At 40.2% G+C, this 72089-nt stretch overlaps 1 long non-coding RNA gene across 1 annotated transcript; it reads left to right on the top strand.

Moving 5' to 3' along the window:
- The first annotated feature begins 47788 nt into the window (after positions 1-47788).
- LOC134475584 (uncharacterized) lies at positions 47789-70469 on the top strand. Its single transcript, XR_010046757.1, has 2 exons — positions 47789-47877; positions 68909-70469. It is a non-coding gene; the product is annotated as an uncharacterized LOC134475584 (long non-coding RNA).
- Positions 70470-72089: the final 1620 nt, after the last annotated feature.

Below are 72089 nucleotides of genomic sequence, written 5' to 3'. Positions count from 1 at the left end.
TTGGCATTCCTAGGAGAAAGGGCTCGGCACTTTGAATTCTCTTTTTCAAAAAATCTTGACTCTCCTAATCCCTAATTACCAAAGTGGTTATTTTGCCACTCAGGAAACACTTAACTTTTTAGAAAATTAGGCATGGCAGTACTCAATTCTTGGGGTTTTACTTTAGTCTCTTTTTTTATTAATGTATATTTATGATACATGGTAATTGCCTGCATCTTAGGGAATCCATACATGCACATATCAACATGTTGATCATTTTTATTTCCTCTTCCTTCCTCTATCTTCCTACCTATAAGATCCTCTCCCAGCTCCACAAAGCCCACCTCCCTACCTGTCATACTGTGGAGTGTTCACTTCCCACATGCTTGAACAAATCCATCACAGCACAGAGAAGGAGAATACAGGGAGCCACTTCCACGGTGGTGGAGATGCAATGCTGGCAGTTACCTGATCACCCAAGACAAGCAGCTGCTTAGTGTATAATGCTTGCCCATGTCCATCTAGAGCTAAACAAAAATGGAAAACAGACAGTGCACGTGGGCAAAGGATAGCTCTGAGACGACTGTGCATGTCAGGGTCAAGGCCACTAAGGCATGAACAAGTAATTATGACCGCAAGGAAAAGCACTCTCAGTAGAAGCCTGGGAAGGAGAGAACACTCTCAGCATGAGTCATGGCAGGGACCTGCCGTCTCAGCTTAGTGGGAAGCGTTCCTTTGTGGAGGAGATGAATCTTCCCAAGAGAGTTTTGATGCAGAAAGGAGTGTGCTTAGCAACCCTGGGAAAAAGGCCATTTCGAAAAACAGGTGTGGCACTGGGTGGACCAAAGTCCTGGGGATTCAGATCATGCTGAGGTACAGGTGGGACACCAGACAGAACTTTTGTTGCATTTCTGGGTCTTGATACACACCCATGATCACTTGGTCTGAGGTCAACATTATGACCTACATGGTACTTAATTTCTTCACAAGTTCCATGGCCATGAAAGGTCTACAGGTTTTACTGATTTTAGAAAATAGGATGGAAAACCATCCTCTCTGAAAGGAGCAAATCAAGCAGAGCTAAACAATAGTGTATCAAGAAAGGAAGAGAAAACAGAGGGGAAAATGTGAAACTTCAACAGCAAGGACTAAGCACCAGACCTGGGGAAATGGGAAATTAAATGCATGGCCTGGCAGTTACCATCCACTCACCTCCATACACATTTACTATTTGGTGCCAGCAGATCTCAGTGAATTCTGTTCTATACTAAGAAGGTTGAAATCCTTGTATAAATTCATATCTGGTAAGTGAAAATTGCATTTAAGAACAACAGGAAACAGGGAGGTAGTCCTTTTGCAAATGAGAAGGGGATCTAGAGATAAAGGGAGGGGTCAGGAGAGGGAGGTATCAGACAAATTAAGGTATGTTAGTATATGTATTTATTTCCAAATGAGTGTAAGCAATATGTACCACAAACATGCACCAACACATAAAAATAAATAAAAATAACTCCTGTTATGGTGAATATGATAGGAGGAAATGTTTTTTAAGCAGAACAGAGCATTCTTAATTCTGTCTGTGGACTAGATGAGGGATTTACTTAGCTGGCATTTCGGGTGGGCATGGAAGGGTGAGGGAGCTTGTCTACCTGTGGAGAATGAGGTAGCATGGCCCTTGAGTTGCCAGGGCTCCAGGCTTTGCGGGTAGAGTCTGGCCTCCAGCTCTCAGAAACCTGGAAAACTAGAAAATTTGCTCAATCTTTTTTTGCCTCTATGCAGACATTTGTGGGGAAAGGGGGTCACAGTAGGTTCTCCAGATGGCAGCCCACAAAGCCCACCTCCCTACCTGTCATACTGTGGAGTGTTCATTTCCCACGTGCAATGTAAAGAAAGACAATGTATTGTATATCATTGTCTTTGTACCACTGTCAATTGTATATCAATGTAAAGAAAGACAGTACATTCAGGACTTAGTAACCGGTAAGAGCGTCATTAGTAAAGAGACCCTGAGACCCAGAGCTTGGTTTGTCCAAAGGTGAGAACCTGAGGGATCAGGAGACATTTGCAGAAACTGAGGCTGAGCAGGGGACCAGGTGGTGATAGTGAAACTTGGGCCGGCAGGAATGACTATCTCTGGCTGCTCAGGAGGAGCGGTCTGAACAGTGCTCAGGTTAGAATGCACAGTGAAGGCTTGGTACTCAGTGGAGTCAGGCAGAGCTTCTAGGATGGGAAGCCCATATGTGTCACAGGTGGGGGAGGGAAAGGAAGTAAAGACAGCTGAGGAGAAGACTCAGAGAAAGGAGGATAACACCACAGCAACCAAGGAAGTGGAACGTTCAAACAGATGGGTGATGGCTCAGAGCCAACTTCAAGGAATGGTGTTGCATGGCATGAATGATGTTTATTTGTCTAACTTGAAGCTTGCAGTTTTCAGCCTTCTGAAAACTATTGGAGATGAGAAAAAAAGTGAGACCTTCACCTTTCTAGAAGGATAAAGCTTCAAACATTAGTACTCAATTCTCAACTCATCATTTAAAGAGTGGGTTGCCTCATGACCTAATTTCAAGGCATTAGAGTTTGGATAGCACAAGATCAGAGCATCAAAACTGAGATGTTAAGGAAATAATATGGTAAATCTAACACAGGGGCTGAAGCCCAGGTAGTGTGGCATGCATTTGTTTTACTCCACCTTCTTTTCTATTCCCGCACCCTCTAATGACTTGCAGTCATTCAAGTTTGAAAGTTTTTGCTGTTTTCCTAAGTAGGTCTGAAATACAGGGAATCATCCTGCAGAGGTCAGAGCACTGTGCGTTGCAGAGGTCCTGTCCATGATGCTGGGAGATTGACTGCAAGGTTCACCCCACAGTTCCTGTCTCTGGAGTGAGTCTTTTGGTCCCTGGTGACATGTACCATATAGGACACTCAGATGACCTGGTGAGCACAGACATTGCTGACTAATCTCTGATTTTTCCACTTACATGTCAGTTACAAAATAATAAAAGGCTACTTTGAGAACTTCTAATCAGTGCTACTCACTATGCTGTGTGCATTACACTAAGATCTTTCCACAGAGAAATCATTGCAGGGAATTTGTACGCCATGCTATGCACAGTTCACAGAGGGGAGAAGAGTGAGTTAAAGGTCACACACTAGTGAGGTGCCAGGGACAAGGGCAGGCCATGCCCTTCCAATGCCCTTTCAAGGTGGCTCTGCTAACTCCGTTGTGGTCCCTGTTCACCCAGGCCCTGGCAGTTTCACTTGATTGTACAGGGAGCTCTGAGAAGCTGAGTGGATAAAACGCACTGCCCAGTTTGCTTCCATTGCATGAGTCCAGTGGACAAATCTGTGGGTGAACTCGATCCTTCCACAAGGGGAGCTAAAGCCTGACTTCACTGCTGAGGTGCTGCTATGGGCCCCATTTTGAGGGAGGTCCTTGGTTATGTAGGATATTTTTTCTCCCATAGTCTGGGGCCTATCATCACTGAGAGTAACACACTTCCAGTCTCAGGTTAGGTCTGACATTTACTCACTCCAGATGAAATCCAGGTGAAGAGTTCAGGGGAAGATTCAATGCACTGGTGACCTTCGAGTTGTACAAATCACCCAGAAAAGGAAAAGTCATAGGGATTTGTTTGCTGGGAGACTGGCATAGGTCAGCACTTTTACACAAAATAATCAATGGGAGTGCATTGATCACCGCTTCCCAGCTTCTCCCCTTTCCTGCACAAATGGCTCCTGCCTCCTTTGCCCAAACCCCCTGTGCCTCCTCTGCCTACTGTTGGGGAATCTTTAGCTGTACCCTTTCTAGAATCTTGTTCCCAGGAGCTGACTCGTATCTGAGTTTCCCTGGAGGCTCAGCTCTCCTGGGAATGATCCACACCTGCCCAATTTTATGGTATCTGCCCATTTATCCTGGCTTTGCCTGAGTTCTGATGATGTTCATCTCCTCCGAGTGGAGAGGCAGAGCCGCACCCAGTGGATGAAGAAGCGATGCTCTCCTGAGTTCTCTGTGTATTTATGGGATGGGTGGGTCAGAGGTACACAGAGAGGGGACCAACTTATCTGTGAATGCAGGTGACCTTGGTTGGCTGCTGGGCCTCCAGGAAGCCTCAGGCTTTATGAGCTTCTCTCGTCTACTCATCTTGTGTGGTACATAGCAACCCAGTGGGCTCATGCCTGGGTCTGGTGCTTCTCTCCTGAGCCAGCTGGGGCCCAGCAAGGCTGAGCATGCCTCATGAGCTTTGTTACTTTGGGTGGAGCCCAGGGAGGCCGCACCCAGCCTGCCTTCTTCAGAGTGACCCAGAGCACATCATTTTGGACTGCCTATGTTTTGCTCAAGAAATTTGCACTGTTCGTAGAATAGATGGTATGATTGATCAGAACATGTGGTGAATATTTGTTCACATGAAACTAACTTATTGCATTAAAAACTTCATGGCCACAAATCCCATGCTGAATCTTCTCCCACACTGCTAGCATACTTAGGACTTACAACAAAAACAGTGTGGAGATGCTGCTGCAGAGTGCCCTTTGGCAAAAGGGAGGGCTTCAGGAGCCTCAGGACATGTCCCCACCCACCCCTTCCATCAGACCTAGCACTACGCAACCTCTGGTTCTTCCTCAGCATCAAAATGACCATTAAAGGGAAAGGACTGAATCCATGTAGGACATCAAGGTCACCATGTAAGTGCAACTGAAGACTCTCAGGAAAGAGAACACCAGAGCTGCTTCAGAAAGTGACCAGAATGATGGGACTAGTGTGCTGGAAGTCAGGGAAGGGTTCTGAGGGGACTCATGGCAAGGTTTCTGTTAGTGTATTAATGTACAAAGAGCATATATATATATATATATATATATATATAGTTTTTAATCACACCCCACATGTCTGTATCCAGTCCACTTTCAGGCAGCACTCTCCTTTGTTTCTCCAGCCCCACTAGGGCTGCACCATCTCGAGCGCAGCTGTGGGCATCCTTGATCCACTACGCTCACAGATGCTGCAGCCACAGCTCTGGAAACTCTCACTTCAGCAATGCTGCTTTGAATGATCTCATTCATAACGATGAAGGCCATAAATTCTGAGGAATTCAAGACAATCGCATTCCTGCCCTGTCTGTGACTATGGGAACGAAGCGCTGTTTCCAGGTAGGGCCTGAAGTTCAAAGAGAGTCAGCCCTGCGGCTTGTGGTTTTCATCTGCCTGAGTCAAAGCGCAGCCAGCACGCTGTGCTTAGCAAGGCTCTGAGGCAGGTCGAAACCGCCTTCTCCGTCCCAGCCCTCGAGATCCAAGCCACCACGATTAGCACAGATACAATCAGAACCGCGAGATAAAAAGTCGATGGCCCCCAGAAGGGTCAGCAGTTCTTACAAAACCAAGAAGGACACACTGGGAGCGGTCGGGACCCAAATCAATTTTCCAGAAAGAGACTGATGGAGGAGGAGAGCCAGAAGCAGGGAAGACAAATGAAAACCTAACTGGAGAACCTCTCCAGGACCCAGCTCCCTGGACTCCACTGGGTTCCCAAGGAGTCGGCCCTGGAGCCCCAATGCTGAGTGTCCAGGAGGAGGGCTCGTCTTCCCTCCCTGTCACCCTGTCATCCCTAAATTAATTCCTAGTTGCCTAAAAACCACGAGCCACAGGAAAACACATTCTCTCTCTGCAGCTGAACAATTCCTATGACTTCACATGGGCCCTTGATGTAGAAGAGTGAACTTTAATCATCGGGCAAACTCATACTCTGTGTCACCACATAATGAAGAAAAATATGGTTAATTTCCTCTAATAGTAAACATAAATTGCCTCACACATCCATCTGCCTTCCGCTTTCCTCTTAGGAAACATGGGTGCTGGCAAGTTACTTCAGGCCCTACGAGAAATGAACAGATAGTTTTTAGCTCTAATTTTGCATAATTTGCCTTGTGGTTTGTGTGTGTGTGTGTGTGTGTGTTTGTAAGCTTTATAGCTCATATATGCGTAAGCAGAGATATAAGGATATGGACAGAAGATCGGAGGTTTCTGCCATCCCTAGTGGTAGTTTTTGTTCTTTTTCCAGAGTTTCCACTTTCACCCAGACACCTTCCATGCTGAATGCTGCTACAGAGAAGTGGAAATTTGACTACAACTGCACAGAATAATTTTATATGATTTTACTGTTAAAAGAAAATCTGTGTTTAGAAATCCTTGGTTCCACACAGCAGAAGTGTATTTGGTGTATATGTAATTTTTGTTTTCCCCAGTCTATCGCCATAGAAAAATAAACAAGGGAAATGCTGTAGAGCGGATGTTAAGGAGCCCTGCACCTCACCGATAGGGAGTGCGAGAAGACATTTATATAAATCAGGAGAAAGCGAGTTGTTGCACCCGGAGCAGGTTTCAAGGTCTGAGGAGGACACCTCACCTTCACGTCCAGCCAGCTGCAAACCTTAGATTTTTACTGTGGCTGTGTGCAGCTTGTGGTTACAGAGCCGGTAGCATGGGCCAGGACTTCACCGAGCTCTTTCCTGGGTACCTCTGCGGCACTGCTGTGGGCAGCAATTCTGCCTCCACCTGTCATCTCTCACTCCAGAGCCTGAGGTCTAGAGAGACTGTCACTTTCTGGAAGCTGGCTGGTGCCCTTGACCCCTGCCTCCGATCCAGCACAAACTCAGCAAAGCCTTGAGTTCCTCCTCCCTCTGCTGCCTACACAGGAGAAGGGGCTTAGTGTCAAGCGGACTTGAAAAACCAGTATTTGAAAATTACCTATTTGTCCACTGGTTTCCTTTATACCTTGAGGTTCACTGAATGGCTCCGATCACTTATCTGAGATCTCCCCAGTCTTCATGGTTTGTTGCATCAATGCCATTGTTTTTATCTGGGTTAGGCTAGGACATCTACATATATATGATATTAATCAAATGTATTCAGCTATTTTTCATTCCAGATTTTCCATTTCATTTAACAGAGAATGTTGAGAATTGAGGTAATTTTCAATAACACATCAGCCAGAGTCATGTTATTAAAATATTTAGATAACTGAAATCATATTCAAATCTGTAGACAACTTAAAATATCTACAAAACTTAAATGTTATTAAAATATCTAGATAGTTAAGGGAGCATCATTTCCCTTGAGGTCAAAGTGCTTGCTCCTCCCTGCCATGTGATGCCCTCTGCCACATCAGAACCCAGCAAGGAGACCTTTACTAGATGAGGGGCTAATGCCAAGCCCATGCTCTTGGACTCACCACCCTGCAGACCTGTAAACTGTGTAGATCTGTGTTCAGCTTAAATGACATCATCTGTGGCTATAGCAACAGAAAATGGCTCAGCCAGCAGATACAATAATCTCTCAGGAAGGAACGGTTTGAGGAATTGCCAAATGCGTCCTTGGTGGTGGTTCTATTAGGCAAGTCATGAGCACAGCCCTGTCTCTGCTGTGGAGTGCGACCATCCTCACCATGACCCACTGGATGGTGCATCTTAGAGAGGAATGCAGGATGCACTTCCCAGTTCTCTGATCACCCTTCCCTGCTAATGAACCAGATACTCTCTCTGCCGACCTTGTGCTGCACTTTGAATTTGGCATCCACATTTTTGGTGCTGTGCCATCTTAATGAAGTTGTCTTGTTGTTTTCTAAATACCTTTGGACACCTAAGTGCCAGTGACTGAGCAGGGGGTGGGGTAATGATAGAATGTGGCCCACACTGCACGGGCTGGAGCGAGTCGAATTTGACATGGACTGATGAGATTTATTGAAGTCTAATCTACTCCTTTTTCAGGCTTTTTAGAAAAGATGGAGCAATGGGAGACTGCTGGCTTCTTTGGCATTGACTCACAAGAATTACATGTCTAGGAGACAACATTAATTTGTATTGCATGACTCACATTGAATAAAAACAAGTTTGCATTCAAGAATCATGCATTCCCAGTTAATTAATCGCCCCTGTAAATGCTGGGGTGGATTATTGGTTAGTCACACACATTTTTTTTCTTCCCAGAAAGAAGGCAGGTGTGACACTCTGGCTCTCTGTGTAATTTTTCATGCCTGAATCAGCCTTGTCTCCTGCTGCCACTTTCAACACCCTTTTCATTAAGCTCTGTCTAAATACTTAACTGTCCAAGTGTGTTATTATCTAGTAAAACCATTTGCAAGTATTTCAGAAGTGATTTAGTTTGCATCTCCACATTGCACAGCTTGAAAAGATTCTAATGCAGTTCTCGGTGCTTTGGAATGTACGCAAGGTCGGATAGTAAGAAACTAAGGACTTTGCTTAGAGTGTTAACTGTTAATGATAGACTTCACAATATCTAAGGAGGCCCACTCATCGTGAGGCAGCTTGGGGCACTGTGGACCAAATGAAAATACTAGCCTTATGCACTGTTTCTACAGAAAGCAAACTCAAATTTATAAAAAGTTTCAAATATTTAGAAACATATCTTCAATATTTATTAAATAATACATATATAAATGGAAATTTTAAAAATATTTGAGATCAGGTTCAAACTGATTAAAATTTTGTTAAAGTATTAAATTTATTTAAATTAGCATTTTGTTTCTTATTAAGAATAATAGATGAGCTAAAACATGCAAAGATGTGCTGATGTTGCTTCAAAAAATTTCTCATAATTTCAGAGGGATTCTCCTATTTCAAAGACTTTTGCAGAAGCATTTTAAAGATGTATCACTGAATCAAAAGAAAGGATAAATATTTTATGAGAAAAAGCGTGTCAAAGACTTGGACTACTTAATTTCTAATATATATTCAGATATTCATTCCTACAGAAGGATATTTTGGTCCAGTGATTCTGACTTGCAATGTGGCTACATGTACCTGTAATTTTTTCAGAGAAAAAGACATTGAGATGACTAATTAAATGAGTTTTAAAAAATAAGCATGTAAGACATAATTCTTCCCAGATGGTGGAGCATATTCAGGGGAAAGCATTTTGCAAATAGGTTAGGACTCAACCACTGGGCCACATCCCGGTCCTGGGAGTCTGTGTTTCATCTTTGTTTGACCAACGATAACTAAAGCTAGGGAATCTGAGTAACAGAGAAGGGTGATTATTGTATGACAGTCATAAAGCGGACACCATACAGAAGTGCTGTGGCTATGACAGCATCCCTTAGAAAGTATGTTGACATCCTAGACCCCGAATAAGGCCCAAAACATGCCCTGCTTTGGAACTAGGTCCTGTGTAGACTTAAGGAAGTTGAGATGAGTCTGTGTAAGGGCGGAACCACAGACACTCAGGGAGGAGGCCATGTTACGACAGAGGCAGAGGCTGGGCTGGTGCAGCCGGAAACCAAGGGGCAGGGAAATCAAGGACAGCTGGGATGACTTGGAGGCAGGAAGAGGTCGGCAAATGTCCTGGGCAGCGTCTCAGGGAATTTTGAACTTTGGGACCCCAAAGCTATCACAGAATTCATTTTTAGCTCCCTGAAGCCACTTGATGGGTGAGAGGTTGTCACTCTACCTCTAAGAAACCAATACAGATTTAGATTGATTTTTGAATACGTTCTAAATATGGTAACCATCTTAGAATACATACAAAAATAAGTGTGTGTACTCACACTAATGTAAACTTAAAGTTACACTTGAAACTTTTCTACTTCAAAACTCTTAATATTCAATTTACTCTTTTTTTTTTTTTGAGATTGTTAGCTCATTTTTCCATTTGTAGCCATTAGACTACTTTTAAATTGCAAGAGTGAATTTTCAGTCTGGAAATACTTAGCCAGAGATGAGTTCACATGAGGTCTCACACTCTGTGAGCCTAAACAGGAGGGAGGAGAGTCAGAGCTCAGTCTGAGCAACCGAGATCCCATCTCTAAGTAAAAAATAAGAAAAAACAGGGGTTCAAGCCCCGGGATGGGAAGAAAATCTTTCCTTCATCGTGACACTGCTGCCCTGGAGTTTCTGTGTCTATTCGGAATTTTATTCCTTATACACCCACTTTTGGCAGCTCACAGGATAGCTGTTTTTGTTGTAGATGTTTGCTGATTTGCACGGCTTATTTTTATCATGGAAGAAACAGGGCTAGAATGTGACACCAGCATCAGATGTTATGAGTTTAATTTTGTCCCCTAAAGAGTTATGTTGAAGTAGTTCATTCCAGTACCTCAGAACATGGCCTTATTTGCAAATAGTAACTTTGCATATGTAATCAAGATAACTTAAGGTCTTTACCAAGAGTCCTAATCCACCATCACCAATATCCTCATAAAAAGAGAATCTTTTTATGATCTGAGGATAATACCTCACTGTGCTAGGAGGAGAGTTTAAAGCCATGTAGCTATGAGTCACAGAACTCCCAGGATGGTCAGTTCCCCACAGCAAGTCACAGATGGGCTGGTACAGATTAAAACTGGTCGTCAACTTAACACCAGCTGGATTACATCAGCATGGCACTGCGCGAAGATGATCCACCTGAGGAAAGCTGCCAGCATAAATAGGTAGAGAAGAGGAGGGCATTAAGTCGTTAAAGCGTTAATGCGATGTTGCATTGAGGCATTGTGGGTTCTCCTACGAGTTGCTGTTTGAGCCATTGGTTGTCCTGGAGAAGCTCTGGTCCTCACATCGAGCATTGCTTCCTGGTTCCAGAGGGGAAGACATGTGCCGCTTGGTCTCCAGGATGAACTCATCATGCTGACTTCCTGGCATGTACTCCACTGTGCTTGTTGTTGGAGGAATGCAAGACCTCCGTGTCACTGAGGGGATGGTTGTGGTGCTTTTCAGGACAGCCCTGGTCTTTGTTGTGAGTGTGGCTTCTCGGCTCCAGCATAGAACCCTCATTCCACCAGTACAGCTCGTTCACCCCACTGGCGTGGACTTTCTGGCTCCCACTGCAGATCTTTGGGCCTTCCCGGCACGGATCTATAAAATAGACTGGCGTGTGTCCTTCTTGTGGGCTCTGAACTTCCAGCTTGACTCGTGGGAGGCATTGTCATGAGCTCTGCGTTTTCATCTGGACTCATGTGGGATATTGCTGTGGGATTTAGACCCTTGGCTAAATAGATTTCCTGTATTTTCTTGTGTTAACTCTCGGTGACCATTATAAAATAATACTATAAACTCCATGTCTGATTCTAATTGTCCTCTGCACAACTCCTCACTACAACATGGGAATGGGACAGATTTTCCCTGGAGTCTTCCAGAGAACGTGGCCTGCTAGCACCTTGATTTGGGAGGTCAACTTCCAGAACTGTAAATGAATAAATGTTTTTCTTTTGCATCAAGTCCCCAGATTTATGGTACTTTATATGTTAGCCTCAGGATACATGTACATATAGAGTAATTGGACTAGGTCTACTTTATGAAGCAGACACACACACACACACACACAGAGAGAGAGAGAGAGAGAGAGAGAGAGAGAGAGAGAAAGAGAGAGAGAGAGGGACAGACAGCAAGAAAGAGAGAGAGAGAGAGAGAGAGAGAGAGAGAAATGGAAGTCATTGACCTTTGTGTTTCCAAAAGCATAATCCAAAACACTAATTTTCTGAATGGTACAGAAAATTCTGCTTTCCAGTGTGTCATTCATAGAAGGCTGAGCAATAATCACTGACCTATCTGTGCTGTGAAGTCCAGCTGTGAAGCGTGTGAGTTTTTAGAATTTTATGGGTCAGAAATGAGAAGCGAGGTTATCTGAGTCCTTGATCTTGCACATGCAGGCAAAATGTTCACCAGTTTTCTGTCCTTTGTCACAATAAAGCACTGAACATGGACAATAAGATTATTTTTTCAAAAAAATTCAAATCCAGTCTTATCCTTAACAAAACATTAAGTTGAAATGACTGTGCAATTGCCTACATTTCCCATTGCTGCGCTATTTGCTACAGCCCTGCTCTTACGCACAGAGTTAACTCTTCTTTTCTAGAAAGTTTTGTCCTCCAATACACGGCTACTCCTTCCTGACACACCTTCCTGCCCTCAAGAATCGGAGCCAGCTGCCTTGGCTTGCCAAGTCAAGAATGATCATGTTTGGAGAAGTATGTCTCAGCTACTCCAAGAGATTATAGCTTTAATAATTTTCACAGACAAGGTCTTCCTACTTATGAAAACATTTTGTGACTGTACCTTTGGTCCTCTTAGTTTGGGGTTTCAATTAAGAGCAATCAATGACACATCTGCTCTCAACTCTAGCATTCGATTTTTCCTTCCTTCCTTCCTTCCTTCCTTTTATTCTTCCTTCTCTAACTCCTTCCTTTCTTTTTCAATCACTTTTGCCAGTCTTTCTGAAACTGAATTTTGTTCTGTTAGTACTCAGACCCAAACCAAACTAAAAAGTTTATTAATGGTACTATCTTAAATCTACATAAAATTTATACCATAATCTTTATATTAAAAATTAGCAAAGACTGTGGCAGCAAATTTGGATAGATAAAAACTCTCCTAAATTTGTCACTTGTATGGAATAGAGCAAAACAAAGTGTGCATCTATTTTTTAAAAGAAATCACAAAGAATGTGGGTAACACAAAACACTTAGCAACGGGATTTTTGTCATTTTTTTTCAGTGCAAAACTACTTTTCATTTTACTGTTAAATTATTTTTGTTGGAATTTGTTTTTTCCCTTAGGTGAAAGGAATTTATTATAAAAAAATAAGCAAATGAGAATAAAATTCTATGCAAAGCATAGACACAAATTGGTGGTTCTTTGTTGGAAAAACAGGTAATTAGATCTATTCTAGTTTGTCAAAAGGCATTAATTTATTGGTTTTTCTACATCAAGTGTAAGCAGATTAAGAAGTCTGATAGGACACAGTAGCACAACTCTGCAGTGTTAAGAGCATCTATGTGGATTCCCAACAGGTGGGAAGAGGAAGCTGTTCACTGAAAAACCAGAAATAACCTCCTGTAACAGAGTGAAGAGGACAGAGAAAATTCTTTCCTGTTTTTCCTTGAATGTATTTATTTTTAAAGTGTTGACATTTGTTCCAAGTGATCTCTCTCTTTCTCTCTCTCTGTCTCTCTCGTCTCTCTGTCTCTCTCTTGCTCTCTCCTCTCTCTCTCTCTCTCTCTCTCTCTCTCTCTCTCTCTCTCTCTCTCTCTCTCTGTGACTCTGGGTCACAGGGGAATTTCGAATTTGAAGACACTTCCCCCAGCCACTTCGCTTCTTTCTCATCTATTCAAGAAAGCCTATCTACAAGTCTGTAAATAACACCACATTAGAAAGATACACGTTCCCTATAGCTTCAGTGAACATGGAAATTATGCAGCATAAGCATGAATTTAGACTAATAATATTAACAAGAATGAAAAGGAGGAAAGGGAACAAGAGAAAGTGGTGAGAGGAAGGGAAATATAACAGAAATGAGCTGTGGTTGCTGCCCACTCCCCACAGGACTGTAGAATGCATGTACTGCAAACATGTGCCAATAACTAGAATGAAATAAAATAAGGATAATTTTGAATGTATTTTAGTAAAAAAAAATAGCAGTTGCTTTTTCTTGAGTTATTTTTGTCCAAGCAAGAACTAAATATCTTAGGAGTATTTGTTTCTAAATATTACCTCTAGGCCGACAAGCTAAGAAGATTAGCTGTAGAACCTAGGAAGCAGCAGCAGCAAATGTCCATTCTCATTTCCAGTATCGAATCCCACTTTCTGCCACTGTTCTACATTGTTTCTGAGAACTACAAGGTAACTCTGGTGCTAACACTTAATAAATATGTGTTGTGTGCATGAATAAATAAGTGAAGTAACTTACACAGAAGATGTGAGCAGTGCTCACACTTTGGGACTCTGGGGTGCCCGTGCTGGTAAACTAACTGTGGTCCTGACAGTGGGTGTCAGCCCACCAGTGCATCACTGTCGCTTACTGTCCCTGAGACACAGCCCTGGGATGCTTTCTCTTCATGGCAGAATGCTGCAGATTTCTTGCAGGAAGAAAAGAAGCTGAAACTGGCACACGTGGGTGAGCTGATGAGAAGGTGTTCTTGGGAAACGAGGGTGTAAGAGCAGTTGTCAGAATGGCCCAAAATCAGACACAGGTGCAGGGCCTGGTTCTTTACCTGGGCAAGCCTGTCCTCCAGGGTGAAAGGGCAGAACTAATGCACAGAGTGCGATGTTGCGTTTTTACAACTTTTGTTAGCACCGTTTGCAGCATGCAATGTTGCATTCATCGCGGGGTGTCGGTGCACTGGGTAACCCAGCTTCATTCTCTCACGCCCCGGTCCCTCCTATGTGTTGGTCCTCTTCCTATGTAGCAAGCAATCTACTCTCCATCTATTTGAACTTTTGGTTCTCATGTAAGGACAACTATGCAGCATTTAAGCTTGTGAGCCTGATTTACTTGACAGTGGTACCAGGCTGACCTCATGAAGGCCAGCAACTAGTTATGTATTAAAATGGGCATCAAGGCAACAGGCTGGCTCATGAAGGTTTAGCAAATAAAAACACAGCCAGACCAGGTGAACTGGAGTGCCAGATAAATGCTGCTTGTAAAAAAGTACAAATATGCCACAAATATCCATGTACTTTGGAAATAATCCTTTTTTTTCCCTTGATGGTTTAAATTTAACTAGGAGCCCAATATTTTATCTGACAATTCTACTCATGGGTAATTTAGAGCCAAGTGACTTGAAAAATATGATTAATAAGATATGTTCATATTTAATTCATCTTATTTCTACTCTCTTCTCACTTCTCTCTTCCTCTCCTCTCACCTCGCTCTCACCTTTCCTCTCTTCTTACCTTCTTTCAGTCCTTGTTTTCTTTCTTTCCCTTTGCCATACAGTAGATTGAACTGTGGACCTTTTGTTGTGGATAAAAACTAGTGGTCAATTTAATGCCAGCTGGATTAAATCAGCATGGTGCTGAGTATAGATGGCGCACCTGAGCAAAGTTGCCAGCATAAATAGAGACAGAGCAGAAGAGCTAGGCATTGTTGGCCTTCCTAAATATTGCTCTTTTGAGCTGTTGGTTCTCCTGGAGAACTAGCTTCCCGAATATGAGTTCGACCATTATCATCAGAGGAGCTTGGGACCTTGTTGATGAGCATGGTTGTAGTTCATTTTGGGGGAGTTTTGGTCTTTAGCGCTGAGCGTTGCTTCCTGGCTCTGGAGGGGAAGATGTGTGCAAGTTTAATCTCCAGGGGAAGCTTGTCACCATGGCTTTCTTGCACATACTCGACTGTTCTTAAGGTGGAAGGACTTTGGGGACTCTGTGTCGCTGAGGATGGCTGTGGTGCTTTTCAGGACAGCCCTGGTCTTTATTTTGAGCTTGACTTCTCAGTTCCAGTGTAAAACCCTCAACCTACCAGCACAGCTCCTTCACCCCCTGGCATAGACTTTTTAGCTTCCACCACTGACCTTTGGGCCTTCCTAGTGCAGATCTGTAAAACAGACTGGCATAATTCCTTGTGGTGGGCTCTAGACCTCAGTTTGGCCCCATAGGAGGCATTGTCATGGGCTCTAGATCTTCATCTGGGACTCATGCAGGACATTGCTATGGGATCTAGGCCCTTAGCTGAATATTTTGGGTCTTTAGTGTTGTGAACAGATTTCCTGCACTTTCTCATGTTAACCTCTGTGTGACTATCATAAAATAATATTAAGTCCTGATTCTACTTGTTCTCCTCACAACCCTCACTACAAGTCCTTGTAAAGTATTTTTGCAGATTAATTAATTCTTAATGATCTTTCAAATTACTTTTTACTCTTATAATAGCATCTCAACAAGTTTGTGGTTTTATGACTGGCTAGAAAACCTATATTCACAATTGGAAAGTAAGAGGTAAGATACTTAATGTAATTTGTTTTCAGTCCAAAGTAAAAGCTCTGATTTATCAGGGATGTTATGTACCTGCACCTCCAGGAAGCGATACAGGGAAAGTTGTGACCCTGTGGATTCCAAAGCCTTCTCTGCCTGGAGGTGGCTGAGAACATTAGAAGGCTGAGAACATTAGAAGGCACACTCTTCATCTTGAAGAGTATGGCCCGGATGCCCCACTTGGAGCAGAACTGGGGACATCACAAAACTTCCCAGGCTGCACTAAGCCAGCTCTATGGATGACATAATTAAGTAGTTAAGGATGGTTAAGTGACTTACCTGAGATTAGGCCATGAACCATGGGCCAAGCAAGGAACAGGGCTCACAGCTCTGGGTGTGCCCGTCGGCCCTGCTTCCAGCTTCACCCAGTTTCAGACTTCACATTAGCTTCATCTGTGATTGCAGATTCAACCGAGGCCTTGAGATTGCTTGTAGCATAGAAATTGCCTTCGGGCCAAAAATACACCCTTCGAGCAGCCTTCCAATCCACATGTTCATCTTACAGTGCAATGGCCCACCAGTGCCTTTGCCAAGAACTGAAGGAACAGGTTCTGGTGTTTCTGTGACTGCACCATAAGATAAGTGTTTACTTGGAAAAGGGATCTTTTTAATACCCATTTGCACACAAACTCCACTTTCCAGGGGAATTCCGCGTTGGCTGAGCTAATAGGAAGTGGACTTTAAAAATAAGAGCACACTTTTATGTGGGTTTCAGTCTTTTTTAGATGCATATTTCTTTCAATAAGTCAAGCAGTGCTTCTCACTCTGCAGAAGGACACATGTGGCAGGAATAAATAAGTGAGTGGAAGCCTCACTTCTTAAAACTGTGCAGGCCCTTCTTTTCCACCCTAAGAAATGAGTACAGTAGTTGTCGATATTATTTTTCTGGTATTTTGTCTTACACAATGCCTTGAACATACAATTTGCTTAATTTGCTAGCTTTTTGAGAAAGAACAACTAAGGTAGATTCCTTATCTACTTTCCTCAGCTCTCGAGTTGTGGAAAAAGGCTATTTTAAGGGACTGTCCAGCACTGCCCCTAATGTCGCTTGTGGTGACTTCCTGCCCATAAGTTTGCAGTAGTCCAGCCTGTCCAAAGTCCCTGGGTTGGCAAATGTTAATTAAAAGAAAAAAAAAGAAAAGGCACAGGGCGGGGTGGGGGGTGCTGTGGTGCCAGCTCTCTTAGAGCCAGGGAGGTTGCCAGGTCTCGTCCAGCCTGGGCATCTTAGCAAAGCTCAGTCTCAAAACAAAAGAGTTGGGGATATAGATCTGTACAGAGGGCCTGGGTTCTATCTCCAATACCAAAGAAAAAACACATGAACAAACATGACACCGCGCACTGCTCTTCCAGATGCAGACCACTCTACAGCTTGCCTTCTGCACTCTTGGCCCTTTGCAGCACTTTGTAGTAAACGCAGTGCTGAACATAGGGTCTCTGTCGGTTGTAGCTGCGCTGCCCATGGTGCGGAGTAGAGTGGACAGAGCTAAGCACGTGGCCGGGAGAAGCTGCTGGACACCCTCCAGGTCAGTAGGTGACCAAGACTTTGCCGGCTGACAGGACCTTTCATGATTCGCCCGGGCCTGGCTCCCTTCATTCTTTCCCCCTGAATAGAGCTCGGTAGGTCAGCCTCCAGTGCAGCAGGGTCATCACCCACTTTTAGCAGGAAGAGAGCTGGGTAGCGGCAGCATTTCAGTGCACAGTGTGTGCCCTAAGTCCCCGGATGCATTAGCTGTGGGTTGATGCTATTAACACCCACGCACGTCTCCTCAGTGGACGCCTTCATGGCCATCTGGACTCGGGATTTATTTCTTCCTGTGAGAACTTCACAGGGGAGACAGTGGCCTGGGTGTTTTCCAATGTAAATGTCTGGGTAGGGTTAGCTTGAGCCTTGGGGTCTATTGGAGGGCACCTCCTGGGTTCCGAGAGGGTCTCCTACCACCTGCCCAAGGCTGCTGAGTGCCTGGTAGGTTTCCCAACTGGGGTCGCTCTTCCTGATTTCCCGGACCCCAGCCCTCCGACCCAGGGGAAGGAGAGGTCTATGGATCTCTTACATGGGTCATCAGTAGTATTTGATGCTGCAAACCAACAATTTTATACTTTGCAATGCTCAGTGTCTGAATTCCAAGGCTTGAGGTCACCAAACCACTATTGGATTGATGTTTCATGGAGTCAATAAACTCCAAGCAGTGTTTTCTCTGGAAAATAGAGCCGCCAGGTGATTTTTTGAGTAGAATTTATGGTAGTTTTCTTAGTGTGCACAAATTTATCTCTGGTAGAAGATGATTCTGTATGTAGTTTCACTTTAGAATAACTTTTCTTAAGGTTCCCAGTGTTGGCTCTGATTTTATTTCACAAGCTCTTTTTTCTCCTTCCTGTATCAGTTCCCACCTCCAACCACCTACCCCACTTGCCTCCCACTTCAGTGATGATACAGGGTCATAATATTGGAAAGTACCTTGTTTTCTAGTTCATTTTCTAGTTGCTTTAACTAACATTTCTTTACTAAATCACAGAGAATTGTGAAAGAAATGTTTGCATTCTACAAGTACCTCTTACGTTGAGTATTTAAGTTTGTTAGATGAAACAACAAAATTATATAGAAACATCATCATTTACCAAAATACTATCCTGATACAAAATTTGCATACTAGCATTTTATATTTTCTAACTTTTGCACTAGATTATGTTTTAATGATTGGGAGAGAAATAACATCTTTTAGTCAATGAATTAGTATGTTTTTCTCAAATAAACAAAAATAACAGATATCCAGTAAAATATCTCTTTTGTTCTTTATCTTGTTATAAAAAAACTATTTCCTATCAGACTACATGACAGAATAAAGAAAAAACTTTCTTTCTTATACACTCCATAACTGAATGGCCAGTGAAATCAGAAGAAATATCCACAGAATTTGTATGCATTTAAGTCACTGTTAGTTATTAGTACTGAATCTTATACTGATATTCACAAATTTATGTTAAATATTCTACTTGCCACATTATATCAGTGAGTCAAGGGTATCTGGTTTTGCAAGATTCACAAAGTACCCTTTTAACTTGATGGAGTTTGCCCAAGTAATTCATATTTCTTTAAAACTCAATTCACATATTGTGTTTTTATTCAAAAAGCCTTTATATGGTAGCAAGGCACTGGGAATAATTTTTTCCAGAGCTCTGCTAAAGATCAACTCTTTTATTAGTCTGATACAAATAAAGGTAATAATGGTAATCTAAGATGATTAATTTACACAAGACTTTCCATTAATTTATAAAAGATGTGTTTTCTCCTTGCATTGCATGTAACATGCGCACTGTAAGTCTGAAAATAAAGAGAATCAGGTGAAAGTTTAGGGAACAAGTTGTACCCTTTCCTCAACCAATTTACACAGAACAACATTCTAAAATCCTGTCCAATTCAGTGACTAAAAATGCAAATATATGAACCCCAGCATTTGCTCTAAGAAGTCTATGAAACCACCCACTAATCCCAGTTTGCTTGATTATCTGAAAGACTGGATCTATTTCACATACACTTAAAATTAAAATACACAAATTATAAAATTAAGATGTTTATGACACATGAATTACATTTTGTTACATTATATTAGAAATAAAATAACTACAAAGTCCTATAATGGGAAGGATGAGAGGAAAATACTCATAATCATAGTAAATGTTTTTAACTTTCTAAACCTACTCTGGTTATCTGAGAGCTTCTCTTGGAGATTCCTAGCAGGTAGAGTAAGTAAAGGAAACAGGTTTTGTGCATAAAGTAGTCAGGATGTAACTTTTAGTCTAATCTGGAAGAATTTGTCACATATATGTTTTGTGAGGAATGTTGACTGTCCTGGTGGTTTGTCTTTAAAGCAAGTTTTGCCAAAATAGTAATGCATTTCCATCTGCAGCCCTATTTATAGCTAACTTTCTTTACAAGCCAGCAGCAGACATTGTTTGGGTTCAGGAAGGAACAAGGGTGCTTTATCTTGCCAGCTGGTCAGCATGGAAAGGAAAACTGTGGTCCTTAGTACTGCTGAGGCACGGCTGGAGCACACAGAGTCTCTGATGGCAACACAGCCTGGAGGCTGGGCCACCATGATCAACCCCAGCTAGGTCCTAGGTAGCCGTGGGAAACAAAGCAACTAAACAACCCCTCTGTGCAAGGAAGTAGTTGCTCAGAACACATCTGATGTGTAGGAAGCACAACACTGAAGAAAGATAAACTATTCTTATTTCATCTCATCACTAATAAGCCCTTTGCAAATCAGGGATGTTCTACTTGTTCAGGTATCTTATAGTAAAGTTGAGTTTGTGACCAGTAGATGATCATTTTTTCTTGTTCCTTGCTCACATTTGATAGTTGCAAATATTTTGCAAAATTATGTGTTTCAGAGTGCCTGTGAAAAAGCATTTCAGGAGGACAGTGATATTGATAATGAGCTACTTTATTATCAGTCATATCTATAAGCATAATACTTTCCCAGTGGAATGTGGAAAGTAAGTAAAAGGAAAAGAAGCTAGGTTAAAGCACACAATGCTGAACTTTTAAAGTGCAAAACTAGAATATTCACCACTGTGGATGGAGATGAGGAATGAAGACGTCTTTATAGTCTGGACCACTCCTCGGAGCTAAGGGATCAAATGACAACCATGAGGTTCTGGAATGTCAGGTATTTTTTATTTTAGTTTAGTGTTTGCTCTGAGGTGACCATTGAGTTGTGTTTGTCACCTAGGCAATGGGAATTCCAGGGCCAGAATAGAATTCCTCTGTCTCTTCTCACATCACTGAAACCAGACAACAATCAGTTTTCTGAAGATATACATGGTATTCCTGGGGAATATGCTCACCTTCTTTGGTCATGAGATAACTTGCACACATTTGATGTTTACGGACATGTTCTCTCTAACAGGAGTGTCATGTTGCTTCAATGAGAAGATCAGTGAAAATGGATTGCACATGAGATTTAGTAATAGGCTACAAGGAGTGGTCTCTGCTCAGGTGGCCATTACCTGGGTTTGATCATTCTTTTATACATCTGAGGCAAGGTGACACCAGCATCTACCCCAGACATAGACTTCTATATTCACTCATTCTTTCATGGCACATGTGGAGTCCTATTTTGTATCACGTAATTTTTCATCAATTTAAAAAAATAACATACTGGGAAATGAAAGATGAGACTTTAAATAAGGAGTCCTCATATTTATAGCAATAGTATCACTGTCATCAGCATCCAAATCCTGGCTGCTAATGTTGTTTTCTGCACGTGTCTGCTTTTCACTATCCCAACATTTTCACATGGAAAGTCTCGTTTTTAGTCCCCAAACAACTCTGCTTCACAGGACTAAAAATGCCACCATATATAGAGAGAATACCTTGCCCAAAGCACTTCTATAACTTCTATATTTTTTGCACAGAACCAGTTTGCTCTGATATCATTAAATATTGTTCCTCACACTCATAATTTGCTTTTAGAGTTCTTGGAGCTCCTGGAGATTGGTGAGTGCAGATAGTAATAGCCACGCATGGGGTACAGAGCCACTCTCATTTTACATAATTATGTGAGCAGATGGGGCAGACTAATGACTTTTAGCCCCAGTTGCATTAAATAAAATTAAAGATGCTAACAATAAGACTACAAGTGTGTGCTGAAGACTTTCTATGCAGTACGCCTTTCCCGGCTCATCAGCCTCGCTGTGTCGCTGATACCCATTGGGGCTGGAGTGTGAGTGCCGTGTGCCTCTGTGTGCCAAGATGGCACGGGATGGCCTGGCTTCCTGAGTGGCAGCCCAGATCTCTGAGAGCAGCTTTCACAGCACTTTGGTTTTCTCTTTACTGCAGCCTAGAAATCTATGAGCCTTGGGACTCCAGCTTCATGTCAGTCTCTGCGTCTGGTACTTAACTACAAGTTGATGGGCCACCTGGGCTGTTCAGAGTTATTACATGACATTTTCTTCAGCTCACTTTGGAATCTTAGATTTTAGCAAGATCTGTGCATGAATCATTAAACAATTGTAACAAGAACATGGCCACATTTGACTGATTTTGGTTCGGAGGCAAGAAAGTTAAAAATGTATAGGTTAGCATAACGTGGATTCCTCTGTTTGTCCTCTAGTCTTTCAGCAGAGATTTTAGAGCAGAGTGCCGTATTTGGATCAGCTTACCTCATATTGCTTTGTGACTCAGCCTTCTTTCTTTCCCTCTGTTCCATTTCAAGCTCTGGCAGCTGAATAAAATAAGGTATGAGGATAAGTTGCAGATATATTAACTCCATTTCCAATATTATAAAATGATGTTTATGAAAAGCATGTTATTTCACATAGACTTTCCTGAAATTGGCTGGATGATGTGTCCTATGTCCTCACCAAGAGTTCTTTGTGACATAAGTGGTATCCAAAGTCATCGGCACAAAGGATGTACATAATGCATTTGCTCATTAACAGACTTCAGATTGTTAGTGCAGTGATCCAGGAATCAGGAAGGAATCATCTCAAATGGGTACACCCAAAATAAATTAAAACCAGTATGTCCATTTATGTGTGTATGTGTGTGCACATATATATGTAGTAGGTCAGATCTGTTAGAATGGATAGTTTTCAGAATTTGTAAATAGGAAATAATGTAAATCATTATTTTACCTATGCAAAAATTGTCAGATATACTAATACATAAGCAACTTGTTTCTTAATATTTTGGAGGTAACAGATTTAAGAAATTCTTTCTAATAAAAATAGATAAATTTCTTTCATTCTGAAGAAAACACAAATCACAACTTGTAAAATGTAAGTAGCTTAAGTTAGTATTACTTAGACATATTTGAGCAACCATTGGAAGGAAGATTGGCAAGAAAATGATCACAGGTATGTTAAAAAACCATGAAAAATGAAATATAAAATTAACATTAAGCATTCCATATTATTTATCAATTACTTCAAAAACAATGGACATTTATTCTCATACTATGAGAATAAATACTTATTCCGAAACCATTAGGAATATAAATCCCATTATTCCAACAGCCCAAATGATTAGAATATGTAATTGCCCAGCAGTAATGCCTCATGCACCTCAGTGGCATAACAGAGCAGTTGAGATGATACTACAGGATGCCAAAGATGACAAGGACAGTGATGATACCGACGTTGCTAAAATCCATGTCAGCGTGACCAAGGTCCTTCCCTAAAAGAAACTTGTTGCTGAGAAAGCTGTTAAAGACTTCTAAAGAAAGTTATATTTTCTTCTAAATGAGGAGTATATATTTTTACTTTGTTATATCCATCTAGTAAACGGCAACTTTATCTGGCAGAACTTCTGTTTTTCTCGGTTCTTTGCCAATCAGCTACAATTGTGACTAATGATGCCTTCAGAAGTTTTGAGCAATTATAGTAAATGACAAATTCCTTCCCTTAAGACTTTGGAAATTTCTAGTTCAGCTCAAGTATCTCTATCCATACACATATGCCTGTATGCTGGCCCTTTTATGTATTTTTTGGTTGTGGTTTTTCCAAACAAATATTCATTCCTTTTCCTAAAACTATCTGCAAAATAATTACGACTTTAAAATGCAATTAAAAATAACCCTGGTAATCTAAATTTTATGATGTAGAAAGACACTCTACATACTAAAAGTGTAATAGACTTATGAAACAATATTTTTTACAGTAAATACAGGGGCACATTTCCTAAGTGCTATGGCCAAAGGCTAGGAATTTTTAGTTCTTTTATCTTACAGATATTTTCTAGAAAATAAATTTAAAGTAGTTGGAAATAGTATGAAAATTTACTTTTCTTAATTTACTTCCTAACAGATTGTCTACCTTTTTGTAATTTACTTAGAAAAAAAGTTTGAAATGAGTAATTGAGAGAATATTATTTACCTTGGAAGGGAAATTCAGGAGTTTAAGTTCTTTGAAAGGAGGAAGAATATTGTGAAAGCCTTCAGTTTGTCTCTTTCTGGGTCCTCCAAGCCTGAATCTGGAGTCTTATTTTTCTTTTAATTTGCTGCATGTTCTACTCTACAGTAATGGGGCTTTTGAATTTGTTGATTTATGATAAGTACAGTTATTTATTCTACAAAAATGTTATGAGATACTTTCGCTAGAAATGGATACATTTCTGTATCTGGTATGTACTTCAGAGATGAATGTTCTTTTGCATAATGTCTAATACAACTGGTGGTATGACAGAATTATAAATCAAGAGGAAAATTCTTGCAAGAGTTTATATCAGGGCCTGCATTAAACACGATCAAAGCAATGACTGGGTCTAATTCAGTGAATTTACATATACTCCCTAGGAGAGGAAAGACACTACTGAACCAAGCTACCTCTGGTCCTCGGGTTGACCCATAGAACAGGTGGCAAGAATGAAGACCCGGTCTCCTGATTTCCAAATGAGACAGCTGCCAAATCATGTTGATTTCCTTATCGCCTTAAAAAAAATTGTGGCTTCCAGGGAGACAGCTCAGGGGTGCATCACCTGTTTGGCAAACATGAAGTCCTGAGTTCCATTCCTCTTACCCCCCCGCAAAAAAAAAAAAATCTGTAGCTAACCTGTATTAAGAGAGGAACAATCAGAATATAGGCAAAAGACAGTAGCTATTACATGAATTAAGAGTCCTGAACCACCTCTACAGAAAAAACAAATTAGTTGCCTAAATAGTTCAATGGTTGCCCAACTAAATTTAGAACTAAAAATTAGAAATGGTGAAAAAGAATCAAGATCTTTTGTAGTCACATTACACACCAACTCAGCCTTCTTTTATGGATCTTCGTCTTTTCTGTTATATATATCTCAAAATTAAAAATATTTTTTCTGAATTTCTTCATTGATGCCTTGATTATTTAGGAGTAAGTTCTTTAATTTCCATATATCTATGTATTTCTGGAAGTTTCTTTTGCTATTTATTTTAAGGTTTATTGCATTATGATTGGAAAATATAACGATTTCATTTAAAAATACTTTGAGACTTTTTTATGGTCTACATATATATGACCTAGTGGGGAGAATGTTTCATGCCTGCTGAGAAGAATAGTTATCCTAAACTCTAGGGTCGAATGTTCTGTAGGTATTTGATAGGAATGTTCTTTCTAGGATGTACTTGAAATCTGCTGTTTGTTGATTTCTGTCTGGAGTGGTTTCTGTTAGAGTGTACCTTTCTGTTTTCTCCTGCTTTACAAGTTCACATATATGGAGAATGAAAAGGATGAAGATCACTTCCCCTTGATAGCTGGTTTCCAATATTCTTCCTGTTCGCTGTATGCTGCAGCATTGGGGTTGGCCGGTCTTTCTGTCCCAGTACTTACAGATTAGAGTTCCATCTTCTGACATTACAGAAGTAAGTCTCCAGCTGAGCAGGAAATGCGTTAGAATGTATTCTAGCTGTCCTCGGAGTGACATAATCAACATACTGCATCTTTCTGGAAGATTCAGAGGTAGGAAAATCACTCATACACAATCAAATACTGTCAGATTATGTCAAGACATTTAAAATTCACATCAAAGTTTTGGACAAAACTAAGACTTTAAGAATCTGATATGTTCTGTGTGAGTTATCAGGTCTTGACACTGCAGAGTTCAGAGTGGAATAGAAATGAGAGATGAGCCTCCCTATGACTTACAGGTGCACAGAAAGCTGTCCAACCATTCTTTAGGACACAGGGTGGCATGGGCATTGCCACGGCAGTATTTCCCCTTAATAGAGACTCAGATTGAGTTAGAGTAGTGGATCTTTAATGTGCATAAAACTAGAATTTCAGTTTCTAAAACAATTTATACTTTTCATAGTAGGTATACAACTGTATTTTTTTTTTTTTACCCAGCTGGTACTTCTCTAGGAATACTTTTATGAAACTTGTGGAAATGGAAAATTAGGAAAACTTGTCACAAACAGTGCATTTTTCCACTCTTACAATTTTTGTGCTTCGATAAATGTTTACACATATATAAGGCACAGGAAATTCTCAGAAAGTTAAGTATTTGCTTGGGCGGGTTTAATTGGTTTATTGGCTTGGCTACAAGAGCTTTTGAAAAACAGGTGTGGAACTTCTTAATGATAATGATTTTTTTGTAATGTTTCTTAACTAGACTGGAGGCTTGTGGTGGGTGAACCTGAGCAGTGCCTTGCTAGGCTAAGCAAGTCCACACCATTGCACCCTTACAAGGATATCGCATCAGTAATGGGTTGGTATGCAGCGCTGAGGATTAAATGACCCTCGTGGGCTTCCATCCCCTTCTCTGTTACATTAATTTCCACTTGAAATTCTTCCTTCAGTCATTTTGTAACATGTGCTGCCTTCTCTAATTTTATTGTGTATTTAATCTTAAAATTCTTACCAGTTCTCTTTCTCTACCATCTCAAGAAAATCACACCTTCTATATTTTCCATTAGTAAAGTGTCAGTGATCTTTGTATTTTTCTTGATTGTGTTCCTCTTTGTAGCTGTGGTTCAAGATAGTATTTTAATGTTCTTTTGACTTTAGGTAAGGGCCTATGCCTCACATAAAATTGTCATCAATGTACATAAAAAATAAGACAAACATAGGCATTCCTCAGTTAATGTAAGACCTGTGAATTTGCATAGAATTTCACACTACAATCATGAATTTCTTGTTACTGACTGATAAACTAAAGAGTGTAGCTTCTAGGATAGCAATGATTAAGCTTGGTAAGGAAGTGTTAGACCGAGCCCAATAAATAATTACTAAAAGTGTTGTCTGATCACAGAAGTGGCAAGCCTTCAGCTTCCTGTGTTTATGTAATAATACATTTTATGACTCTGTATAGAGAATGCCATATCAGAAACCTCTTAGAGGGCGTATGGTAGTTTTCAGTTGAAAAAATTAACACTGTGCACCAGAGAATCATAAAATAAAGTTTTTTTAAATTAAATAAGTAGAAATTTCATGTGTCATTTGTCTAACATTTATACTGTTTTCTTATCTTCTCATCCAGGGAAGTGTTAATGAAGTAAACATAAAGAAACAGACTAAGATCAGTGGAAATGCTAACAAACTGTTTTCCATTTCTAGGGCATGTTTTCCATTTCTAGGGCAGTTAAGCATGATTTTGAATGTACTAAAACTGTATCCAAAAAAGCTAAATACCTTAAAAGTTAAGAAACACAGATTAGAGATGGGATTTCTGTCTTCACAACTTCTGGTGTTGAAGGATAATTATATTTATGCTGGAAAGACTCAGATTTTGATGTGTAAAGTTATTACAGCCTTCGCAGAGACAGACACATTGCTGATTGTTTGTGGCTGTAAGATGAGACTCCACAGTGACTCAGCTATGACACCTACAGAGGTGCTCACCTTTCTGTACGTGGGTGGCCACCACGTTGTTTGACATGTTGGAAAATTGAACGTTTTTTTTGCAGGTATTAGTAAGTTCAGCTCATAGTTTTGGGGCATGTAGCCAGGGAACACTCTCTTTATGGACCTTTCATAAGGGGAAATATTTTAAACACAAGTATATTTTAGTTGTTTACCACTTGCAGATTATATAGTTGAAGTGTGTCACCGAGAGGCTGTCTGCTGAGCTGTATTTTTTTGTCAATATTGGAAGTGTTTATAGACAAAAAACAAAGCACAGCTAATAAAACTGTGCCAACTCTCACTATTATGGGAACTTGCTAAGACTGAATACTCTTCAGTATTGTTTATAGCTATATCCCAGCAAACAGAAAAAGGCCTCATATATGATGTGGTAGTTCTGTAGTGGCTATGTGTTACACAACAGTAACCGCCAAAAGAGCCCGATGCCCTTCGCTGCAGTGGGGAGAGCCTGGTGGGTTTGTGTGTTAGGTTGGCACTACACTGAGGACTGGAAGAGCAGACTTTGTTCTCAAATATGCCCATCTTGACTTCTTGTAATAATGCTTGTACTAACTCTGTGACTATGAAAAACACACTTTAAGATCTCTTTTAAAAATCTTGGTTTTCTCATTTATAAAACTGAGATAACGTACCCGCCCCTGAGGATGCTGAAATTATTTACTGAGTAACATATACAAATTACTTGGCAGATTACCTGACGTGAAATGGACACTCAGTGAATCTTGTCATCTTTCCTTTCACTGCAGCAGTGGCGTGGGCAGGCCACAATCTCACACCCAGGCCTGTTATTGTTGGTCTTATCTGGCTATCTCCACAGGCTCCTTCTGCTTTGATCTGGTCTGTGACAGTTCTGGAAAGTGATCTGACAAACTCTCATCTAATTAAAGTCCTAATAACAGACAATGGGTTAAGACTTCAAGGGCAACCAGTTACTCTGAAAAAAAAAATTCTTAAAGACTTGAAAGTCTCAGCACAATAAGGAAAAAGATATGATTATAAACTTTTAGATACAGTGTCAAGACCAGGGGCAAGATAATTTATAATAAGGGCAGGACTTTCCAACTGGCAATATCATTTTATACAGTTATCTCTGCTTGTGTTAATGCAGTTAGTGGAATGAATGTTCCCAAACTTTCTGGGATTGTTTCCTTACCATGTAATAAAGTTAAGGCACGTAAGTGTCTGATTGCTTAAGAAGAAAGATTAACAGGTCAGTTTCTTCCTTCTGTATTTCAGTACATCAAGTCGAAAAGGAAAACAGAATATGTAGTCTCTCCCACTAGTTTTAGAATGTTCTAGCCATGGTTTGAGTGTTTCTGGTAAGGTCATGGGTAGTAGTCAGGAAAACTGGTTTATGTCACCATGATGTAATTTTCACAGGTTCTACTATCTTCGTTAAGTAGCAGATGTTCCATGGACTGGGTCAATGATTTCTAATAGACTCTAGAAAACAAAATTCCATTGAGGAGATTAAAAATCATCTTTTATTATTTTTTTGTACAGAAAATCAAACTCATGATCTCGTGCTTGCCAAGCAGGTACTTGTGCCCTGCACTATATTTCCCCCACAAAAACCACCTTTCAAAGATAATAATTACATCACTTCATGGATTGTAGCAGTGCAGAGAATCTTGAGACCTCCATGTTGTAAATCTTAGCTAATGGAGACCACTGGCTACCTCCAATACAGTAATAATAAAATTAGAATAATAAGACCAGGTACTTTGCAGTTATTCTGAGTATCAATTAAGATAATTAAATTAAGTAACAATGCCCACAGAATCTCCATCCCAGTCTGCCTCAATCTTAAAAGCATTAAGTGACTCAATTCCAAGTTAGGTTATGAGAAAGGATTTATGTCAAGGATTTCAACTTGCTGCACACAGTTATACAAGGGTTTTGTTAGTATTTTAACACCTTAGTGAATCTCTCATTCCCTGAGAATGTTCTACCACTGGAGGAAAGATAAAAGAAACTTAGGTTTGCAGTGTGAACATGATCACCAGCTTATAAAAGTCGCAGACTGTATAAAAGTTGCAGGTAGCAATCAAATGTGCATTGACTGCCTATGTTGTTTGAGCTTCCCAAGAAAGCCTGGCGGATACACAGAAAGCAGCACTTAGCTCCAGAAGGACACGTATGGTTTATGGAAATCATCAGCGATGGGAAAATGTTAGAAGAGCTATAAAATGGGAGTGCAGGTAATGGTTTTGAAAACACAGCAGGGAAGACTGGCTTCTGCCCAGGGAGAAGAGGAGGGTCAGGAGTGCTTCAAAGCTTCAGAAAGGATGAGTAAGTGTTTCTGCTCAGACTGAGAAACAACAGGATTACAGGGCTTTGGTTAGGCTCTGGCCCTCTTTCCAGTCCTGTCCCTTGAGGGAGTCTCCTGGGACATTCTATGTCATAAAAACCCTTGTTTTATGAGGCTTCCTGGGTGTAGTCTTTCCTGGCATGGTGGCACCTCCTGGGATTCACCACTAGCTGGGAAGAAGACATCCACTGAAGTATCAGGCTGCCAACAAAGCCACCTTTCACTATCATCGGGAAGCTTGGTGAAAACCAGGAGATACCGAGGGACCAAAGAGAGAGTGGGCCTTGAGGGAAATCCTGGCTCACACACATCCAAGGGCCGTGTGTACCAGGTTAACGGCTTTAGGCTTTGCAGTCACCAAGAATGGTAGAGAGTTCTGAGCAAAGACAAAACATAACTGGGTTTGCATTTTGTGACGGGCACTCTCAGCAGCGTGGAAGCCCAGTGTGGGTAAGGACAGGAGGCAGCATCCACAGTGGGCGTTTGTCACATCAACTTGGTCTGGAAGTGACAGGTTTGGGTCACAGCAGCATTAGTTTGCGTGGGTCAGGGTCTATGGAAATCCCAGGTTGCTGTGTGGGCAAACCATGCATCATCTCAAAGGCAGGCTTTGATGAAAGGGGAAGCGGAGTGGAATCCTGGGTAAGCAAGAGACAGTCTATGCTGTTCTGTGCCATTTTCAGTAAGGACTTGCCAGTGACACCATGTGATTTTCTACCCCCTCCTCCCACAGCTCTGGCCTCTCCTACGTGGATGGGCTGGCCCAGTGTGCAATGTTTACCTTGCAGAGCTGCAGGGCAGTAATTCCAGTATTCTTCAACGTTGGATCTTAATGTCTGCACTGGCAGGTTTCCCTCATTTCGGGTTTGGTTTGTTCAGTGGCACATTCAGACAGGCTTAACTACCAGGGCGAGCGTGTCCTGTCTTGGGCTTTTTGTTTTCTAAAGTTTGACAGGGCAGGGACCCTCGGTAGATAGCTCCGGCTGACACGGGACAGGGAAGCTCCCTGGTGAGGACAGCAGCTCCACCTCCCTCCCTCTGCTCCCTGCACAGGCTCCAAAGCCAGCTGGACCCCACTCTGCCACTTGCTCGTCGCATTCCCTCAGGGGAAACACATCAAATTAAGTTTTGGGACAAACTTTGAAATAACTCAATTTCAGATGTATTCTCTATAAAAAACTTCCTGTGCAGTTTCTTCTCATTTCTGTTTCCGGGCTGGAAAACATTCACAGGCAAATCCCGTGGCTGTTTTGTGTCCATGCCTGCTTATCCTCTTGCTTTAAGTAGAATAGACTTGGTGAAAATTTAAATGTATGCTTCTGGATATTTATAAGTGTACGACATTACTGGCTTAAGTAAAACTAATTACTGGAATTAGGTAATTGAGTGAACCTTTGTTTTTTTGTGGAACCAAGCATATAGATACTGTAAAAGAAATCATTATAAGTGTTTTATTAAAAGAAAATCCTATAATTAGATAATCCAGAGTCAAAAGACAGAGTTTAGAGGACTGGATGTCATAATGACTTCCAGAAACAAGTAGCCAGGCATGGTGGCACATGCCTGTAATCTCTGCTCTGGGGAGGCTGAGGAAGGAGGATCTCTATGGATTAGAGGCCAACTTGAATTTCGCAGCAACACCCTGTCTCAAATCACCCCTCTCAAAAAAGAGTGTGATCTGTATTAAAAGAAACAGGGGTGTCTCGAGCTAATATTTTGGGTCTCCAAAAGCTCATCAGTTACCTGCTCAAAGCTTGATTAACATTTGCATAAAATAGAGGCAGATTATTCGCTTTATTTTGCTGGTTGTGAGGAATAAATAAAACAACATATAAAAAGGAACATTGGATATTTAAAGCATCATCCAGATGTGTATTGTTATTAATCTGAAAAGCAGCAGCAAAGGTTTTTATCAGGGGGAAGTGCTCTAAAGAGGCTTTCGGAAACTATCACAATATGGATTTTTCCATGGAGATCTCAGTTTTGACTTAGATGATACAAATGGCGAACTCCGCTTCGATTACCCAAGGAGAAGCATGTATCTCACTAAGGACTGGAAAATGGCACTATAAAGCATACTTGCAGACAGCTCTAGTGAGAAATATTAAACTGAAAATGGCATGGAAAAGTCCTCATAGCAGTGTAAGATGCTTGTTCTAAAAACTGGGCTGAAAAATATTGCTGCAATCAAGAACGGCAACGAAGAGCATGGGAAATATGTGGCAGAGCTGTGGCAGGGGAAGAAAATTATCACTCAGTGTTATTTGATGACAAAGTCACCCGGGATTGCAAACGTCATGTTGCCCGCAGAATAGTGAATACATTTACATTAGGGTGATTTAATACGAGAAGATATGATAGTCACTTCACAATCTGACTTCCACAAGAAATCTGAAATGTGTTGCTAACAATGATCAATGTTCAGAAGGGTTCCAAGGATTTTCTTCCCCCACAGTTCTTCACCTGTTAGATTGATGTGAATGGAGTATAAATGTTGTAATGAGTGGTTTTTCCAAGAGTAAAGAAAAGAGGAAACACATTGTTTTACAAATGTTACCACATCTTATCCCCACTCCCACCAAAAAGGCTTAAAGTGGGGACTCTTTTCACCCTCCACTGCAAGTAAATTGAGCCCAAGGTAGTTAAGTGATTATTTCTATCTCACAGAGGCAGAGCATAGCCTGCCGAGAAGCGAGTAGGATTGACCACAGGCCTTGTGATTTAAAGAGATTTATCATAGTGATGCCTCATAGGTCCTTATCACTTCTAGGGGAATTTCAAGCTGTCTGTTATAAAGGACATGTTGTTTACACTTTTAAAAAATTTCCAGTTTGGGAGTTTAGCTTAGTGATGTAAGCACCTGCCTGGCAAATGTGAGATTGTGAATTTAATCCCAAGTACCAAATAAATAAATAAGTAAATAAAAATAAAAATAAAATGTCCAGTTCATTGATAATTTCTTTCTCCCCTAAAATACAATAATGTGCTATAGTAATGTCAGGTTGTTATCAAGTGCCCATTATCACTTTCTGTATTTATTATAATTCTTTTTGCTTCAGCTAAATAGAGGTATAATTCACAAGTAGATTATATATGATATATATATATATATATATATATATATCATATATATACTTTTTTAATATAGAAAACCAGAATTTTTATATGTATGCATTTTTTAGCGGTTGCCACATAAAAAATATGTAGCACATCCATTACTTTTTGCATGTGTCCTAGTGATATTTAAGATTCACACTTTAAACAAATTTTACATACACGTCGCATAATTAGTAACCATAGCAACCATGTCACATACTAATTCTACAGATCTCATCTGATAACTGTAAATTTGTATCTATGGATCAACATCCAAATTCCTCAAAACCCTACTCAGATAACCTCTGTGCTATTGTTTCTATAGGTCTGAAGTTTTTAGTTTCCACATAGAAGCTTGTTCAGTATCCATGTATGTCTGACTTTCCATCATTGCATTGTGTTCTCTAAAATTCTCCACTTTGTCACAATGAGACCGTTTCCTTCTCTTTTAGGGCTGAATCATCCAGCGTGCCTGTGTGCACCATATTTTCTTCGTCCATGTTCTCACCACTGGACATTTAGGGTGTTTCCGTTTCTTGGCTTGTGAACGATAACTCAGTGAACATGGGAGTCCAGGTATCTCTGGGGTAACATGGTTTCACTTCCTTTGAGTGTGTACCAGGATTGCGTCTGCTGAATTAAGTTAGCAATCTTATTTTGAAATTTCTAAAGGAATCTCTATACCAGTGATGGCAAACTTTTCAGAGCTTTCAAGGATACAAAAAGCCTGCTGAGGCATGTATGCTACAGGTTTGCCACTAGTGCCCTACCCTGATGACCATCCTGGCTGGACCAACTTATACTACTACCACCGATGTACACGAGGTCTCTTTTCTAAACATCATTACCAACATTTGTTGTTGTTCCTGTTTTGCTACCAGCTATCTTAAGAGCTGTGTTGGTGATACTGTAATTTTGACTTGCATTTTCCCATTGATTAGTGACACAGAATTTTTTCATACTTGGGCTAGCTATCTGTGTGTCTTCTCTGGAAGAAAATGTCTTTGTCCATATTTAAATTTGCTATTTTTGTTTTGCTAATCAGTTGCTTGAGTTTCTTATACATTTTGGTCGGTATCCTCCTTTAAGATACCGACTTGGCAAACATTTCCTCTTTTCTATAGGTCACCTCTGCACTTTCTTGACTGTTTCCCACAGGAACTTCAGTGTGATACGGTTTCATTTGCTTATTTTTGCATTTGTAGCTTATGCTTTGATGTCATAGCCAGAAGTTTATTGCCACGGCCTACATTTTGGAAAAATTCCATATGTTTTATTGTAATGTTCTCTAGTCTCAGGTCTTATGTACAAGCCTTTAATCCATTTTGAGTTGACTTTTTAAATGATGTAAAATAAGGGTCCAATTTCTTCTCTTTTTTTGGCAGGTGGATATCAAATTTTTTTGCAGGAAGCTGTTGAAGAGGCTTTCTTTCCTTCATGCAAATTCATGACACCTGTGTCAAAGATCAACTGAAGCTGTGTACATGAATATATTCCTGGCCTCTCAATTCAGTCCCACTGGTCTGTGTTTCTGGTTTTAAGTCAGTTGTCAGTCAATAAGTAGGGAAGTTTTATTTTTGGCTCATCATTTCAGAGGGTTCAGTATGGATTTCTTGGGACCATTGTTCTTGTGCCTAGAGAGAGGCAGGATACCATGGCCAAGGGGATACTGTAAAGACAAGCTGCTTGCCTCGTAGGTCCAAGAAGCAAGAGAGGCCAAGCCTTGTGTGCTGATAGTGTACTTAAGGGCTCACTCCAGATGACCTGGTTTCTTTCCATCTGTGCTCACCTCTCCAGGTTCCAGGCAGTCCCCCATGGTGACACCCACTGGCAACCGAGCCTTTGGGGAGCATCCAACGTCCAAGCTGTAAGAGTAAGCAAGCATGGCTTTGAACCTCCCTCCTGAACTGATTTTTCTGCACTTCGTGTATTTTTATACACTGCAATAACATTTTCTTTACTCTTTACGTTTCTTGATTTCCCTTGTAATTTTGTCTCTGACCTGTCAATTATATGGGGGTATGCAGACTAATCTCTGCACATTTATTAACTCACCAGTTTTACTTCTGTGACCAACTTCAGATTTCATCCTATTGTAGCTGGCAAGATGCTGGATATGATTTGTGATGTCCATGAAGCTTTCAGGTATTGTTTCGTGATTGAACATAGGATCTCTCTTAGAGAATGTTCTTTTGCATCTAAGGATGTTTACTCTGAAGTTGTTGGATGACCCATGAGATGCTCTTGTCCCAAAGTGTCTTTATTTAGACATATTTTAAGGACTCTTACAAAGTTCAATGTTTTTCTTGATTTTCTGTTTGGATTATGTACCCATTGTTGAAAGTGAGGATATCAAAGGCCTGGCATTACAATCTGTTTCTCCTCTCAGACAGATCTGTTACTACCTGCTTTTGATATTTGGTAGTCCCATGTTGAGTGCATGTTTACAATTGTTAATCTTCATGATGAAAAGACCTCTTTGGCATTACATAATGCTCTTCTTTATCTCCTGTTACACTTTTGACTTAAACACTATTCTGCCTGATACAGGTATTCTACAACTCAAAACTGAGATGAGCTTCTGGAAAGCAGCATAGAATTGACTCCTTTTATGCATTTGGCTATTCTGTGTTTGATTGGAGAATTTAATCTACTTATATTTGAAATAGTTAGAAGTAGGAACCTACCTTTGCCACTTTGTTAACTGTTTTTCCTAACCACGTGTTTATCATTTTCTTAAATATTTTATTTTTCCTCTCTTGATACCTTTGTGATTGCATGACTTTCTTAAGTGGTAAGCTTTTGTTCTGTCTCTTATGTCTACTATGGTTTTTTTGCTTTGTGGTTCCATGAGACAGCATAAAACACTCTAAATGTCTATTCTCATTGTAATTATGTTTGTATTTACATGTGCTTCTATTGTGGAATGTTTAAATTATTATATTAAGGGTATCTATGCCCTCAAAATTTATAGTTTCTTATGGTAAAATTCAGATATATTTATTTAACTTTAAAAATACACAGTAAGTTACTGTTTTCTCTAGTCACAGTAGTACGTGGTAGCATACCAGAATTTACGCTAATCTAAGTGTAACTTACCACCCATTGATCACCTTCTTATTTTAATTTCATAATAACTGTTCATAAGCTGTTTCCAAACTCTGTTTACTAGCATGAAGATAAATTCTAATTTTGCATTGCCTAGCATTTATTTCCTTTAAGTTGCTGGAATCATTGAATTCAATTTCAGAAAGATTATTTTTTTTCTCCAGGAATATGATTATGTGTATTCTTTGTAATAAGCAATATAAATGTCTAAAATAATTTAAAGGCACCAGGAAATTTTATCACAGTAGCTCCCACAAAAGACCTGACCAAGAAATCTTGGCTAGCATTATAGACTGCATACTATAAACATGATAGTTTATGAAAGTCTTTACTTTGATAGTGATTTTAGAAATATCCAATATGTTATAGGGCTACTTTAGGGTTTATGGTACTAAGGTCTGTTGAATTATTTAGTAGCCATAGTTTGATCTTGACTTTGAGTGCTTGCTTTTACTTAGGTTAGCTTGATCCAGGGTATAAAGTTTGGTGGGCATTTGCTTTAACACAGTATGGCTATGAACATGCCAAGATCTCTTTAGACACATCTGCTGATTTTCCCAGCAAGTCTACATTTAAACAAGCCAGGATCACTTTCTCTGGATCTATAGTTTGAGTTGAGTATGTATTAGCAAAGAGAAATTGTGCTACTGTGAATCAGCTTTGTGGGCTGAGAGTGTTTTCAATTATCTAATTATTTCAGAGATGATAACCTTGTTTTATTTTTTTTTCTTCCAGACATGTAGCTAATTCAAAGGGGTGCAGACATCTAGGAACAAAACCAAAGTGTTTGCTTGGAGCTTTGGCAAAATGGACTGTCTTCACCCCAAATAAAGACGTTACTTTCAGTTTTGTAAGTCACTTCCTGTAGCCAATCCAAAAAATATACAGGCCAGGTTGCCTAATGATGTTGCTATTTTTATCCCATATTTGCATCAGCAACATAGATTTTCAAAGCTTTAAAATATAATAAAATCAAATTCTAGGCCCTTAACTTTTATCTACTATAAAAGTGCTTTTAATTCTCTGATTTATAAGATATTAATGAGAGTTTTCCCTTCACGTGTTTTTCCCATTGTGAAACATCGTAGTGATGAAAGGGGGAAATATATGAAATAAGAAGCAACATGTGAAAAACTGTTTCATGCTAAATATCAAGGTCTCTGCCCAACAGCCTCTGGTCTGGTAGGGCTGCCGTGTTGGTTTCATGTGGGTGAGGTTGGATGGGGTTGATGAAGAAGCCTGGAATCCACTTAAGGAAGTTCTTCTGCTCATGTCTAAGATTTGATGAATCTTACTATGTGCTGAGCACTGAGGTTTTTTCAGCAGCTTTATGAATTAGTTACTCTCAGCTTCTGATGAGATTCACAGTGTTTTCACAAAGAATGATTGCATAAGTAGCTGTGCATCTATTAATGTTGGCGATACAATCAGAGACAGGTTTCTAGGTGACCTCCTTATTCTGTGACTACCAGAAAGTCTACTGCCATAAACCTGGATGATAGAGCTTGTGACCATGACCACATCATGATTTGTGGGACCACCATTGTCTATGTAATTCCTCATTGGCCAAAACACTGTGGTGATACACACTATGACTACATTGGTATTCTTTTATTACCTTTTAATTTACTAAATTCATTTACATAATCAATAATTTCTTACATCAAATATAAAGGCATGAAGAGTTATTTAAGAGCTTTTATTTGCTTAATTCAGAGCATAGCTTTGTCTTCCAGTGGTTTTGAGATTCTCAGGGGCAGGGCCGTTTCCTCCTCCTCTTGGCACCTTGTCTGTGGCCTTGCAGAATCTCAGGTTCATGAGGTTGTAGTGTTCTCCTGTTTAGTTGATTGATGTAAGAATACCATCACGTCTGGAACACAGTCCACCTCAGATTGTAAATGAGTGAGTGGATTTTACCAATTGTACAGGAAAGAAAATATTTAGTAACTCAGTTAGTATTACATTAATAAGACAGTTGAATAAAATCCGTTATTCTCAATAATGATCTAAACTTAATGCAGTGAAACATAATTACTGAGAATAATTGTTTGCACAAATCCAGGACTCAAGTCGATATTCCTGGTTTTTGGTGAGATTTCAGAGAGACAGTCTCCAGGAGATAAGGATAAACAGTAGAGAGCGAGTTAGGATGACTTTACACTCTCTAGGGCTAAAACTGAGTCTTCATTGTAGGGTCCAACAATTTCACTTTCCTCCCTGATGAAAAGTGTCAATGTCTCTGCCAGGGAGGAAATTTCACTTTCCTCCCTGATGAAAATCCCATGATTTTCAAGTACTACGTTTTTCAGCTGAATGTGAATTAAGAAATTATTAAGAGAAAGATGTCTCTTATGGACTCAGATAAATTAAACCTTGGCATTTAGAGCTGGTCAACATTAGTTCCTTTTCATATCCAGTTGGAGACACTAGAAAGAAAAGAGGATACAGCTGACAAACCCACACCCAGGGTCACATAGTGCAAAGCCCAGCTACACTTTCCTCATTCAGCTTGTATAAGCAAATATGGGGGGCTGGGGATTTAGCTCAGCGGCATAAGCGCCTGCCTTGCAAGCAGGCAGTCGTGAGTTCGATCCCCCATACCTATAAAAAGGAAAAAGACAAAAAAAAAAAATATGGGACTGGCTTTCAGAAGAGATGTTTTCCATCTTCCCATCCAATCTACCCATGAGGAATAGTCTGTGCACTTGGTGCTACTTTCTCAACTACGAGTCTAGAATGTATTAACTATCATTTTTGCACTTTATGCTGAATATATGCGTTAAGTAGATTTATAAAAAAGCAAGAAGAAAAACTCATATCCTGTCTCTTTGTCTCTCTCCTTCCTGCCCATCTTTATTAATTGTCTACCTACCTAACTGGTCACTCACATGAAAGGAGGCATTTAATCAATTAAGATTTTTTGTTTACCTTCTTAATCATACAAGGACAATATTGCAAATTACAGGAGAGATAAACAGATAGATAGACAAATGAATATAACCTAGCTTGATCATTCCCATGGGATATACATGTACCTAGAAGAAAAATACTTATCTTTAAGGAGTTAAATTTTCTTTTGTTTGTTTGTTTGTTTTTTTATTTTTATTTTTTTTTTATCGGTACCGGGGATCAAACTCACGACTGCCTGCTTGCAAGGCAGGTACTTATGCCACTGAGCTAAATCCCCAGCCTCAGGAGTTAAATTTTCTGTTCAGTGGTAATAGGTTATCCTCATCAAAAAAATTATCTTATTCTTGAGCCTTGAAAAGCAATTCATTTGCTATTTGTAGACAATTTATTTGGGGGATTTGTTTATTTAGTGGGAATAATAGATACACAACCAACATCTGTTAGTTGATGCAGGGAGAACACAACAATATACAGTTTCAAATTTCTTAGACTATATTTTTAAAATACACTTTAACCTAACTGAAATTCCTGGGTGATCTAATAATGAAAATAATAAATATCAGAAGTTAAAATAATAGTGGTACAAGACTCTCCTAGGACTCTTGAAAATCTGCCTGTCTCCCTCCAATGGTTTTCTTTTGCTGAAGTAGTTACTGACCTACTGTCACAGAATCAGGGTGTATGTTGTGTTAGAATACAATACAAAATGAACCTTAATTCCAGATGTCACCTTTATCGCAAAATACTTATGGGGATTGAATTCAGGAATATTTATTCTAGAGATAACATAATCTTAAAAGCATGACTGCTAAAAAGAAAAGTGTAATTCTAAGCTTGTAACTCTCTATGCCAATGAATGATCTCAGAATTATTTACTAGGGAATTTCAAGTTCACAGAAAGTTTTAAAAGCACAAAGGCTGTTTACCACACTGCCATCTCAAAGCAAAAGGAAATACTTCAACCACCTTCATTAAGGAGTTTATTGAGCTGCTCATTTCAACAGCAGGATATAAACAGAGAATACAGCCCTAAGAAATAAATATTAAGAGCTCATCCCCACAGACTATAGGAAAGAACAGAGGACTAACAACCTTTGATATAGTTTAGGAGCATACTCCGCAGCTGGAAACACACCAAAGAAAACCTTTCCAAGAAAGAAATCTTTTTCTGAGAAAGAAAAGGAAATTTTCTCACAAAACCTATTAAAACACCCAGTGTGAAATAATGGAAAAAAATTAAAGGATGCATCATAAAATAATACAGCCTAAGAAGCCAGCAGGTTATAACAGAAAAGAAAAAATACTACCTCAGTCATGTTAATAAAATGAGAAATGAAATTAAACACTATAAATAAGATTTCTTACAGTCTTTAAAAAGAAAACGGTTCTGAAAGAATAGTTTTTCTGAGGTTTAACTGTTTCCAATAATTCCTCTTAAAATCAAACACCAACATTCTGAGTCTCAGAATGGTTTGGAATCTTGGGATCTGACTGCTGAGTTGTATCATAGTGTCATGGGATGGGGGAGAACAGTAGTTTTCAAGAAAACACAGCAAGGAGGTCAGATCCTTCCCCTGGCCAACGATGTGACCTTGGACCACTGCAGCATCTCCGTGTTTTTGGATTCATCACCTGGTGAGTTGGGAGATGTCCTTCGGGTGGGACACCTGGATTTCCGCACAGGGAGACCTGGTTTGAACTCCACCGTGATGTACATAGGCAAGCAAACTTCCTTGTGTACATGTGTCAGCTTCCTAATCTGTAGGAGGGGTTCTGATAGATAACACTTGCTAGGATTGTGTATGCAAGTGAAAGCATTTGGGCTAGCACCAGCTACTTAGTGCTCAAGAAATCAGGGTCAACAGAATCTTGATGCAGGTAGAAAGAGAGAATGAATGTTATGCCTTCTGTGAAGAACTTGACATCTGAGAAGCTCTGTCTGAGCAGAAATTCCCTTCTCTATTGCTTTGATTTTTCACCAAAATATAGTCGCTTCTGTGACAAAGACTCCTCATTCATCTCTTGGTCGCTTTCTCATCCCTGAAACTCAATATGTGATACCCAGTACTTAAAAGAGGAGGGATTTGTTTTGGCTCATTTACAGACATATAGTCGCTGGCTCCAGGCACAAAATCTATGGCAGAAAGACACAGCAGAGAAAAAGCTGTTCCAATCACGGTGACCAGGAAGCAGAGAGAAAGATAGAGGAGATAGGGAAGGGAGATATACACTTCCGGGTCACACAACCTTGGATCAGTCTCTAACAAGACTGTATCTCCTGACAGCATGTCAGCTATACTGCCCAAGTAATTCCTTCACTTCCAGAGGTCTTTGAGGATCAGTTTTGATCTAAACATTAACAACTACTACTATGTGTGTTACATACATCTACTTAATATTTGCTAAATGACTGAATCAAAAGGACACACACAGACACACACATCTTACACTCATGCTGCTGCAGAGCATAGGAAAGCTACTCTTATAGAGTCTTCATTTGCAAAAACACAGCAATCTCTGGGGCAGATAGCATGGGCGTAATTAGCCTCATCCTTCGAAAACAGGGTTCAGGAAACTTGACGGAGTCATGTGACTTTTGGTAGCTTCAGTCCTTTTGTCATTTAATTTGATATATTTTCCACAGTTACAGGCTGCCTTTGGCTTATTGTAGAATTTTGTCCAGTGAGCTAATGCTCATACCAAGAAGTGGCCTTCTTATTAGGAACACAGCAAAATTCCCCATGAAGACACTTCAGGGAAATACACCCACCATGTTAGTAATTGTGTCCCTCTCACTGTTGACACCAGGGACTCAGTGCCTCACCTAGTCTCTAAGAATGTCTCCAGCAATGAAGACACAACTATGTATCATTCTGTTCACTGCACAAAAACTGAATCTTGTGCAATTATTAAATCCAGGAATTTCACATATCCATCACTTTATGTATTTATCAGATACTGCATGGCACCCCATGAATATGTGCGAACAGTTTATGTTGATTAGCAAGGGTATAACAAATCACGATCCCGGAGATCTCTAAAACCAACACCAAAGCCAGAAAGTGCAATAATCCAGTTGACTCAGATGTTCTTTGAATTAAAATGCCGGATGTTGTTTCACACTAGGTTTCTAAAGTCAGCAAATGTCACAGGGCTGGAAATGGTTTGCAAAGTGAGAGAAGAGGATGAGCAGCAGAAGGCAGAGGAGAAACGATGGAACTGAGCAGAGCAGGCAGCGAGGGATGCTCTCTTCTCCCTCCCTCCTCCTGCGCTCCTTCCTAACCTCATTCTTTTCATGTTAAGTCCATTTGTAAAACTCCTGTCTCTCCACTCCCCCTTCCTTTCCTGTCTTAAGCTCTGTGGATTAATGGAACTAGCGGTCAGATCTGGGCCACCAGCGACCACAGGTGGCTCTTGCTTGTAAACAGAAAGCTAAGGTGGTTTCATTGTTTATGTGGAAGTCCCTGAGTAGATCAGCCGCTGGATTAACTCGAAGCCTCTTCTTCCTGGGAAGGGCTGGACTGATTTGCACGGGAAGACTTCCTCCAGACATGTTCCATCCGCGGAGAAACACCTCCGACACCTGCCCACCTCATGTCTCCTCGGGCCCAGGTCACCCATCCATCCTATGAAAGGCAGCCAGTGATCACCTCTCAGCGCCTGCCCAGCCTGATGGTTCTCAAATGGCAGCATGCAGAAGAGGGCACCTGGGATAGAGACGTTGGGTTTACATGCACATGTGAGAGGAAGCACTAAATTAATTTAGAAAGAAACTGGTATTGTTTCAGATAAATAGGGAGATTAAAAAGGCAACTGACCTGTGGCAGCACCCTCTGAGATCCATTCTTTGAAGGAGTAGTATAATTATCCTGCAGATCGGGGTGATGGGATTCTGATTTAGGAAATAGCAAAGTGGGAATATCTTTCAGGATTCTGTAGCCATTCAGCTGGCTTTTAGTGACCTGGGAAAGGGATAAACTTCTCAGAGGCCCAGGCACTGGGTGAGTTATTCTTTCTGTTGCAGATGGGTGTCTGGCTTTCAGAGCTTTCCCAACTTCTCTGACTGCAGTCACTGGAACAGTGCCCTGTAAGATGTGCACCATGGTTTGCAGTGGGAATCCTATATGGAAGCTCTTTTTTCATGTGGGTACACCCCATTACCTTGCCATTACAGCACAAGATGTGTCCTTCTGTCCTTTCCATCTGATCCTCCTTGCCCAGGAGCTGTGGCCTGGCATGCAGTATAAGCAGCAGATGCACTAGAAGTTTGGTCACTTTTGGCAGATTAGTCAGCAGCTGAGAGGAACCTAACTTTCTCATTGAACTCTTCAGTCTCTCCTGATCACTGTTGACCGTCACAGATAAGGTGAGAAGTGTCATGAATCACTTTGTCTCTGTGCCTCAATGGAATGCACTGGCTAATTGCTTCTTGTGAATATGAGATGGTAGTTAGATAATGAGGACAATTACATTAATAGAAGCCTATACTACTGAGTTAATAATGACTATATTAAGAATACAAAGAATAAATAGCTAAGCATTTGTGAGTCCCGGTGAGCACAATGCAGATTGTGGTGCTAATGGAACAGAGCATATTTTTATACCAATAGATCAATAGGAAGAAAAAGAAAATTAGACTTAGAAGGGAATGAAACAGAGAGGGCGTGTGAAAACAAGACCTGTCCACGCCCAGCAGTGACCCTCAGCGGAAGGGGAGAGTCTGCAAAAAGGCTGTGGAGGGTGAACCCAGACTTCCTGCCTGAGGATGGCAAGACACTGGCAACCAAACACTGGGATCAAAGGACACGAGTGATCAAATAAGGAGGCCTTTTGTGAGTGTCCGGCTTCCTGGAGAGGGAGAATATAAACAGAGATAGTAGCTTTCACAAAGCAGTAGTATCTACAAGACCTGCGTATAAAGAGCCCTCTGGAGCTGAAATGTCTCAGGGGTATTACATCAAAACACCACACTGGAATCCCTCCTCCCTTCCTCTTCTGTCATAGCAGACTGCTCTAAAAAGTAAGTGAAGAATTCTGTGTGTGAAAACGCTGTGTCTGGAGGAATGCAGAACAAAATTGAAATCCCAGGTCTCTTTGTAACTGATCTGAAGATCTTCCCAGGCTTCCTTTCCTGCTGGCCTCTTTCTGTTTCTCTGAATCTGCAAGTTGCAAAGGAATTCACGTAGATCAACAGGAAGAGATGCCAGCATCGCGCTCCTGCCTCCTATGGGAAGGCCAGTTCGTGTCCCTGGGTCTTTAATTTCAAGGCAACAATTAATTAATTAATTAACTAATACCTTGGTGCCCATCCCTCCAGCTATTCAGAAGGAAGGTGGCACAAAGTGGGAGTCCTTTCCTCCTGGTCTGACTTAGCAAGGCACTCTGTTAGCATCTGCATTCACAGCTCATAACTCAATTCTGTGACAACTCGAAGATTGCCTTTTTTTTTCTGGCTTTTTTTTACACTGCATATTTTCAAACAAACTCCTCAGCTAAGAATTGGTAATTTAGTAATCCGTGTAGGTACGACTCTCAAACTTGAAGACATTGTTAAAGATGTGAGTTCCTTAAGACTGAGATCTCAGGAAGTGAGAGTCCAGGAGTCCTCCTGTGGCCTGGGACATGTGTGCAACAAACATTTCAGGCATCCATGATGAGGGCTGCCTGCCACCACAGGGACAATGAGACAAAGCTGCTCCCTGGACTGGCCGCAGTCTATGCCTCTGGCCTCACGTTTGGAGCTCTTTGTGTAGACCATAGCTGCCTCTTTAAACTTGCATTTTCCTCCAGAGACTGTGGTCACACTGCCCTGTGCTCTCTGCTGGTGTCTGCTAACTTTGTTGTATTTTTTATTCTAATCACAACTGGGCTTGGTGTTGTCTGAGGCCCCCAAAGAAACACAGATTCTTTCCTCCCTGAAATGTAGGTAAAATGGAATAAGAAGAACTGGGAGGTGCTTTTTATTGGATCTCTTACCAGCCTTCAATCTACATTAATACAACCAATAGTATCGTCAACTGTCCTCCAAAGTATTTATAAGAGGCTCAGGAAGATGAAACACATACAGAGAACACAGCAGAGACAGGAACAGGAGGAAGAGGAGTCATGACTTGGATTTGACAGTAGTGATTGGACATCAGCTACCCTGAATTGATTCTTTCATAAATTCACAGATAGATTAATTAGCTGAGCTTCTCCCTCCTGCAGCCAACTTTAACTGGATTCTTCTAACACATACTTACAGTTTCTACTGGTCTTTACCGAACAGCAGTGCATTCATCATCTTTAGTTGCTTTGGATTCTCTTGTCCTCACTGCTGCTTGGAAGACTGCGGTGTGTCTGGCTGGGTGGCAGGCTCACAGCAGACAGCCCTTCCTCAAATACCCACTGCCCTGTCGGCTCTTACACCAACACTATTCATAGCTGAACTCTTGATCATTGGGTTCATAAATCCTAAATCTTTATGCTTTTATTGATTTTGAAGATCAATAAATAATTGTGAATGCTAGTTACTTGACAAAGATCAACTGTTCTACTTTATTGATACCTTAAATATTTTCAAACTTATTGAATGTTTACTTAATCTCAGATAACTCCCTACACTGCCCAATTTAAATTGAAAGTATTTAAACCAATATGGATTGAAACTCCAGCATGTAAACACACCGCCTCCTTCATCACTTATCACCCATGGTGACTCCCAACAGCATACTAGGAAAAGAGGTCAAGAAACCCTACAGGCTGTCTCAGCAAAGTGATGAAAGCCAATATCAGCAGTGTTAAATCCTGTTAATATTACGCATCCTTGATATGATGTGCTGATCCAGTCTAATTATGGGGAAAAATCAGGCACATTTTAATTAAGGACATTCCAGGAAATATCTGCTCAGTGCTCAGTTAAACTGCCACAATGAGAGGAGTCTAAGGAGCTATATAACAGGTAAAGGCAGCGTGATGTCTTGGTGAGATCTCCGAATGGATAATGGATTTACTATTATGTTTGAGATCTAGAACGTCCCCCAGAATCTCATTCATTCAGAGATGGATAATTTGGAAGGTGACTGAGTGAAGAAGGTACTATCAGTAGACCTACCCACTTGTAAGTACATAGCTGAATATGTCATCAGAAGGTGGCCCTGTTGGAGGATGTGCCTTTGAAGGGTGCATCTCTCTCGCTGGTTTCTTCTGGGCTTTCTGCACCCTGACTGCATGAGGTGAGCAGCTCTGGGCTGCTGTACCCTTGCACCATACCATTTCTACCTTAGACCAGCCAAGATTGGACTGAATTCCCTGAACTGTAAGCCCAATGAAGTCATCTCCTTTAAATTGTGTCAGTTATTGTGTTCCAGTGACTAACACATTTGGTAACTAAGGAAACCTGCATAAAACATGGATTGGGTTCAATTTCCGTAACGAAGAAATAATATTTTGTAACATGTTAATGAGAAATGGGATACAAAGTAAATGGCACTTCTGTGTGCTATCTGTTTAGTGTCTCAGAAAATCTATAATTGTTCTCACACGATTATTAAAAAAATGCTAAAAATATTTTTAAAATTTTTATAATGAAAAATAATATTTTTATTTAAACCACTAATATATACTTGATATCCTTTTATATATCCAGAGTGTTTAAGTTTTAAAATTTTTAAGACAGACTATTAAATGTTATATATTTTATTGTTGCCTTTTAACTGCAGTGGTTTTAACCTGGTAGGGAAGAAATAGACTATATTATACAACTTATTTCCATATGTTCTTTACTCCAAAAAAAGTCTTGAATCATTTATTCCTATTTGACACTTCCCTTTGTTTTTGCTCCCTTAATTCTTTTGTTACAAACTTTTAAAGATAAAATTTGAAACTCTCAATAGTGCATGTAATAATTTAAGCTTCACCAATTAAATATGGATTAAAATTTCATCTCCTAGTTACACAGATATAATTCAAGTGACACAAATTACGTTAGCTCACTTAGCAGGCAAAGCATGATCATCTCTATAAAGCAGAAGATTCGCGATCTATCAGAGCCATGTAAAAGTTTAATCTGCTGCATTATGCCAGTTTACGAAAACTAACAGCGCAGACACAATAGAGATGCTCTTTTTAAGAGAGATGAATAAAAATGTTTTTAATAAACTAAACTTATTATGCATAGATTTAATGATTCTACTCTCCAGTATATATTTTTGTATTATAAATGTTTTTCTATTAAAAAAAGTATGAGACATCGTTGAATTGGTTTTCGTGTAGAATTAGAGAGTCTTGTAAGGATCTATTTTTAGAAAAAGTTTTATTTTGTTAGAAGTTTTATTTTATATTCATGTTATACATACAGAATTAACCCATTTTTTCTTTTTAATATACAAAGTTAAAGTTGTAGAGAAAGTGATTATTTCTTGATTATTTCTACCCCACATATAGTGTCAATTTCTCATTAAATGGGCAAAAAAAAATCCATTTCCTGTTTAGAAACCTCTTAATCACCTCTGATGTGAGGTTTTTGAAGAAGATTACACTCAGTCCTGCTTGTGCATTAGGGATATGGCCCAGGAAGGGATTTCAATCAAATCACTTCTGGAACATGATAAGAAATAAATGTTTATATGAGAGCAGCAATGCAATAAAATAAGCAAATGAAGCAACAATAAAAGATGATGAGACTTTGAAGCTAGATGTTGGTGGTCACGTTCCCAGCTGACACACTCAGGTCAGTTGTGAGTTTTTGTGATGCCTTGGTACTTGGAGACCCATGGTCAGGTGCCCAGCAAGGTGACAAAAGTCAATTATGCAAATAGGTATGTCTGTCAATAAGGTACAAGAATAATAATTAATGTTTCTACCTTCATCTCAGCAAGGGACCACTGGGAGGAGGAACACGGTGATTAAATAGAGAGTGGGAGGAAGGAGAGGAGACAGAGAGAGATGATACTGGCAAAGAAATGGGAAGTATTTGAATTAAAGGCAATACATAGCATAACAAATCACCCTCCAACTGCACAAAGATTCAAACGCAGTAGGAATTTATTTATTTATTTATTTTTTACCATTTTCCAACCCGAGGAGTCTGTGCTGGGGATCTGCTCCTTGCCAACCCCTGAAGAATTGAGATGATGGAGGCTCTTCCATCCCTAAAACCTAAGATGTTAGAGCTGAATCCGCCTGAATAGCTAGAGAGGAAAGAATGTGGACCATGACAACAGGAAGGTCCTGAAAGTCAAGGGACTCAGGCGTGGAAATGTTGTACACCACTTCCGTTTCCTGCTAATATAGCTCAGTATTCTGATCACAGCTAACTGCGAGGGGCCCAAAGGGGGACGACCTGCTTGTCTGTCAGAGTGAGAAGACGACCTGGATTCGGATGAGTGGAAAGCATTCTCAGCACTGGTGAGTCTGTACTTACACTCCACACTGCACTATATGAAATGAAAGTGTGGTTAATAGAGCATCTTTTGTTTTAACATTTCCAGATACCCAGATGATTCATGGTTAATACTGAAAATTTTCTTTCTCTGCTAACATCATGATGCTGCAGCGCTCTATCCTGAATTTGCATGTCTCTGTTATTTTCTCCAACTAGAAACTTGACTCTCCACTCTGTTTGATGAAAATAACTTCCTATAAAAAGATCTAAGGATTCCCACAAGTATAGCTCAGTCAGAAACTTTATTTAGCCCCTTTAAAGTGGAAAACCATTTGGAAAATAAAAATTTGAGGATGTGATACTATAGATAGAAATTGTAATTAAAACAAACAAGTGCAAAACAAAACAAGAAATTAGTCTTCACAGAAAATTCAGAAAGAACTAGAACACGCAGTGTTTAGTGGCACTATCATCACTGGTGAGCAGTGACTCTTAACACATTGCTGGGTTAACCCACCCATCTAAGCATCAAAACTCAGCCAGTCACACCAACTATGGTCACTTCTCAGTAATCAAAAGAGGTGCTTTTCTCTGGCCCTCAAAGTAGGGAAGAGCTGACACTATTTCCCAGCGTGACCATCTTTCTCTTCCTCTAATTATGTTCCTCTGCTCTGGAATTCATTAACCCGTCTCCTTCTTTTTCTTCAACAATTACCTCGATTAAATGTTTTCCATATTGATTGTTGCTTTCCATCATCTTAGATGTCCTCCCACCACCTAAAAGTAATAATGCCCAGTGTCCTGATGCCGTTCGCCTGCTGACACTTCCTTTTTGTCAATGCAATTATTTCATGAGGACATACAATGAGTTGCCATGCACTCTTGGCTTTTGAACTCTGAGTTGCAAACTTTCTTTTCTTGTGATTGTTCACGAAGCAAGGCCAGATGTTGTGCACTCAATCCTGTAATGTTTCTCATTTACCTTTACTCTGTAATTTTCCACCTCATTATTCCTTGCCCAAATAAGTGCAATGACCAATGACCCCCTAACTAAAATTCTTACCTCCACGTTTCATGTCCATAGTTCATATTCTTTTTGCAAAGTGACCATAAATCATATATATGGTAAACTCACCTCACATTAATCTAATGGAATGAAAATGAGAGCATTTTCCCATAGCATGAAAATACATTATAATTTTGTTCAAAAGTTTATCCTACAGGAGAAGTCTTCACTTTTACCTCATTCTTTTTCTTATGCTTTCTTTATAAACCATCATCAAACCTTTCATATCTATCCTTGAGGAACCCAGTTGTGCATCCATACTACTGTGTACAGCACACGTACCTAGCGCAAGTGTTAGTATTTTCAGGACAAAAAGGTGGGTGTCTGACTCTTCATAACTGAAGCCCCTGTTTATTTTGAGTCTCACACTCACCTCAATGGCATGAATTTTATGTAGTCAAGTGAAGATTGGTTCAGTCTCCCTAGAACTGAGCTACAATGCTGGAGATATTTTCGTATCAATGAACAGGGCTAAGAAGCCCTGGTCTTAGTTATCTGGTCCTTACTAAAATTTATGGAGAAGGTGATGTCCATCCGGCCTTGCACACACCTGTTGAGCTCTCAGGTGCAGCATCCACTTGGTGGGTGGCACACATTGTCACCTGCGAGTACATGTGTTCGCCCGAGCCTTGTGGCCTCTCTTTGCAGCCTGTCCCTGCAGTGGGACAGACTTTCCGTTGCTGTGGGAAGCACCAGATGATCAGTGAGTGCAGTCTAGGACACTAGTGCAATTTTGAGGGATGTATGGGGCCACTGGTGCCCTTGTGCTGCTCACACCCATGTTGTCTTCAAGTCCAAGTTCAAGTCACTGATGTTCAGTGAGTTCTGCAAGCTGCTGCTTTTCTTCTTTTTCTGTATGGGATTTGGGTCACAGATATTTTCTGCTTTTACACTCGTACAATGATTTGGGTGGTAATTCATCCTTTAGTGGAGCTGGTGATAAAAGAAGGGTGTGAGGAACAGGAAGAGAACTGGACGCAGACTCACTTTCTCATCACATCTTAATTCTCTCCTCCCCTCTCTCTCCCTCTCTCTCTCATTCTCTCTCTCTGTATCTCTCTGTCTCTGTCTCTTTCTATGTCTCTCTTCACCAATCCCAGAGGACAGCAATTGGTTTATTTAACAAGGTATTATTTCACTCACCTTGGGATGTCACAGAAAAATAACCACTGGTCAGGGAGCTGAAAACACAGCAGTTTACTTCTGAAAACTCAGAGACTAAGAAGCCCAAGACCAAGATGCTGCTGGCCAGGTTCTGGTGAGATGGTCCTGGGGGGCTCAGGGCCACAGCCTTGCTATGTTCACAGGACAGAAGGGAGGCAGATTTCCAGTGTCTCTTCCTCTTACGAGGGCACTAATCCCTTCAAGGAGCCCCATCCTCATGACCTCACATAAACTTCGTTACCACCCCCACCTTGAAATATCTCCATAGGAGTTTAGGGGGACACAGACATTCAGTCCACAGCAGCACTTTTCTCTCACATGGAGCTGGACATCATCTCTGAGTATCAACAGGCCACATCTTTAAAAACTTTCTTACAAACTGCTTGAAATGAGCAGTTTTGCTAGTTGTATCTTTCCTTCCCTGAGCTGGTAGATTTGTGAAACGTAAGTTGCATGTGAAAATGAGGTGAAGGCTCAAAAGAGATGAAGGAAGGACTGGAAATCAAAAACTCCTGGCTTACTATCTTCAGATAACCTTCAAGAAAGGAAGTGGGTACCAGAGGTCATTCCAGACATGTAGAAAAAATCACAGAGTCTCTGAATTTCTCATGGATGCTGAACTGAGAATCTAAATATTTGTGAAATATGTTGAATTAATGGAAAAATCTATCTTTTTTTGTATATTTACTACTTTTTTTAACCAAGTCATGTAAGAAATAATAAAATCTGATTTAATTGAGTAGCTGCTTAGTATTCTATTTTTATTTGATAAATGAAGCAGTTACTAAAATATTATGTTTAAAACCCTGGTAGGAGTTTGTCGTTTAATTTGTTTCATTCTCTTATAAGTGTTCACAACCTATCAGTACATGCTGAAATGTCTATAGCTTAGCTATGAAGTGAAAGCTTTCAAAGTATTGTTTTTCTCAGTGCCACATATTAAAGGCTTAAATAGCCAATTCTAAAGATACTTGAATGTTGCTTACTGTTTTACAAATGCTTTTATAACATGTAAAAATGACATTTATTAGCTCCCTGGTTATTTTTCTTTATGACTGTGAACAATGCAGCCCAAGGAAAAAAAAGAAACGGGATTGCATGCAAAATCTGAAAAGGTTACAGATAATTATCTAGGAAGCAAAACAACCAACCAGAAGGAAAATGAGAGAAATAAAAGAAGGGAATTAAACTGGGACCCAGTGCAAGGCATTCAGAAAATAGAAAGTGCACATCTCCTCTTTTGTTGGTTATTTTATCGGAGAGGACCAAAGTATCATTTTAAAATTAAGAAAATGAAAAGATTCATCATCTTAGAGGAACTTGAAAATTATGATGAAGATACATGATTGAGCAGTGATTAGCAACAGGAATAAATTGAAATTCTTTTTAAAAAATAAACAGCATGATAGAAGTTGTTTTTTTTATTTTGTTGTATTCATTCATGGGTCATATGATTATGAAACAATATGTAGGATTATGGTTTCCGTATGTGCTGCAACAAAATTACAATTAAAAGCAAGAAAATATAGCATTAGCAATAAAAAAGCATGGTTTCAAGTGCAGATTTGTGCTCCTTTTTAGCAGTTTGAGCCTGATCAATTTACTAATTCCTTTGGCTCTTGGTTTTATCATATATAAAAGGGAATGATGAGGAAAATGATAAAATGTCTCATTTACCAACTTGATGCATAAAACATTTAGTGTGTTAATGCATATAACCATGCTTTATAAATTGTTAATTAAAGTAAAATGTCATATATTTTATATTTCTGTCTAAGAATTTTCCTTTGCATTTGAAATTCTGCTAGCTTTTCCAGAAAACACCAAGAGCTTGAGAGAAATATGTAGCAAATGTTCGTGTAAATTATTATTTGACTCAGTTTTTCACCTTTTCCACCCACCATGCTCATTGAAGTGATTTTCATCTCTTCTGTTCCTGAAGTCTCTCATGCCATATGATATCTATCTATGCTGCGTTGAACTGCACTTAGAAAATTATTTCTCCACGGAACTCAAAGAGAGCTTGATACCACGTGAGGCAGGTATTACTGTAAGGCATTGTGACTGAAAAGAAAGGAAAGCTGCTCATTATGTCAATTACATTTATGGGAAGCAAGGGAACCCAGTTTCCCATCCCTCTTGTGAATTCTTTCAGTAAATTAAATTATGAGCATGCAGACTTGTTTAATTAACAGAGTGCACTGCAACTTGGAATCATACCCTCCGCACTTTGAGAAAGCACCACATCGCAGCTTCAGGGTTGGCTTTCCTGGATACTCCATCACAAACGGCCATGCATGGCCCTCAGTTTTGAGACAAGGGAGTTTCACTGTTGTCCTGTTAGGTCAGACATCAATAAACCCGGAGTTGACAATGGTAGACTGGGCTTAGGCGTTCAACAAATATGTTGGATCAGAAGAAAACAGTCTAGAAACATACATCATGCTAACAGTGTGGTATTTTCCCAGTAGTTTTGGCCAATGATGAACTGCTCTATACATAAAAATGCCAGAGATTGGACAGTAGCTTGTAACTCCTTGGTATAGTTACATTGTGTGATTGAAGCTGATTGAATCAACGAAAATAATCTGAACAACTCTAAAGTATTTCTGTTCCTAGAGGTCTAAAAATTCAATTTGGCAAATGTTTGTTGAGTTTGTGTTTTATGCAAAACACTTCCATATACTGCTGGATTGCTGAGAAGACAATTTTGACAACTCACAGTCAGCTAAGGCTGAACTGCAAACCTAAACTCTACAAATCTATGTGATCTGTACCTAATAGGAATGTTTGCAGAATGGGATGGGAATATAAATTCAAAAGTAATTACATCCATCTGAGGAAGCCATAGGCTTATAGCAACAACGACCATGGAAATTTATATAATCTAAATATTCCCACTAAGAGAACAGTTAAGCTCAAGTTAAGAAGTGAGTCTCCTGGGGAAAATTGTGCAGCTCAGCTTAGGTAATAACTGGAGATGGAGCAGAAAGGAACCCTAATGTAGTCAGCAGTCGATGATGGGAATTCAAATAATTTTAAGAGTTGTAGGTACCCAGTGAGGTATTTGCATGAAGACTGGTGTTATCATACCTGACTCTGTATGATCAGGGATCTTATCTGATCATCCAATTGCATGTAGAAGGCATCTGCATGAGACAGGACAGGGGCACTCAGGAAATTACTTTGAAGGTCATGTTGTGGAAGGGGAGCAAGGGGGCCTGGAGGATGTGGTGCTGATGGAGAAGACAGAGCAAGATACGCACCTTATTGTTTGGTATTGGAATCCATTTTCTGGCCCTCTTGGCAATAGGACAAGTCTTACTTTTTTCTGAAAATCTACCTCTCTGTGTGTGGTTTGAGGAGCTGAGCTGTCCACCTCCAACTGAGGAAGGAAAAATCACTTGCACATTTCCTTCAGGAAGACATCTCAAGGGATCAGAAAGAGACATGAGCTCTCAGCAGAAACCTTGGGGCATGCTAGTGACCCAAAGAAAGGTATTTTATACCTCGTGCATGCGAAGGTGTCCAAAATTGTGAAGTGCTGGGTGATTCACTGGGAGCGAGATGTAGATCGGACATGAAACAAGGTCAAAGAAATGGAACCAAATGATCCTTTGGATAGAGAAATGCAAGAAGTATTTGAAAGTGAATGCTCTGAAGTTAAGAAGGAGGTTGGAATCATTTGCATACTTGAAGTATTGGTTCTGAGCCCTATTGACCAAGGAGATTTTTATAAACAAAATCCAGGGGGTCAAAAAAGAAATCTCCAGGAGCAATGGTGCTTAGGAATTGGTTTGCTTGTATGGTTGGATTACTTGAGATTCTCCCATCCTCATTTATAACATCGTAAAGTTATATATTTGTAAAATTATCGTATTTTATGTTTTTAATGTACATATATTCTTCTTCTGAATCAGCTAAGAAAATTGAAGGAAAAAGTACTGTCTTGGTTGAAGATTACTGGGGAGAGGAGAGCACAGAAACCTAAATTTGTGTAGAAAAGCTTTCAGGGAAGGGAGGGGCTGTGGTAGAAGAAACATTGCAGGGTTCATGGAGAGAAAATTTCTGATCATCAAGGTGTTAGTAGGCTGCAATATTTTAGCTGTCTTTTGAAGGCTGACTCAGATTTCAGCATTAATAGTTGGGCTTGAGGAGAAAAACAGGAAGACAAATGTTCTCTCCTAATGACAGGGCCATTTTCTGAAAACTTCTTGACAGGTCATCTGTTTTTCACCTTCTTGTTGAACCTTTTTGTCATCACACACTGTAGGGGAAAACCACTTCAGACCCTGGTCTTGTAAACATTTGTTTACAGTTTCTAACAGCATGATGTGGAAAGATCCAGTTCTAAGTCACAGGGCACTATCCACAGGGCACTATCCATCAGTGAGCAACAGCCCAGAACTTTCCTCCCGTGATAAAGACGGTGAGATATGCCTCTTTGATCTTGCTGTAACCAAGTTTCAACATTTATGCTAGGGAAAAATTAAACACTTTCTGTAGGAAGATTCATCGAAGGCTTATTTACTGCAGGAAAAAATAAGAGCAAAAATCCTTGCATAACAAAACAAGGATATGGATTAAAGGAATCATAAAATATCAGTATAATGAGATTTATGCAAGAAATAGAAACAATGTAGAAAACTGATGGTGTGGAAACCTTTAAAGTATGTTGTTCAGTATTCCCAGCTATGTGTTTATTTCTCTATGCATGGACATATGTATATGTGTGTGGTTACATAAGAACACACAAAACCACATTTTTTGCCGTGTATTTTACAAAATATTGAGACACATAACAAAAAGCTGGCATCATTTAATTCCTGGGTTTACAGTTCATGAGTGCTATTTCTTGTCTTTGCTCATTTACATTTTTTATTGAATCTGCAATGGAATCTTTGTGATATGTCTCACTGGCTGTAGATGAATAAGAGGGAGATTGTTGGCCAATCAGAGCTATGGGGGACATGTTTGTCATCATTCCAGATCTGACTGTGTCCAGGGAATCTTACACTCTGAAGAAACAGTGTCATCACTTCAGGTTGAAACCATGTTTCAAAAAGCAAAGCACAGTGACAGTGCAGGCTTTAACCCCATCCCATCTAAAATTATTTTAAAGACCTTGTTTATTTGTGTATTTATTTGTTTATTTATTTTTGTGCCAGGGATCAAACTCATGACCTTGTGCTTGCCAGGCAGCACATATGCTGCTGAGTTAAATGCCCAGCAGGACCTTTTATTTTTAAACCATGCAATATTAAAGTATTCACATCCTTCTTTGACTTCTTTTTTTCCCTATGGTTTCAATGGGTTCTGATCTTCTGTTTCTTTGAAGACTTCACCATTTCAAAATCTCAGTGACTCCACATGAACACTGGATCAAGTCCATGGTTATGTCTCTCATGTTCAGTGCAAGAGCAGTACCATGAAGAACTGCAACCACCCTTGGTGAACGGCATTAATATTGTAGGGACAATAAAATGTTTTTGTATCTTTGAACTTAAACAGAAACCTGGAATATCGTAGTCCTCTCCTGGCTGTCCACTTACAGATTCAAGTTGTTGAGGAGCAAATAGCAATATGATAGTAACTTTATTAGTCTTGTAACAATAGTGGTTTCTATAGCAATTTTTACCAAAAAAAAAATGATTATTTCACTTCCTGTTCACTTTTTCTTTCAAATACCAACTATGACCATTTGACAGAAAAAAAAATCTCATGGTTTTTCTCCATGTTTTCTTCAAAGAAAAAGAAAATCGGTATTTCTCCCCACAAAGAAGGTAGATGAAGGAGGAAGCATTGAGTGAACTTGCTTCTCAGCCCGAGTGATTTACAGCAGGCAGTCGCATTGCTGCCTGAATCACACTGGATACTGGTGCCTTAAAGCAAAGAACTCTCAGGTGCGTTTCTCAGACACCTCAAGGTTCTGCAAATGTCCTACGCCTGCAGAAGTAGGGAAGAAGTGGAAAGTTAAGATTCATTTTCTTTAAGATTCATTTTAAATAGCCCTCTACCAGGTGGGATTGAAATACATACCAAATGGTTACATTTAAAAAAAATTATTACAGTAAAAGACATATTGCCATGACTCTGTTTCTCCTTTGCTTTGAGTGCACTTAATCCATTGCTCTAGCCCCTTATGAAGCAGTTCTGGAAGTCTCCTTTCATGAGTGTTTTTTACCAGGTGTGACCAACAGTGCCATCAGTGCTACTATCTAGTGTCAAAGACAGATAGGTGGAACATTAACTTACTCACCCAATTTGGCACTGTGTGAATTCTGACTTTTTCCCTAAGTCAAAATGACCATGAAAGGGAGTTGCTTTGAATCAATTCAGGATATTAAGGCAGCCAGGACAGCATAACTAAAGACAATCCTGAAAGAAGACTTCCAGAACTGCTTCAGAAGTGCCAAGGATGATAGGATGAGTGTTCTAAGAAAGGATGTGTATTTTGAGGACAATTAATAGCAAAGTGTCTTTAACTGTGACAATAATTTCATCATATGTTTATTATAACTTATAGTTCTATAGTTCTATTATATCTTTTTTTTGCCTTTTTAAAATAAAGGTTAAATATGGTTGTCTTAAAAGTTGGTCAAAATAATCAAGACAGAAAGGAAAATGAAAACAATTAGATTTACTCTTGGAGTAATAGAATGTTTGTCCTATTTGATGTAAAGAATGGCTTAGAACTCAGCTCGAAGGCAACCGAATTTTAGGGCAATAAAATCCAACCACAGAAGCAGATTTTGGAAGAACAGTATTTCAGGCAAATTTAGCATTTGGTCTCCTCCATCCCTTCTCAATCGTTCATGATGTCTGACTGTGCACTGAGTCTCTGTGATTGCACCATCAGAGGAGCCAAGCTGTTGCTCTGGACCACAGCCACTTCAGGGTGACTCTGAGACACGCTACTCCCTTGTAGGAACAGGGATGCTCGGGAGAGGACAGTGCTCAGAAGAGTGGACATGGAAGAGGATCCCGGAAATGTCAGGTGAAACAACTCACTTGCAAAGCAAAAAGGCCACAGATCCACATGGAATATCTGAAAGTTCACGACCAAGACCCTTGCCCTTTTAGCCTCTCAGAATGTTAGCTCAAAGGATGCGCTGTGCTCATCCTTGTATTTCTTAGATTTCTGGTTTTGTGTGTATTTGTGTGTTCATTAAAACTCCCAGGAACGTGAAAACCAATTGTAAAATGCTTCTATATTTTCTAAATCATGCACTGTTCAGCCCAGCTGTTGTGCTGTAGCTTGTGTCTGTTGCTTAAAACATGAGGCTGTTTGGTAGAAGAAGCAGTGGTTAGAGAAGCACTGGTGATGATGCACATGTGGCACTGAGCTGTCCCGTGGGAGCCATGGTGCTTTGTGATGTCAGCTCGCTTGTCCTGAGCAGGTGAGGGTCTTCCACGATGTGACTCCCAGGACTTTGTGATAGGCTACAAAAAAGAAACCAGAAATTCCTTAAGGTACAGTCCTACCTTCACATATTCTGATCAAAAGAATTTAAATGAAATCAGGATTGGATTTATATTGTTAGGATGTCTTCAGTTGACTCTGATATTTAATTAATGCATATATTTTTTTATATTTAAGCTGCTATGGAGATTATATGATACAATATATACTATGTATAATTATATAAACTACATAAACCCACCTAATACCTATATAGTTAGTACACGCTATATCAATATGCTATCTTCTCATACTCAATCCTCTCTCTCTCTCTTTCTCTGTCTCTCTATCTAGCTAAAGCCAATAAGTCTTTCTTTAGCTTTATAAAAATAATGGCATTATTGACTTCTTCCGTGTGCCTATGTTGAATTTATCACAGAAGGTAAATAAAAGATATAATTTTTGTCCCCATGAAGAAAGTAATAATTATATTCTCCTGCAAAGAATAGGGTTTTCTATGGACATAAGACAGGTTTTTGTGCTTATGAAATTGCAAATCCAATGAAGTTCGCCTTGTGTGCTATACTGATGTAAGCCACAAGCCATGTGCTATACTGATTTAAGCCACAAGCCATTTCTACTTTTGCTTTCTATTCTTGTGTTTTCAACTCTACTTTTGCCCTCAAAACTGGGCAAAGCTTTCTGATAAGCACAGAGATTTCTGTCCAAGTGGTGTGTCTCCCTCCTGACTCCCACTGTCAGCTCTATGTGACCTCCTGACCCTGAACCCAGTTCCTCCAGCAGCCAGGTCTCCCTCTGAGGGACCTGCAGCCTCTTCCTTCGCACTTTTAGCTGAGAACCCAGTATCTAAGCCAAGCATTCTTGGGTTTCCTTTCAGTCTGGCTCTTCAATTCAGTCTGGCCTTTCACTGAAAATTCCCCAAGAAGTTGACCTCAAGTTTTTACAATATTCTGGGGTATTTTTCCCTGAGTTTTCATATCCCCAAGGATTCCCTCTGTTCTTGCTAGCCTTGCCATACAGCTGTGTAAAATACCTGTCTCCTCTTTACTAATCATCTGTCTTTCCTGGGGGACAGAGAGACACGGCATTAACACATGCTGGGGAGCTCCTTCAAGCAGTCCTCAGTGTCAAGTTCAGGACTCATGTTTCATCTATGAATTTAAGGATACACATGGCTTCATTTTCAACTTGGGAAACCTCTCTTCATGTTCACACTATTCTTCTTGTTCAAATTATTAACTTGTAGCTTAAGGCTGTGGGAAAACTTGCGCCTGAGACGATTTGGTTGGGAAAACAAGCGCACTCTCTGTTCTGTTTTCCCGGCTTCATTGTTTAGTCTGCTCTTTCTCAATATTATAAGAGCTCATTCTGAAAACTGCTGACACCATTATATGTAATCGAAACAAAGAAGGAGTAGTATCCTGGCCCCAGTTCAAAGACACTTTTGATTCCTGTTGTTAGTCACTTCTCCATGAATAAGGCCACTTACAAAACTGACACATATGTCAACGTCTACTTGACATTATCTATTAGAAAATCAAACATGTCACACACATTTTTAAAAATAGATTAAGCTGTCCCCACTGTGTCCCACAATGTGGAATCAAACTGAGCAATTTCCGGCCTAGGTACAGTAGGCAGATAAGGATTAATGACTATGAAACAGAAAGACTGCATACTATAAAATACAATAAAATATTGAAATATTGGTGAAGGTAAGTGAAATTGCATTCATAATTAGGAGCCAAGAAAATCTGGGAGAACTGAAAGTTTAAGAAAAACCACATAGACTGGTAGGAAATAATGCTGTTTTTTTTTTTTTTTTTTGTTTGTTTGTTTTTTGTTTTTTTAGTTTTCTAGTAATTTGGAAGAGGGATTTCTCTGATTCATGTAGATTTTTGTTTTGTGATTTTTCCTAGAAAATTAATCTGCTTTTGTGACCTTGCTAATGGGATCCCAAGGCAGCCGGCCTCCAGGTTTTGATGATATCCAATTGTGGAAAATCTTTGGGGAACATAGGAATGTCACGAGCTAGGGGCCCTAGAATTCTCTCTGTTGAGCAATATATAGTGATCTTTCTGAGTCCTTGCTTTATTGACAATAAAACATACGAATGTTATTTGGGTACTTGTTGAAATCTCGATCCACTTCATGGCTTTAAATGTTTTGACATCTTATGTGTGGAGTGGAGCCTGGACATCAGCAGCTTTTATAAAAATTCCAGGTCATTTGGATGCAGGCAGCACACAGGTTCCTTGCTGGTAGAGACAGAATCCTAAGTTTGTTTATCATTTGCGATGAACTTGGTTAATATTCTTGACCTGCAAGTCTAGCAAGTTATTTTGTCTCTATTATCTTTAAGAATGCATGCCCTCACTACTTAGAGCAGTTATTTATTTTTCAATTTGTATTTCTATTTTATAAATGCTTGATGTTTATATTCAGCTTGGGGAGTGGATACAAGCATAGAATATGTGTGTCTTTAATCTTCTCCATATCACTCACTTCCCTCTGTTTCCCTCTTTATATTGTTGTCATGTTTTATTTTTAGCTCAAGTTTATGACATAAAATATTTCTATGCATTGTGGGTATTTGAAACCTGTACAGGACAGACTGGTATTCTCTAAGTATCTTCCACATAGTTTGGTGACAGTGATTTTGGAGACTCCTTTGCCACATATCAGGGGTTTTATCCTCAAATATGATGGGGAAATACTGGAAGACAAAGTGCACCTGGTTCAATGCTTTTTGGTCACCTCAGACTAAGAATGTGCTTGCAGAGTCTTGAAAATCACTAGCGAGTATGGTCCACAGTACCTTCCCAAGAAGTGCAAGAGATACAAAAATCTGCTGGGATCTCGCATGCAGAAGGCTCAGGCAGTTTCTTCTGTTTTTTCCTTTCATTTTGTTTTCCTTTATTAAAAACAAAATCAACACTACTAAATGAAAGGTTGCCACAGACTCTACTGGAACAGAGTTGAGGACAAACAGCATAGACCAAGAGCCCAATGGTATGAAATTCAGGCTTTTCACGAAGTCCCAAGCTGAAGTAAATGATCACAGACTTCATCACAAAATGGCCACAGGCTGTGGTCTTTGGATCATGGTGTTCTGACCTCTGGTCTAGAGCTGGACCATGAACACCTGGAGAGAAGAGCCTTCACTTAGTTTATTCTTCATAATTTATATTCCTCCCTGAAATAAAAATTGGGAATAAACTCCTGGTCTTCCCCAGGCATTTGCTAAGAGAACGTTGAAAGACTGTTCCTACACTCATTCCTTCTCCAACAGTTTGCGGGCATCTACTCCACCCTGGGTGCCCCCCCCCGCCTCCCTGTTTGAGCCAGGCTGGCACTTGATACATGTGCCTGTGCATCCTCCAATTCAGGCTGAGATGATAAGCTGAGCAGTTTTAGGAGATTTGCATTAGGGATTTCGCTACACGATACCTTGTCCCCAGTTGTAGCCAGTTCCCACATTTTTGGGGCTCAAACATACAAGGCAGTTGATTTTTAAGCTAAGAGTTGAATATTTATCAGCAGTCCTTTTTGTTCGCCTTTCTTTCCTCTGTTCAGATTAGGTCAATAATTTTGAAGTTTTCTTTGTAGTATTCTGCATAGCTATCCTCACACAGATTTGAAAGAAACTGATTGTCTGTAATATCCATGCAACATGTTATGTAGGACACAGTCCATAATAGACCTTTAGTAAGTCCTCAAGGAAAGAGAAATACTTCTACTGCTTCAGTATACTGGGATCATTTAAAATTCAGTTTTTAAGCAAAATGAGATCTGCAGATCACTTTGGGAAGTTTAATACTCATTCTCATTTCCAAAATTTTGCATTCATTTTCATAGTACTTTAAATGCTCATTTTGCAGAAGCTATGAGAGGGAAAAGTGGCTGCAGAATATTTTCTTGTCAGATCAGAATAAGCTTAAGTAAAGTATTGATTTTATTCATTAAGTCTGTTGTAAAGTGTATGAAAGACATTTACTCTCATAAATGACTTATCAAAAAATCATACCAAAAAGGTAAGAGAGGTATATTCAAAAATGCAATGATTTGGAAAATATACAGAAGTAGATTCCTTCTTAGTGTAGAGCATTTTTAACTCTGTGTCTTACAGTATTCATTGTGGAGGTGGAGATGTTCTTATATAGTACAGACTGCAATTTTTTTTGTAGACTTGACCACTTGGATAAGCAAATTATTTTCTGGAAAGAAAGTCAAATCTATTTAAACCTGAAGGAAGGTGAGGGCCACTCAAGATATTATGCCTAAAGGAGACACATACAAATTGCTTAAAATGAGCTGCTAAGAAGTAAATGGATCAAAGAAAAGAAGTGATCCTTGTTGATACAGAAAATATAGAGATTGATGATTATGCTGTATCACATGAGCACATTAATAAACACTCCTGCACTCAGGTTGTTCTCTTAGGAGATGAATGTCCAAGTAATTTCCTACACTTCTCACTTGAGGTTAGGTTTATGTAGGATTTATTCTTTGTAAAGTGAGCATTTCTTGATGGGTTTAAAAAAGCCTTGATTTCCTTTTTAGATTTCCACCAACAATTTGGCAGAAGTAACACATTCTTCTTGTAATTATATTTATATCTCTCTGTATTTTCTAAATGGTATTTGTTATATTTCTTTCTCAGGGGGGATTTTTTCCCTTAAATGTATTTGAACAATAGGTCAAAAGCTAGGAACGATTAAGGAGTCACATTTGGTGTAACGCCCTGTGACAGGGATTGGCTTTCTCAGGTTCTTCTTTGTATTCACCAAGGATAGTAGAAGCTACGAAGCGCCCACCTTCCGGCAGCTTCCTCCCCGCTGTCTTAAGTTAGAATTAAGAATAATCATATCATAGCCCTCATTGACAGTTTAAGTAAGGTTCAGCGTGGACTTGATGTTTTAAAAACAAAGTCAGTAGTACTTTATTTCTTCCACTACTGTCAAATGTACACACTCTCCAGAGTGGTTCCCACATTTGAGCATCTGATACTAAAGTAGCTTTTCCCACTCATGGGCTCTTGGGGGCAGACACTTTGATGAACTCTTACCTGTAACACATTCAGAATCAACCTAAGGGAGCAAACAGCCAAGTGTGAAATGTGCACACCTGCTCACCCTGCAGCCCCACTTCCAGGGATTCATCTATTCCAGCACAAACACAGCGAATATATGTATGGGACAGCATTATGATTGAGAACAAGGTTGTCCCCCAAAGCCCCAGGACTCAAAGGGGGACTGGAAGGTGGCTGAATACCGGGGACATTATACCCATCTGTGGGCTATCTTGTTAATGAGCTGGGTAACTCAGGGTGCTCTTGGGAAGGTCACCTGGACAGTGAGGTTGTGACTGCAAGGCTGTGGCTCCCTGCCCAGGGGTTCCCTGTTCTCTCTGCTTCCTACTCACCCCAGGAGAGCAGCTTTCCTCCTCTGCAAGATCCATACCAAGCTGTCCTTCCCTGAGAGCCTGCTGACTGCGCACGCACCACAACATCTAAAACCCTTGTGCCAAGTGCACCTCTCCTTCATATGGTGGGTTTTAGGTGCTGGGTCTCAGTGTTGGAGCAGTAACTGAGGCAGATGGTCATGAAAGCATTGCAATAGCAATGACAAGAGACACTTCAATGCCTCAAGGCAGGAAAGGTAGTCCAAACAGAACCGGAAATGAAAAGCAACTTGAGGAAGAGAATCCAAACTCAAATGATCCTGGGGCCCTGTAGGGGATCACCTGGGGCCTGGGTGATATGTGACAGCTGACTCTTGTTCTCTGCCCTGCTTGTCACAAGGGGAGAACCAGGAAGAACTGAATGCCACGGGATCCTGGTGCTTGTCAATCATTGCCGTGCAAACATTGGACCCACTTGGTCAGAAATTTTAATTTTTTTCCAGAGAAAATGACTAGATTTGGATGCTGTTGTGCATCCTTGTTTGTGTATGTTGAATGTTTTTATTTATTGACATGTACTGATAGATAAGGAGAACATGTAGACCAATTTTGGTCAGGTCATAATACATATCTCTTTTTGTCTAGATGTCAAAAAAGTTATTTGTAATTTTTTTCAATTAAGGCTATTTGTCAGGTTTAGAATTTTTATTGTAATTGGTATGCATTTGTAGGACAGCACTCACATGCACAGCGGGGGTTTGGTACATGTGCAGAGCAAATCTTAATTCTTTGTGCACTCCTCCCCCTCTCCTCCTGTCTTTCTCCCGCAGTCTCTCTGTCTCCTTTCATTTTGCAAAAGATCTGTCTCCCTGCTTACAATAATCTATACTTCATATTGCTCTCAAATTTACTTATATTTTGGGTTTCTCATAAAAGAGAAGCCATGTGATATTTAAGCTTGTGTGTCTGATTTATTTCACTTAGCATTATACACATCAGAAAATTCAGAACATTGTATTGAATTACGACAGTGGTAGTTTTGCAGAGTAGTTGGAAATGGCTTGACTGAATGTTATCACACTTGATGCACTTCTGTGATGTTTGCTCATCTTTCAGTGCGTGGACCGTGTACATTTTTTATGTCCACCCTGTAAATAAATAAATAAATAGGCGAGGCATCCCATAAAGACCCATGATATAGGGGAAACGCAGTCTCACAGACAGCCACTGGTCCTACCCCTGTGACTTAGCTTATTCTAACACTCTAGAATGCCATTTCTTTCCCTGAAAAACTGAGATAAGAAGGTGTGGCATGCGTATTAGCAAGGACTATGCACGCTGTGTTTACCTCTGCTTTACCTGTTACTCTTGCTATTCCTTTCTTTCCTATTACTATCAAACCCTCTGCTCTTTGCCAGTGCCAAGAAGCATGTGAATTGTATGTACAGAATATTTTAAATTCAGATTTTTCAATGTGCTTCTTTATCAGCTGGTGGTAAATAACAAAGTATGTGTCTGCCTTTAAGAATGATTCTGCATTAAAGGTGCAATAGCTCTGTAATTGTTTTCTTAATGTAACAAGGGATGTAGGAGATGTTACTAATCTTTTCATTTGCACTTTTGGTAAATGCATTTCAGTTGTTTTCTCTTTCCGTAACCCTTCTGACTTTAAGAGGTAACCTTCATTTTAATAATGGATAAAAATCAATGCAGAAAGTGCTGTTGAAACTGTTTAAAAGTATAATCATGAGCCTCTAAGTTATTTTTGGATGGTGATAGAGATTCTTCACTGAAAAATCTGTCCTCTTGCATATTTAATATTTAAGTGACCAATCGAAAACAAATTTTAAAACAAAATTGAAAATTTCATGATGTGAGGTGACTTGGAATATAAACATTTGTTTTCCTCTGTGAAACTGAAATTTAAATTGAGGAATGCATGGAATTATTTTGTATTAAAAGAAACGCCTTGCCACCACTTTCTCAATACACGCTTGACTCAAAAAAGCCTCCTTCTGTGAATTCCACTTTCTATAATACTTCAGTATGAAAACCATAAAATAAACAAAACACATGAATGTCACTCTTGCAAGATATCCAGGAGAAATGTGATAAATGAAAGTTAACGTCTACACCACACAGAGCCTCAACAGCTCAAAGCACCAAACAAATGGCTAAATTCAGTAACTGATTGCTTTTGTGTCTGTTTCTGTGCTGAGGATTGAAGGCAAGGCCTTACGTATGCTAAACAAATGCTCTGCCACTGAACTGTGCCCCAGCCTTTAGCGTGATAGTTTTGAAAACATTTATTGAAATGCCAGTATTGCAAGGGAAAGATAAGATCAGTCATTTTACCTGAGAGGAAGATGATCTGGAGTCTTCACGCTGGAAATGTCACTTGCGTATTCCCACTCACCACGTGCTGGTGACAGGTGTGAAATAACACCAGATTGTGAGATGGTAAAAGTTTTCTCTATGACTTTTCAGCAAGTGTCTCAGCCCTAGGAGGGACACCCACATCTTGATGCTGTCCTGAGGCTCCCTAGAGCTCGCTGCTGAGGACTTGAGCCCCCATTTTTGAAAGTGAAGTTCTATGCATTGTTACATTGGTGGTTATTCATTCCAGCAATGCTAAATTGTCATTTTATCCATTTTTAGATGAAAAATGAAACCACAGAGAAATTTATGAGCTCATGAGTAATCATAAAAAAGCAGAGCAGAATCTTCATCCTTATGAGATTGCAGTGCATCTGGACATAGACAATAAACCCATAGCCACCAAGTGTATGTTAAGCATTCGGAGGGGCTAAAGTTCCAGAGAAAGGAGAAGAGGACTCAAAGTGACTTTGGTGCTACAGAAGCCTTAGGGCTCATCCTTACCAGGGGGTGCAGACTCTGGGCTCAGGGTCAGTTGGAGAAAGGCAAGGAGAGCAGATGCAAGCACTAGGAACATGGTGGCTAAGGAAAGAGTGCAGTGAAGGTCTCCAGTGCACAGGGAGACTGCAGAGAGAGAGAGAGAGAGAGAGAGAGAGAGAGAGAGAGAGAGAGAGAGAGAGAGAGTTCACATGGTGGCTGAAGCAGAGTGCATGGCAGGTGCGGGAAAGATCAGTCTGAGATCAGAGGGAACTCGGGGCTGCTGGAGTAATCCTGGGTCCATGAGGAATTGGAAATTGTGTTTGAATGAATGACAACTCCCTGGGGCCATTTCTACAGAAAAAAGGACACCAGCCAAGTTTTAAAAGATAAGTGATTATGTGTGACACTGAAATACTGAACACACATCGCCATGCATTTGCTTAAATCCACAGCATATGCCACATCAGAGAGAGCTTAATATAAGTCACAGACTCTGGTTGACAGTGACAGACATAGGACTGTGGCGCTGGGTGTTGGTAGAGGGGAGGCTGCGCATGGGGACAGGGACTCAGGACCACCTTGTCATTCCCACTTAGCTTTACTGTAAACGTGAAACTGCTTTTAAGTACGAAGCCCAATTAAGGCAAATGACAATCAGCAGCTTTTCTGATATTTGTCCAGAAGGTGCAAATGCAGCTCCCAAGGGACAAGCTGGATTCCAATCATTGTCCTTTCATAAATAGCAACTGTGTGCGTGCATGTGTGTGCGTGTGTGCATGTGTGTGTGCGTGTGTGCGTGTGTGTGTGTGTGTGTGTGTGTGTGTGTGTGTGTGGTTAAGAAGCATCAAGCTCTGAATATTTTGAAAGAACAACTGACTGTATGCATGCTTAATGGGCCTCAGGAGTGTATAGAGAAAATGAAATAGCAAAAATGACTTGAATATTTTCGGCCTGAGAGATATAAAGACTTGTGATGCCAGGTTCCCAGACCGAGAGTAGAGCAGGATTTGTTTCAGGGGGAAGATGAAGAGGGGAGCTGGCAACTTCCCTGAAAAAGGGGATGCACTCGAGAAGTTAAGGGGCTGCTCCTCAGATCACAGAGGTGTGCAGATGGTAGAATTGAGGCCTGGACCTGAGCATCTGAACTCAGACTTCAACTCTGACAGGAGGGTTTGTGTCTTAGCCACTTTTCAGCAGCCCTCAGGGAGAGCTTGCACATACAACAGACACACAGTAAGCGCTGAAGGCCTGGGAGCAGAGCACTCCACAAGGCTGACGCGTGGTGATTTCATTTCCCATCCTTGGCCTGACATGATGCAGGACATCTTGGAGGAACTCAGAGATATGAGGAGCTATTGGGTGTTTCACTCACAGTTTTAAAACTGATACAGAAATCCTCAGACATGAAAAGGTTGAGCAAGGTACTGAAGACGGGTACAGTAAATTTCCTTTCCCACGGCAAAAACTAGACAAGTGATGGATGTTATTTTTTGCATGAACTTAGGGATGTGAGAACGTGTTTCTCGTGAGAGGGAATTAGAATGTACATCAAACACAAAACTGAACTCAGACTCTACATATTTTGTCAATAAGTTAAAATTTGGGGTGAGTTATAAATGTTTTACAGTCAGAGAAAGAGCAATTTATAAGAAAAAATGTAACTTCTAAGAAATACATCCATGTCACAGGGGATTGTGATGTGGTCCTATAATCCAGCTACTCCTGTTAGCCCAGATACTCCTGTAATCTCAGCTACTTCTATAATCCCAGCTACTCTGGAAGATGAGACAAGAGGTTTACATGCTAGAAGCCAGTCTGAATGAATTCGTGAGTCTCAAAGTAAATTAAAAAGAGCTGGGGTTGACACTTTTTGGTAGAAATTCCCTGGATTTGAACCCTGGAGAGAGGCAGGGGGTGAGGAGAGATCAGTGCAGACTCTAGAACTAAGAAAAGTGTTTTCCACAACAAAAGTTACTCTCTTTTATACAAAGACAGAAAATATTGATAAACAAAAGCACCATTTAAGACAAAGCATGTCACACAACAGTCTTAAAAGTGGTAAATATCACATGCCTTGACCTCCTAGCGCAGTGGTGGCGAACCTATCACATGTGTTTCATAGTTACGTGTGTGTTAACACTGAAAACTCTGGAAGGTTCACCATCACTGTCCCAGTGGATGGCAAAGTGGCTTCTCTAGATGAAGACTCACAGATTGCATGAAGACTCATATTGAAACCCATAGTGGGGTCCTGCAGTCTAGCAACAGTGATTCCGAATCCCTCTGGATAGTCCAGCCCCTGGGACCCTCCTGCTGAAACACGAGCCAGGACACTGGAAGCAGAGCAAGGAGCTCGAAGCTGAGTCCAGAGTCCCAAGGAGCATGTACACTCAGCTGGGCTTTAGGAAGGGACCTTTGGGACTCCTCTACAATGGTGTCACAGCAGAAGTTTGTATTATGTGGGGGGCCAGATTGAATGCATTGCTCAAAGTGGGAATCAGCACAATTCGAAGAGAAAAAATGCAATGGGCAGGTTATTGTCAAAAGTTTAATATCAACAATAATCAAAGAAAGACAAACCTAAGACCCCATTCAATCATCCAATGCAGAATTTTTAAATATCTGTGACATGCAGGTACCAGGATTACAGCAGTGAATTGACTCAACAAAAATCTCCACCTTCACAAAGCCCACATTTTTGAAGACGATGAAAATTATAAGAAATAAATAGTAATCATTTAATGTGTTCTTTTATATTTTGTATTAGATGAAATAGTAAAAGTGGAAGAAAGGCAAATGTCTGGGGAAAAGAATCACTGGGCATGCCAGGCATAGCAATACTAAATTAGGCCAAAGAACAGACTTTCAGGAAAAGGAGAGGTATGCAAGCAGACCTGAAATTGCACTCTATTCTAAATATAAATTCAACAACCCCTGAGCTCTGACTGTGACTGGGAGATTACAGTCCTCTGAGTACTGTGTTGTGGTTTCCTCATTTGCAAATTATGGTTCAAAATATTTCCAGTCTCTTCTGACTGTTGACAGGAACAAGTAAGATAATAACAAAAAGTGATTCTACCTTGTCTCATATGCAGCAAGAACAAGTTTACACTGATTTTTTTTTTTTTTTTTTTTTTTTTAGAAAACCACTGCAGATTGTTTCATGATGGTGAAGACCACTCAGTGCCTTTGTGAAGATGGAACCCAATAGACACAGTTCAGAACAAATTCGACTTAGGCTACCTTCAGTTCAGAACAACTAGAATTCTACACTCTGTAATGAAGAACTCTGCAAATACTTTGTGGTCTTCAGTGCTGCTTCATGTAGAGGTCCATGTACCCGGCACCTCCAGCTCTTGTTCAGGCTATGTATTTGTAGAGATACCTCAAAGGTACGCAAGCAAAGTTTTTGGGCATTCAGGAACATCTTGAAAGAGGATGGAACCTGGCAGCAAATGTCCCACCAGGAGGGGCAGAGCGAGTACTCAGGCAGTCTTGGCACACCTGACAGCCAAAGCAGCTATTTCCTTTTTCATGCAGCTGAGTTTTCTCCATTGCTTATTCGATCGTCTCTAGTGTTGCTTTCTGAAAATCTGTAAGAGGAGGTAGACCTTTAGTCCAGATATCTTATTGTGCTGAGTATCCTAGCTCTAATCTAGTTCCTCCTTTCCTCACTGCTGCTGACAACAAAACGGAAAAGTCTCCAGCTGCTTCTAAATTCTTTTCAAAGAACACAAACAGTGTAGCTGCCCAGTACTCTAAGCAGCATGAGAAAGACAAATGAAATGGTTGGCATGTCTCTCACAACGACATAGTACACAGAGAACACAGAGCAGCACAATAATAAGTACTGAGCTATCAGTTGGAATACTTGCAACAGAAATCCAGACCTAAGTAGAAAAACAAAACCTTCATAGATACCTAGCAAGAAATTGGAGGAAAGGTAGCAATGGAAAGTGCTTAGTTAGAGATTCTCAGCTGTACCGAGAATGTGGGATTTCTCCATTGTTCCTATTTGCCATTTATCACTAAAATGTTGACTTCTGTGGCTTATAGGACAGCGGTCACCTGGCACGAAAACATGACAGTACTTGTACTATGCATTTCAAGAGCAGTAATTCCCAGCCATACATGGCAGTTCATGCCTAAATTAGTTAAGGCTAAATCAACTCGAAATTCACATGTACAGGGCCACCAGTCACATTTTAAAGCAGAGATGCATACATCACTGGTGGCTGTCATACCACACACAGCACAGGCCGAGAGAGATCTTTGACTTTCCACAGAGCATTATTGTGGAACATTAAATTTTAGCAAAAAGGATGAAAGTCTTCCTATGTTGCTTTCTTAAGAGACAAGACGTTTTCCCCAAACTCTCATAGCAGACCTGTCTTTATAGATCTCTGAGTAGAGCTGATTTTTATGGATTTTTGGATCAAGATCCTGAAAAGGGAAAGATTGTTGGGCCTATCAATCTGGCACAGATGTCTGTGTGGCGTTGGTGTCTCAGCCACTCATGGAGCAAGCTACACTGTACGACTGTGTTCAATAAAACTTCATTGATATAAAGCGGCAGAGGGCCAGTCTGGGCCCTCCTGCTGTAGATTGTACACCTCTATTTTAACGTGTAAGACTGAAGTCTGTAGTAGGACTTCTTTGGTTTGTGTTTTAAGGATTGGTTAAACACGTCTTTCTCACCTTCATTTCTGTCTTGTGATTCATGTTTAGTCAGGATTTGAGGCTAAAATTTTCAAGGAGCAAGCCAAGGAAGGTTTGAACAGATTACAATCCTTTATTATACCATTCATTAGACCCAGAAAAGATACTCTATCAAATGGATTTCTCATTAAGAATAAAAAATACGCTAAATGCGATTTGAAAAATAAACACATATAAGTTATTACCTGCAGTGACTCTGAATAATGGCTATTAGGAAGAAATGGGTACAGTTAGCAATTGGTAGAAAGATGCTGGCAGCGTCGGATGACAGAGCCTACTACTGACAACTGTGCTCAAGAATCCTCTAGGGGCCATCCCTATGTCTGAGTACCAGAGCAGTGCTGATTCCTGAGGAAGGGATCAGGCTCCAAGCCACACCTCGCTGGTGATGAGGGCACTGACCACTTCCCTGAACTGAAACTCCGGTTGGCATCCAAGATTCCCAAGTGATGTTGTCTGGGTTACTTTTCTCTTGTTCATGAGACAAAATACCTGACACCCAAAATGAAGGAAGGAGAGGTTTATTTAGCTCATTGTTTGTGGAGGCTTCAGTCCACAATCAGCTGGCTCCAAGGCAGGGTACCATGGCACCAGGGGCAATGCTTCAAGGCAGCAGCCAGAGCAAAAGCAGCGAGAATAAAAGGGGAAGAGCAAGCCTCTTCTCCTCCTTTGTATTGTACACAGTCCGTCCCGTCCCATCCCAGGGCCAGCATAGCACTCACAAAATCTCTGTACTCTCCTGTTGCCAGGGAAGAGGATATCTATTGGCTCCCTGCTGAGCCTCTTAACTTCTAAACTTCTTAAACTTCCAAACTTCTCAAACTGACACAGTGTCTCAATCATAACAGACGGCAAAGTAGCTGTATTACCAAAGAAAGGAGTACTCAGCGGAGGGCATCTCCAGCTCCCTTTCAGGCTCTGTTTTTGTGGAAGAACTTCACAGGTGGGCGAGAAAACTTTGGTGCATTCCTGAATGTGCTGAAAGAGGATGCAATCTGGCAGCAGGCGCCGCAGCAGGAGGGGCAGAGTGTGCCTCAGACAGTCCTGGCACACTTGGCAGCCATAGTGACTGTTTCCTTTTTCATGTTCAGTAGGAAAACAAAGCACACCGTATCTATGCCATATTAAGCTGCCCATTGTGACATGATGTATAATATAGCTCACCTTTTCTGCGGGGCAGAACGTGAACATCATGTTGCTTTTCCAGAATATTTATAGACTTCCTGAAAATGAATAATTGTTTTCCAAAATTATATTCTTAGCAGTCGTGTCTGTCTCCACTGCTCTTGGAAATGTTATGCTGAAAATAACTGTGGACTCTTCGTGGAGGAGTCAATGAACCTCCATCGGCGGCTGGTGTTTTCCTTCCAGAATGCGCCCCTCTCTAAAGAAATGTTTTTAGAAAGAAGTAATTTCAGCTTCATGTGAACTGATAGTTTTACAAGGTACACATCACAGTTTGTTTTCTATGAGTTTGGCCCATTCAAGGATAGGAAAAAACTCTTGAGGTAATCTTTCAAAGACTGGTAGGAGATATGCGTGAGAAGAGTCTAAGAAAATGAACCTGGGGACTGAAACTAATGGATTATCTACGTATCCAAGTT

The sequence above is a fragment of the Cavia porcellus genome, unplaced genomic scaffold (assembly GCF_034190915.1).
Source record: "Cavia porcellus strain 051 isolate PalLab524CR breed Dunkin Hartley unplaced genomic scaffold, mCavPor4.1 scaffold_4, whole genome shotgun sequence".
NCBI classification, from domain to species: Eukaryota; Metazoa; Chordata; class Mammalia; order Rodentia; family Caviidae; genus Cavia; species Cavia porcellus.
This window is presented reverse-complemented; position numbering and strand designations above follow the sequence as displayed.